We start from the raw sequence: 62,458 nt of genomic DNA on the forward strand, positions 1-62,458 counted from the left end.
ACACACAATTCATTCTGTGTAGGTGTCAGATAGCTCAACACCGCAAGGTGTCTTTGAGTTCCTTGGGCTCGCCTATGCTGTCAGTGCACAAAGATGGTATTACACAGGAAGAAATCAGAGTGCCCAAACATGGCAGAGTTTCACCCCGCCAAGGACCTCGGCCCACATTTCTACCCTAGTCAGTCAGTGTATTTGTGTCGGACCGGTAAAACACCGCAATGGGAAGTCTTTGTGCACCCATAGTATAGGCAGACCCGAGTAACATTTCTGTTGCAAAAGTATAGGCGGACCCCAGTAACATTCCTGTAGTAGAAGTATAGGCAGACCCGAGTAACATTTCTGTAGCAAGAGTTTAGGCGAACCCCTGAAACATTGGTGTACCATGAGTGTAGGAGAAGGCCGGAAAAATCAGTTAGATAACAGTATAGGCGAGGGCCAGAAAAATTGGTGTACCAAGAGTACAAGTGTACCCCTGAAAAATTGCTCAACTGCGAGGGCAGGTGAAACCCAGAAACATCTTTTAAAGATGCAGCTCGTTGTTGCTTAATTTGTAACAGAGCCTGGAGGCAGCCCTTTGAAAAAAAATGGTTTCTGTTAAAATATCAATACTTTTGAAACTTTGAAAAGTGTACAAAAATTGTAAGCAGAGCCTTTTGGGCCGCAGAAAAATTGGCAGTTCAGCGTGATGACGTGTTGTTTTAGGAAGCGGAGTAGAAGGAGGAGGAGTAATAATATCAGAGAGTGATTGACAAAGCTAATTCCTCCTTTTTCTGGTGATCGAGAATGCTTTTTTTCTACTAGAGTTCCACCGTGTGGGCACGTCGCACAGCAGCCGGTGCACTGGCAGCTGAAACCGATGTTGCAGGGTCCGCAGGGTGGCAGCGTCCGTGGTGGACTTGCGGAAATGTGCGCAGACATGGCGCACCTTGCCGAGCAGGTCAGATAAGTGCGGGTAGTTTTTCAGAAACCGCTAAACCACCAGATTGAAGACGTGGGCCAGGCATGGCACGTGCGTGAGGCTGCGAGCTGCAGAGCCGCCATCAGGTTACGGCCGTTGTCACACACGACCATGCCCGGTTGGAGGCTCAGTGGCGAAAGCCAGAGGTCGGTCTGCTCTGTCAGACCCTGCAACAGCTTGGGGGCCGTGTGCCTCTTGTCACCTAGGCTGATTAGTTTCAGCACTGCCTGCTGATGCTTGCCCACCGCTGTGCTGCCGCGCACTACCGACTGCTGGCGACGTGCTCACACTTCTTAATTGAGAGGTAGAGGTAGCAGAGGAGGAGGAGAGGAAGGGTTTAGAGGAGGTGGCATAGACCGATGCAGATACCAGCACCGAGGAAGGACCCGCTGTTCTGGGTGTGGGTAGGACGTGAGCGGTCCCAGGCTCTGACTCGGTCCCAGCCTCCACCAAATTCACCCAATGTGCCGTCAGGGAGATATAGTGGCCCTGCCCGCCTGTGCTTGTCCACGTGTCCGTTGTTAAGTGGACCTTCCTAGTAATCGCGTTGGTGAGGGCAAGATTTATGTTGCGGGAGACGTGGTCGTGCAGGGCTGGGACGGCACATCGGGAAAAGTAGTGCCGACTGGGGACCGAGTAGCGTGGGTCCGCCGCCGCCATCATGTTTTTGAAAGCCTCCGTTTTCACAAGCCTATACGGCAGCATCTCCAGGCTGATAAATTTGGCAATGTGCACGTTTAACGCTTGTGAGTGCGGGTGGGTGGCGGCGTATTTGCGTTTTCGCTCCAACGCTTGTGTTAGCGACAGCTGGATGCTGCGCTGAGAGACATTGCTGGATGGAGTGGAGGACGGTGGAGGTGTGGGTGTGGGTGCAGGCCGGGAGGCGCTCATGCCTGTGTCCTGGGAGGGGGATTGGATCTGTGTGGCAGGTTGGGGCACAGGGGAAGAGGCAGTGGTGTGACCTGGAGGCGGTGAATGGCCTTTGTCCCACCTTGTGGGGTGCTTGGCCATCATATGCCAGCGCATGCTGGTGGTGGTGGTTCCCCAGCTGATCTTGGTGCGGCACAGGTTGCACACCACTATTCGTCGGTCGTCCGCGCTCTCACTGAAAAACATCCACACCTTTGAACACCTAGCCCTCTGCATGGAGGCTTGCCGCGAGGGGGTGCTTTGGGAAACAGTTGGGGGATTCTTCGCTCTGGCCCTGCCTCTACCCCTGGCCACCGCACTGCCTCTCCAACCTGTCCTGCTGCTGCACTTGCCTCCTCCTCTGAAGCCCTGTCCTCAGTAGGCTTAGGACTTACTGCCCTTACTACTAACCCCACTGATAAACAACTGTGTCTCATCATCATCGTCCTCCTCACCCACTGAAAGCTCTTGAGACAGTTGCCGGAAGTCCCCAGCCTCATCACCCGGTCTCCGGGAACTTTCCAAAGGTTGGGCATCGGTCACGACAAACTCCTCAGGTGAGAGAGGAACCGTTTTTTTCCACTCATGGCAGGGACCCGAGAACAGTTCCTGGGAGTCTGCCTGCTCAGAATATGTCATTTTCATGGAGTGAGGAGGCTGGGAGGAAGGAGGAGGAGCAGCCAGAGGATTCAGGGTTGCAGTCCCTAGGCCGGGAGCAGTGGACTGCGTAGAAGACTGGGTGGTCGATACATTGCTGGACGCATTTTCTGCCATCCACGACAGGACCTGCTCACACTGCTCTGTTTGTAATAAAGGTCTACCACATGGACCCATAAATTGTGATATGAAGCTGGGGACCCCAGAAGCTTGCCTCTCTCCTAATCCAGCAGCAGCCGGCTGTGATTCACCACGACCAGGAACTCAGCCTGTGCCCACACCCTCACTTGGACCTCCGCGTCCATGTCCACATCCACGTCCTCGTCCCTTACCCCTACCCCTCATCATGGCGGATTAAGAATAGAGCAGGGCCCAAATAAATTACCCCCCTGTACAGCCCTGACAACTGTGGCTTAATTCACCGCACACAGAGACTTGTAGATAGCGGAGGCTCTATGCTGTGACTTGTGTCTTGCGCTGATACCTAGGGGTAATTTACTGCTCATAGAGACTTGTAGATTATAGAGGCTGTGTGGAGTGGGGGAAGACTCTAAAGCCAGTGGATAGTGCTGGTAACTGCGGCTATCTCAACCCCACCAAGGAAAGGGAATCGTGAGACGCTCTGCACAGCGGCAGAGCTGAAATACTTAGCAGTGGCCCAGGAAATATTACAGTATTATTTAGCGGTGAGACCTCTGTCTAATGCACTGCAGACACAGAATGGTATAAATAAGATTGTTTGCAGTAGGCTAGGAATTATTTGAGTGCAGTTTCACGGTGAGAGCTTGTTGTACGGCACTGCAGGCTGAGAACGCTATTACTGACAGCGAACAGGCCTAGATGCGTAATACAAAAATGGATGCACTACAACTCCCAGCCAGCCACAAGTATAATGCACACGGTCATATGTAGTCCAACGAAGGAGCTTTGGGGTTTTTGAAGACAGGATCCTACTCTAACACTTTCCCTAAACTCTGCATAATACACTGCAGACTGAGAGCGCTATAGATGAAATGGTCTGCACAACTCGAGATGGGGAAAAAAAAAATGGTGCACTACTGCTCCCAGCCAGACACAACAGTAATGCGCACTATGAAGAGTAGCCCTAAGAAGGACCGTTGGGGTTCTTAAAGACAGGACCTACACTAACACTTTCCCTATATCAGCAGCAGCACTTTCCCCAACCTCTGCCAGCATGCGTCTGAGGCGAGCAGCGGGCGGGACCAGTTTAAGTACTCGGCGGTCACCTGATCGACCCAGCCACTCACTACTGTGGGGGGGGAGAGGGCTGGCACGTCACAGGAGGAAGTGGTAATGCCTTCCCTGCATGTCTATTGGCTAGAAAATGGCACTAAACGTGCGGGGAAGGAAATGGAATGGACTCGAGTGCCGCATGGTGTTCGTCTCGAGTAACGAGCATCTCAAGTGCCCTAATGCTCGGACGAGTGTGCTCGCTCATCTCTAATGCTGAGGATAAGTGACCCTTAGGAAAGTGCAGGAAAACCCACTTAATTTTTGCCAATCCTACCCGTGATGCGCCAACTTCCTTTTATAGGTACCGTTGGGTCTGTATATGTTACATTTGCATCTTCGCTTGTTACTGGAGGGGAAAGAAGGATTACAATGAAGGGAAATTAAATATCAGTAAAAACATTTATTGTTTCATAGATTCGCATGATCGAGTCAGGAGGTCAAATTCAGCTACAAATCATTGGAGGGGGCGATGCGGAGACCCCCGCAGGTCTACGGCCTGGAAAATCAATCATCAGAAATTCAACTACAATCCAGGTAATCGCTCAACGGCGCCGACTTCAGAATCAACCAACAAAGGTCATGTGATCACTTGTAATATTAGCATTCAGCTGCGCAAAAGTCTGAGTGTCCGATAAAAGTGATCGCCTTCTGCTACATAGAACTCGGTCTATAAAATCTCTTCTCACAGTCCAGGATGGTCGCCTCCTGTAGACAAAGAGGAAAACTGCTGTCAGACCACAGAAGAATCCACCACGGTACGAAGATGCCTGCGAGGAGAGAACATTCTGGATCATCACAGACTGCAGCGAGGCCAAATAAACCCCAACTACAAGCAAATGCCTCCTAAGAGGGTGAGGAGGCGGCCATGTTAGTAGTGGCGGCTGTCAGCGTAACTGAACTGGTGGGAGGAAAAACTCAGGTAAAGGTTTCAAAGAAAAAACTATATGGTCAGGACTCCTCCCCCCGCCTCGTGTCTCCTCCTCCTTATAGACTGTAAGCTCCAATGGTCAGGACTCCTTTCCCACCTCTTGCATCTCCTCACTATAGATTGTAAGCTCCTATGGTCATGATTCCTCCCTCTCCTCTTGTATCTCCTCCTCCTCATAGACTGTAAGCTCCTATGGTCAGGACTCCTCCCCACCTCTTGTATCCTCTCCTTCTTATAGACTGTAAGCTCCTATGGTCAGGACTCCTCCCCCTCCTCTTGTATATCCTCCCCCTCATAGACTGTAAGCTCCTATGGTCAGGACTCCTCCCCACCTCTTGTATACCCTCCTCCTTATAGATTGTAAGCTCCTATGGTCAGGACTCCTCCCCACCTCTTGTATCCACTCCTCCTTATAGATTGTAAGCGCCTATGGTCAGGACTCCTCCCCCACCTCTTGAATCTCCTCCTTATAGACTGTAAGCTCCTATGGTCAGGACTCCTCCCCACCTCTTGTATCCCCTCCTCCTTATAGATTGTAAGCTCCTATGGTCAGGACCCCTCCCCCACCTCTTGAATCCACTTCTCCTTATAGATTGTAAGCTCCTATGGTCAGGACTCCTCCCCCACCTCTTGTATATCCTCCTCCTTGTAGATTGTAAGCTCCTATGGTCAGGACTCCTCCCCCACCTCTTAAATCCACTCCTCCTTATAGATTGTAAGCTCCTATGGTCAGGACGCCTCCCCCACCTCTTAAATCCACTCCTCCTTATAGATTGTAAGCTCCTATGGTCAGGACTCCTCCCCCACCTCTTGAATCCACTCCTCCTTATAGATTGTAAGCTCCTATGGTCAGGACGCCTCCCCCACCTCTTAAATCCACTCCTCCTTATAGATTGTAAGCTCCTATGGTCAGGACTCCTCCCCCACCTCTTGAATCCACTCCTCCTTATAGATTGTAAGCTCCTATGGTCAGGACTCCTCCCCCACCTCTTGAATCCACTCCTCCTTATAGATTGTAAGCTCCTATGGTCAGGACTCCTCCCCTACCTCTTGAATCTCCTCCTTATAGATTGTAAGCTCCTATGGTCAGGACTCCTCCCCTACCTCTTGAATCCTCTCCTCCTTATAGATTGTAAGCTCCTATGGTCAGGACTCCTCCCCCTCCTCTTGTATCTCCTCCTCCTCAGACTGTAAGCTCCTATGGTCAGGACTCCTCCCCCATCTCTTGTATCCCCTCCTCCTCATAGACTGTAAGCTCCTATGGTCAGGACTCCTCCCCCATCTCTTGTATCTCCTCCTCCTTATAGATTGTAAGCTCCTATGGTCAGGACTCCTCCCCACCTCTTGTATATCCTCCTCCTTGTAGATTGTAAGCTTCTATGGTCAGGTCTCCTCCCCCACCTCTTGAATCTCCTCCTTATAGATTGTAAGCTCCTATGGTCAGGACGCCTCCCCCACCTCTTAAATCCACTCCTCCTTATAGATTGTAAGCTCCTATGGTCAGGACTCCTCCCCCACCTCTTGTATCCTCTCCTCCTTATAGATTGTAAGCTCCTATGGTCAGGACTCCTCCCCCACCTCTTGAATCCACTCCTCCTTATAGATTGTAAGCTCCTATGGTCAGGACTCCTCCCCTACCTCTTGAATCCTCTCCTCCTTATAGATTGTAAGCTCCTATGGTCAGGACTCCTCCCCCTCCTCTTGTATCTCCTCCTCCTCATAGACTGTAAGCTCCTATGGTCAGGACTCCTCCCCCATCTCTTGTATCCCCTCCTCCTCATAGACTGTAAGCTTCTATGGTCAGGACTCCTCCCCACCTCTTGTATATCCTCCTCCTCAGACTGTAAGCTTCTATGGTCAGGTCTCCTCCCCCACCTCTTGAATCTCCTCCTTATAGATTGTAAGCTCCTATGGTCAGGACTCCTCCCCCTCCTCTTGTGGTATAGACATGACAGGGATGTACATTAGACATCGTACAACCAGGTCCCCAACACAAGAATCACTTACCTGGCGCCAACGGTTAATGTAAAGTCACATCAGGAAACACATTGCGGGACTTGTAGATCTCCTTCAGGATGAGCAGCGCCGTGTCTTCAGACTCCCTGCAAGGAGAATACAGTGAGAAGCGATCATCTGTAATAGGTGATGCAGCAAGTAAAGGGTATTTCCAGAACACAAGGGGTTAAAGAGGTTTTCCAGGAAACTGCTATACATGCTGTATCCTCAGGACGGGTCACAGACGGCCCATCGGCGGGGGTCCGGCTAACAGAAGATGGTGGCACAAAATAAAATTACTTTTCCAAAAATGGTTTCATTGAGGCAGGAAAAAAAAAAATTTGATTATTTACTTATTTGATAAAGTTACATGAATTCCCCAGTTCCTGCGCAAAACTTCCTGCAGCCGCAGCGGTCACATAGCGGGGCCGTACATGGGTACTAGCAAGGCCAGAAATAATTCTAACCCTCATCATCTGCAGCCCCCAGACCCAAGTGCACAGGGGAACGTCCGGACTGTGACCAGGGTGATTGTGTCCCCCCATACAACAATGCAGCAGGTGGTGCAACTATGTAACCAATGGATGAAACCCAAACCCACACGTAGCAGGGAGGAGAATACAGGCGTCCACAGCGCGGACCGCTAGATTTCCAATGTTGGAGTTAACGGTTACTGGGACTGCTGCCTTGTTTTTTTTTTTTAAGCTTATTACCTTTTATTTTTTTCTAATAATTAATAAAACTTTTTTTTTTAATTATTATTCCCTACAGGGGACCTGAACCTGCGACCGTTTGATCGCTCATGCAGTAGAATGCAATACCACAGTACTGCACTATACTGCATTCTGACAGGCTAACTGATTGGACCTGAAAACTAATAATACTTAAAATATAACTTTTATTACTGTCAATTAAAAGAAATGAAGGACAAACAAATACATATATCTAAGGGGATAGAAAGAATAAAAGTGATCTAGGTAAAGCCACTTAAGAAAGTAGATAAGGACTAAGTAGGTCTAGCGAAAAATGATCAGCTTAACCTCTTTGTTCGCTTAGTCCTATTATGACCAAATGTCAGAGATATTACAACAGTTATAGCACAGGAGTCATCTTAAAGGGGTTGTCCCGCGCCGAAACGGGTTTTGTTTTTTTTCAATAGCCCCCTGTTCGGCGCGAGACAAACCCGATGCAGGGGTTTCAAAAAAAAAAAAAACGGGTAGTACTTACCTGAATCCCCGCGCTCCGGTGACTTCTTACTTACCTTGCGAAGATGGCCGCCGGGATCTTCACCCACGGTGGACCGCAGGTCTTCTCCCATGGTGCACCGTGGGCTCTGTGCGTTCCATTGCCGATTCCAGCCTCCTGATTGGCTGGAATCGGCACACGTGACGGGGCGGAGCTACGAGGAGCAGCTCTCCGGCACGAGCGGCCCCATTCAGAAGGGAGAAGACCGGACTGCGCAAGCGTGTCTAATCGGGCGATTAGACGCTGAAATTAGACGGCACCATGGAGACGAGGACGCCAGCAACGGAACAGGTAAGTGAATAACTTCTGTATGGCTCATAATTAATGCACGATGTACATTACAAAGTGCATTAATATGGCCATACAGAAGTGTATAGACCCACTTGCTGCCACGGGACAACCCCTTTAATACAGTAGATGACAAAAAACCTGTGCAGTTCATCTAGCCCTACGCTTTTCCCCCACGGAAAGTGGGTTCTTCAGGGGCATTAAAGAAAAAGTAATTCCAGTACAATAGACTGGAAAGTGGCTTGCGTAGATAGTATTGATCAGATAGGAGGAGTATTTCCTTATCTCCTTTAAATGGGATCTAAACTATCTAGATCCTGAAAAAAAGAGAGATCCTAAAAGATGACATTTCATTACCCTATATATCTGTCAGGATGCAATTGCTAATTCCTAGCCAGGGTTGTGCTGTTTCTATAAGAAATAGAGTAGCTAGTCCCTAAGTTGATGCAAAGAGAACCTGATATAAATCTAGCTAATCTATGAAAGAATTGCGCCAAAGTTTCTATACTAAATAGATCTAATATTGATAGTTTTTAGCGGCGCAGTATCAATTCAAAAGATGAAACAAAAATAAATAAAAAGAACGACGGCATGACAGCCCTGATGGTGGACTGACAGCATTCTGACAGGCAGTTTATCAAGATATGTTAGTCATTGCAGCCCTGGGCACCTTCAGAGGCCCCGACTGCAACGGAAATTGAACGGAAAGTAAAAAAAAAAAAAGATCAATAAAGTTTTTTTTTTACAATTAGTAAAAAAAAAAACAAAAAACACAACAACAGTTCTAATCACCCCCTTTTGCCCCCTTTTTGCCCTATGTATAATAAAAGTATCTAAATCATAAAAGAAAAATACGTATTTGGTATTGCCGTGTCTGTCAAAGTCAGATCTATCAAAGTAACGCATTATCTGCTCCGCACAGCGAACGCCCCCGAAAAAAAAAAAAAAAAGAATGCCAGAAATGCACTTTTAAGGAGTTAAACGCTGCTGTCGGATGGATTTAAATGAACACGAATCCCGGCTGTTGCAGGCGGGTGGCAGCCGTCAGGAGACCTCAGACACCCGCCACGTATGGACCGGATTGGCTTCCAAACCTGCTCCATACAAACCCTGTGTGTCCAGGATGTAAATGTAAGCTCTGGGGTGTGAAGGGGTTAATGAGATCCCATTTTTAAGCACTACCCTGCAATATAGAGATGACAAGACCAGCCGAGGGGGGGGGGGGGGGCGGATCTCTTCCATTCTGCATACAGCAGCGCCAGCCTCATCCCCTGCCCCTATAAGACGGCCCCTCACCCGGGCGCCCCCCCTGGACAGCAGACACTCACCAGTAGCAGAGGTGGCTCTGTAGGGCAAACAGATACTCATTAAAGCTTTCGATGGGCTTCTCCTGGAGGACGTAGTCGATCCTGCGCCCCTTGTTCAGCAGGCCGATCTTCACGGACAGCTCTTCTTCCCGCCAGGACTCGGAGCTCTCCAGCTTATCGTCTGCAGTTTGAACAGAGAAGGAGGTGTTCAGTTTTAGGGGTACGCGGCAGTTTGGGGGTTCTATATACGGCAGACGGTCACCTTCTACTTGCTCTTTATCCTCCTCCTCTTTGATTTGATCAGCAACCTTTTCCAGCTCCGCCTGAAGCTGCGTTGAAGATGTGTGGGCGCGGGCAAAATCGTTGAGGGTCTGCCATGCCAGGCGGAGGGAGCTGATGAAGCCGTGCTTCAGGTCCGATCCCATGCGGCTCAGGCTTTCCTTCAGCTCTGCCAAGGAGAAGCGACTGTGGGTCATTGCAGATCTTTCACTAGCCACAAACCATCTACTAGCATCACTTACAAGCCACATACCCAGGTGCAGCCGCTTCCGGCCCTTGTGGTGCGGGACCAGCACAGGCTTCAGCTCCAGATCTGGTACGATCATTGGCTCCAGTCTATAGGCAACAGGATCCAGCTGAGGAGGAAACCCAACGGCATCATTATCTGAAGACACTCCATCCCCCATCATGGTGGCCTGAGCTACATGTGACCCATGCGGTCGCACAGGACACCAGGCGGATGTACACCGAGGGCAAACCCCCCTCTGAGGTTCATCTGGGCAGATGATCCTCCTCAATGCGGCAGCATCTTGTGGAGCTACATCAATCATCCTCCTTCCAGCTGTCTCCTTCCCTCCGATATTTCGAGGCACCGTTGTCAGGCAATAGGCATCCAGGAACCGAGCTCGGCCCTGGCGCCGCACCCGGGAACAGAGCTCGGCCCTGGCGCCGCACCCGGGAACCGAGCTCGGCCCTGGCGCCGCACCCGGGAACCGAGCTCGGCCCTGGCGCCGCACCCGGGAACCGAGCTCGGCCCTGGCGCCGCATCCGGGAACCGAGCTCGGCCCTGGCGCCGCACCCAGAAACCGAGCTCGGCCCTGGCGCCGCACCCAGAAACCGAGCTCGGCCCTGGCGCCGCACCCAGAAACCGAGCTCGGCCCTGGCGCCGCACCCAGAAACCGAGCTCGGCCCTGGCGCCGCACCCAGAAACCGAGCTCGGCCCTGGCGCCGCACCCAGAAACCGAGCTCGGCCCTGGCGCCGCACCCAGAAACCGAGCTCGGCCCTGGCGCCGCACCCAGAAACCGAGCTCGGCCCTGGCGCCGCACCCAGAAACCGAGCTCGGCCCTGGCGCCGCACCCAGAAACCGAGCTCGGCCCTGGCGCCGCACCCAGAAACCGAGCTCGGCCCTGGCGCCGCACCCAGAAACCGAGCTCGGCCCTGGCGCCGCACCCAGAAACCGAGCTCGGCCCTGGCGCCGCACCCAGAAACCGAGCTCGGCCCTGGCGCCGCACCCAGAAACCGAGCTCGGCCCTGGCGCCGCACCCAGAAACCGAGCTCGGCCCTGGCGCCGCATCCAGAAACCGAGCTCGGCCCTGGCGCCGCATCCAGAAACCGAGCTCGGCCCTGGCGCCGCATCCAGAAACCGAGCTCGGCCCTGGCGCCGCATCCAGAAACCGAGCTCGGCCCTGGCGCCGCATCCAGAAACCGAGCTCGGCCCTGGCGCCGCATCCAGAAACCGAGCTCGGCCCTGGCGCCGCATCCAGAAACCGAGCTCGGCTCTGGCGCCCCATCCACAGCTCTGGCACAGTGTTTATTCACAGAGCTAGTTTCTGGTGTAGAGCTGTCCCGGTGGGGGCGTGCTGCTACCTTGAGGCTTGTTGCACAAGTACAATGCACGCAGACTGCCTATCTCTGCAATATATAAATTGGCTTTTTCTAATGGGCGCGTCCAAAAAGAAACCCCACATAGGGTGCCATCTACCCTCCGGTTGGCACTGCTCCCTATGGATAACTCTATAGATAGTCTAAAGCCACAAACAGGTGAGCGTACGGCTCGAGTCTATTTCTAACAACGTACCGGGTGGTAAATGTTGAAGAAGCCCTTACAAGTTGGCAGCCTGTAGTTCTCGTCAATCTTGTCCACGCCCCTCACGGTAAGGAACATGCCGATAGGAGAGCCGAGCGCAAAGAAGTTTTCGGGTTCAAAATCCAAAGTGTTGTAGTGCACAGATACCTGGGGAGAAAACGCAGAACGTTCAGTCCAAGACATAAGAAGGAAGGAGCCGACCCGTCTCAAGGGGCTCCTTAATGTAGAGCGATCCCACTGATCCCACTGCTACTTGCTACCCTGCAGGAGCTGCTGCACCTCGTCAGCCCCTTTAATGGGCAACACTGACCGTTCAGATTCACTATTATACAAGGGGCTTCACGTTCAAGTCCACAAAAAGGTTTAAATTAGTGAAAATATTAAAAGTGAAAAAGAAAAAAAAAAAAAAGTGATCAAAATGATGTATTTACCCTAAAACGGTTCTAATAAAAACTACCGCAGACCCTGCAAAAAAAAAAAAAAAAAGTGCCGTCACACTGCCCAATCGATAAAAAACACAATAAAATAGTTCTGGGTCTCAGAATACGCTGGTGGAGAGCAAGGGGTTAAATATTTGTTTGTTTTTTTTTTAACTTCCTATAAAAGTAGTAAAACAAAGTATATAAATGTTGGCCGATCCTGAAGATGGCGCCGGAGCGCCCAACCGGGCACTCTGATGTCTGAGGTACCAGATAGAAAGGGGAGAGGGCTGGGAGGAGGATTTATCATGATGCACACAAAGAGGATGGTAACACACATGGAAGCCACTGCTGGCCAATAGTGGGGCGACCCCCGCCCGCACATCTGTGAGGTGCCTGAAGCCAATATCTCTAATTAGGGACAACCAGTTAGTCGCCCACACCGTAATACCAGTATTGCGGCACAGATGTATGAGGCCGCCTCATCATACACCCGCGTCGTATCGTTACCTGTCCCGTCCCAATCTCAAAATGCTCATAATCCACATGTACAGAGGAGACGGACGCGCCGACTGGCAGTTTTCGCTTTGGAGGCTCCAAACCGTCACCGCAGGGTAAAGACTCCGCTTGCTGGGTGGGAAGATTAGTCGTGTCGGCGGTGATTTTTTTTTCTGCCTTCAAGAATAAAAAAAGTCAATGACAACGAGCTCAAGAAGAGGCGACAGCGGCGGCAGTCCTGCACCTACCTGCCGGGCGCAGAGCACCTACCTGCCGGGCGCAGAGCACCTACCTGCCGGGCGCAGAGCTCCTCCACAAATTTAGCAATCTTCTTCCTGGGTCCCAGAGGTATCCCCATCTCCTTCAGGTCATCGATGGTACACATGAGCTGCGGAGGAGAAGCCAACATGTGAGGGCGGCAGCTAGGGGGAGAGATCACTGGACGCCAACAGCAAAGGCTTCATTATAAGAGGCCGCCATCACTGAGGCACAAAGAGCCAGAAACCAAAGGTGGAAACTAGAACTCTGCTGCTACATCTGTGGGGAAACAATAACCCTGCCCTCATCACAGCGACTCCACCAGCAGAACAGTGAGCGCAGATCTGGGGTATAATACAGGATGTAACTCAGGGTCAGTACAGGATCAGTAATGTATGTACACAGTGACTCCACCAGCAGAATAGTGAGTGCAGCTCTGGAGTATAATACAGGATGTAACTCAGGAGCAGTACAGGATAAGTAATGTATGTACACAGTGACTCCACCAGCAGAACAGTGAGTGCAGCTCTGGAGTATAATACAGGATGTAACTCAGGATCAGTACAGGATAAGAAATGTATGTACACAGTGACTCCACCAGCAGAATAGTGAGTGCAGCTCTGGAGTATAATACAGGATGTAACTCAGGAGCAGTACAGGATAAGTAATGTATGTACACAGTGACCCCACCAGCAGAATAGTGAGTGCAGCTCTGGAGTATAATACAGGATGTAACTCAGGGTCAGTACAGGATAAGTAATGTATGTACACAGTGACTCCACCAGCAGAATAGTGAGTGCAGCTCTGGAGTATAATACAGGATGTAACTCAGGGTCAGTACAGGATAAGTAATGTATGTACACAGTGACTCCACCAGCAGAATAGTGAGTGCAGCTCTGCAGTATAATACAGGATGTAACTCAGGATCAGTACAGGATAAGTAATGTATGTACACAGTGACTCCACCAGCAGAATAGTGAGTGCAGCTCTGGAGTATAATACAGGATGTAACTCAGGAGCAGTACAGGATAAGTAATGTATGTACACAGTGACCCCACCAGCAGAATAGTGAGTGCAGCTCTGGAGTATAATACAGGATGTAACTCAGGGTCAGTACAGGATAAGTAATGTATGTACACAGTGACTCCACCAGCAGAATAGTGAGTGCAGCTCTGGGGTATAATACAGGATATAACTCAGGAGCAGTACAGGATAAGTAATGTATGTACACAGTGACTCCACCAGCAGAATAGTGAGTGCAGCTCTGGAGTATAATACAGGATGTAACTCAGGATCAGTACAGGATAAGTAATGTATATACACAGTGACTCCACCAGCAGAATAGTGAGCGCAGCTCTGGAGTATAATACAGGATGTAACTCAGGATCAGTACAGGATAAGTAATGTATATACACAGTGACTCCACCAGCAGAATAGTGAGTGCAGCTCTGGAGTATTATACAGGATGTAACTCAGGATCAGTACAGGATAAGTAATGTATGTACACAGTGACTCCACCAGGAGAACAGTGAGTGGAAGGGGGGGAGCTTACCAGAGACTCCATGTCCATCTTCTCCTTCTCAAGCACAGAGGCATAATCAATCAGGCCGAGCGAATCCAGCGCCTCCTGCAGGTCAGGCAGGTCTTCCTGCGGGTGGCCGGCGTCTACTGACTCCTTTGCTTCTGGAAAGTTACTCTGGAGACAAACGGAAAGGGTCAGAGAGATGGAGGACCGCTGGAGGCCAGGAGGGGTCCAGGGCCGCACATAGGACCCGGTCCTCTTCACAGTATGACATGAGACAGCTAGAGCCGCTCACGGAGATTCTAGATGTAGGGTCTTCGTGAGAGTGAGGGGCTTCAGCCGTGTCCGTCTTTAACAATGACCCCTGTACACACGCCGCCGGCCGGCTGCACACCTCCGTGTTCACAAGGGAAGATGTACCGCCAGTCAGCGAAGGAACAAGTGTTAATCACTGGTCCCGTTACACGGGAAAAAGGGGGGGCGGGACTTGTTTGTATAGCGCCAACTTATTTATGTATTACTCCCCACCAAGCTGGGGGCCCATTTTACAGACCTCGGAAGGATGGAAGGCCGAGTCAACCTAAACCGTGCGGGGATCGAATACCTTCCAGAAGAGGACAAGCTGCCCAGGTGAAGACCCCAATTTAGTTTTACGGGTCCATCAGTTAAAAACACGGACAGCACCTGGGCGGGAAAAACACCCATGCGATCGGCCCTGACTGACCGCAGACTGTGCTTTAGACTTGGGCTATAAGGATGCTGTATAAAAGCACCTTAAGAAATGTTGCATTGGACCCAAGGGATTCCAGTCCTGCATCATGGAAGCCACTCTATAGAAGGGGACACTGTGGGGAGACCACCCAGCCCCCTCTTCTGACCGGCGCAGCGAGGGGCCGGTACCAGACTCACCGTTTTTTCCACTGCGGATTCAGCTTTCATCACAGTGCTGACATCTTTGGTAAGAGCCGGCGGAGGGGCCGTTGGATCCGTCTGGTTGGACAATATGTCAAACAGAATCAAAGACCCTGGAAAAGGAGGGGGGAAGGTGAGACCCCCAGGCAAAGCATTATAATCCGCAGCATGAGACCCCCGGACAAAGCATTATAATCCCCAGCATGAGACCCCCGGACAAAGCATTATAATCCCCAGCATGAGACCCCCGGGCAAAGCATTATAATCCCCAGCATGAGACCCCCGGGCAAAGCATTATAATCCCCAGCATGAGACCCCCGGGCAAAGCATTATAATCCCCAGCATGAGACCCCCGGGCAAAGCATTATAATCCCCAGCATGAGACCCCTGGGCAAAGCATTATAATCCCCAGCATGAGACCCCCGGGCAAAGCATTATAATCCCCAGCATGAGACCCCCGGGCAAAGCATTATAATCCCCAGCATGAGACCCCCGGGCAAAGCATTATAATCCCCAGCATGAGACCCCCAGGCAAAGCATTACAATCCCCAGCACGAGACCCCCCGGGCAAAGCATTACAATCCCCAGCACGAGACCCCCCGGGCAAAGCATTACAATCCCCAGCATGAGACCCCCCGGGCAAAGCATTACAATCCCCAGCTTGAGACCCCCGGGCAAAGCATTATAATCCCCAGCATGAAACCCCCGGATAAAGCATTATAATCCCCAGCATGAGACCCCCGGGCAAAGCATTACAATCCCCAGCATGAGACCCCCGGGCAAAGCATTACAATCCCCAGCATGAAACCCCCGGATAAAGCATTATAATCCCCAGCACGAGACCCCCGGGCAAAGCATTGTAATCCCCAGCATGAGACCCCCGGGCAAAGCATTACAATCCCCAGCATGAAACCCCCGGATAAAGCATTATAATCCCCAGCATGAGACCCCCGGGCAAAGCATTACAATCCCCAGCATGAAACCCCCGGATAAAGCATTACAATCCCCAGCACGAGACCCCCGGGCAAAGCATTATAATCCCCAGCATGAAACCCCTGGATAAAGCATTATAATCCCCAGCACGAGACCCCCGGGCAAATCATCACAATCCCCAGCATGAGACCCCCGGACAAAGCATTACAATCCCCAGCATGAAACCCCCGGATAAAGCATTACAATCCCCATCATGAGACCCCGGGGCAAAGCATTACAATCCCCAGCATGAGACCCCCGGGCAAAGCATTACAATCCCCAGCATGAAACCCCCGGATAAAGCATTATAATCCCCAGCACGAGACCCCCGGGCAAAGCATTGTAATCCCCAGCATGAGACCCCCGGGCAAAGCATTACAATCCCCAGCATGAAACCCCCGGATAAAGCATTATAATCCCCAGCATGAGACCCCCGGGCAAATCATCACAATCCCCAGCATGAGACCCCCGGGCAAAGCATTACAATCCCCAGCATGAAACCCCCGGGCAAAGCATTACAATCCCCAGCACGAGACCCCCGGGCAAAGCATTATAATCCCCAGCACGAGACCCCCGGGCAAAGCATTACAATCCCCAGCATGAAACCCCTGGATAAAGCATTATAATCCCCAGCATGAAACCCCCGGGCAAAGCATTACAATCCCCAGCATGAAACCCCTGGATAAAGCATTATAATCCCCAGCACGAGACCCCCGGGCAAAGCATTATAATCCCCAGCACGAGACCCCCGGGCAAATCATCACAATCCCCAGCATGAGACCCCCGGGCAAAGCATTACAATCCCCAGCATGAAACCCCCGGGCAAAGCATCACAATCCCCAGCATGAGACCCCCGGGCGAAGCATCACAATCCCCAGCATTGTACATTACATGATATGTGGAAGAGGATTTAAGAAATCTCACACACTGCAGAAAAAACAAGCGGCGGCGCTCAACCTGCGGCGGCGGCCATCTTGTATCCGCGGAATGGGAATATATCTTATATATCTGCTGGGTTATCAGCACGGATTTCACCTCTTAAAACCACGAGATAAAATCTGGGCTAAAATCCTCCCATAACACAACGGCTGTGGACTCTTCGTTGCACCAATTCCTCAGCGTGAGGCCATACTCTTAACCCCTTAAGGGCCAGACACTTTTCTGGGATTTTCCCCATGTGATGCCAAAACTATTTTTGCTTTTTTTTCAGGGACTTACGGGACGTTTTTTTAATATATTTTTTTCAGTGACTTTTATTCCTTTTTAGTTTTATTGGGAGTAAAAAGATAAAGAAAGTTTTTCTTTTTATTAATAGTTGCTTATTTTAGTGTAAATATCCTAATTTTAGGAATAAAGTACAGGAATGAGTTCCTCCTTTTTCTTTGGTCGTTTTGGTATATAATGTGTGTAGTTTGGGATTACAGGACGAATACGGCGATGGTGTCGGATGCCGGCCGCAGCGGGGCATTTTCTTTTTACTTATTTTTGTAACTTTTTTTACCATCTACGTCCCCCGTGACGTCATATAAGACCTCTGGGGGTCATTCACATTGGATTTCTTTTTATTTCACACTTTCTCCCCGTAGCCGGGGCAGCCATAGGAGCCGCATCCACAGGAGCCCCAGTTACAGGGAAACATCCCCCTGTAGTGACAGAAGTCATTAACAGAGCTGATCTGGGTCTGCTAGGACCCTGCAGCTCTGCTGTGGCAGGAGGCACCCGGTGGTCATGTGATCAGTGGGTCGAATAATGGAATGAATACTTCCACTTATACTCCTTGGTAGATAGCACGCGTTGAGTGGTATGTAGCATGCAAAGAAGGTGATAGAATCGATTACCCACTTCTCCCCCGGGTCCTCGGCTGTGACTAACAGCCAAGGACCCAACCTGCTCCTGCTTGATTGCAGCAGCAGAGGCTTTAATCCCACCCAGTACATTTGCTATTGGTTGGGATTAAAGCCCAGGACCAAGCGCCGTATATTTCCCATGGTGCCGTTGAGGCCACGATCAGTGAACTCGGGTGTGTATGGAGGGGCGTGGCTCCCAAGTCTACTCCAATCATATCCCGCTTACATCCAATGTACAGCAGTTGTTACCAAGGGGTTAAAAGAGTACAATAGATGCAAATTAATATGCTCCGTACCTAAGCTGTGGCCGGCCACGGACACGCCGCCCTTGAACTCTGGGTTGCGGCTCATGAAGAGATCGTACAGCTTGTTCACCTCCACGCTGACTTTGTCCACGATGGTCTGGCAGTAGGTGGGACTGTTGTAGAACAGAATGTCCAGCAGCGTCTCGTTGGTGAAGTGCCGCAGGCGCCCGATGCTCGGCAGCGAGATCTTCTTGATGTGTCTGGAAAGGTAACACAAACCAGAGATTGAAGGATCGCTCCAGCCACGGGCCTGGGTCAGCGACGCAAACTGCATCCCAAACCCCACTTATTTATCGCAAAGTGCCAACATGTCAGGGGGCGGGGCTTATCACGATGGACGATTTTACTCTCGTCGTTATAAAAAGGACAGAGGTACTTTACCCCCACAGAGCGGCCCCAGTGGTAACAGTGACACCCCCCCCCCACACACAGAGCGGCCCCAGCGGTAACAGTGACCCCCCCCCCACAGAGCGGCCCCAGCGGTAACAGTGACCCCCCCCCCCCCCCCACAGAGCGGCCCCAGCGGTAACAGTGAGCCCCCCCCACAGAGCGGCCCCAGCGGTAACAGTGAGCCCCCCACAGAGCGGCCCCAGCAGTAACAGTGAACCCCCCACAGAGCGGCCCCAGCGGTAACAGTGAGCCCCCCACAGAGCGGCCCCAGCAGTAACAGTGAGCCCCCCCCCCCCCCCCCGCCCACAGAGCGGCCCCAGCAGTAACAGTGAGCCCCCCACAGAGCGGCCCCAGCGGTAACAGTGAGCCCCCCCCCCCCCCGCCCACAGAGCGGCCCCAGCGGTAACAGTGAGCCCCCCACAGAGCGGCCCCAGCAGTAACAGTGAGCCCCCACAGAGCGGCCCCAGCGGTAACAGTGACACCCCACAGAGCGGCTCCAGCGGTAACAGTGACACCCCTCCCCAAACCCCCCCCCCCCAACCCCCAATTCAAAAAAGAAAAAAAAGGGTGTTCACATGACATAATCCGATGCCGATTTTCCTGTGCAGATTCCACCTCTGAAAACTGCCACAAAAATGCACAGCTGCGCAACTGTGTACCTGTGGACCTGCATGTGGATTTAGCCCCTCTTCAATAGGCAAATCTGCATGTGGATTCTGCGTGAATACGGTATTGAATCCACATCAAGGAGTGACAACTCACTTTTTTCTGCACTTTGTGCTAACAGTATCGGAGATGACCACTAGAGGGCTCAGCAATATAGTCTATTTGGCAGAGAAAGGTCCCTCTGCTAATTAATCAAGACGCACCTAGGTTTGGTAAAGGTGAGGGGTGCCTTTACAGTTAGATTGTGAGCTACTGGGACACCCAGACTGTGTGGAAGAGACGCCCTAAGGACTGCAACAACAGTGATGGCAAAGGACTAGGATTATGATAAACTGTGTTAAGTGATGGCATTAGGCCTGGTACACAGGCCACGTCTTATGTATAGTTAGTGGCCAGGTGGCCAGGGTTTATTTTAGGTTGTGACTAAAGTCATAACGTGGATGTGAAAAAAATCCACTCCGCATAGACTACAGCGCGGATTCCTACTGAAAGTAACGGGACACGGGTTTGCCTTGGAATCTGCACCGATCGCAGAACCCTCCATAGACTCTTATGGTAGACTGTGCAAGGCGGCCGGTAAAGGAAGATTAATTCCCCAGCAGCGCAATACCGGGGTTCCCCTGCAAGGGAGCATAAGGGATAGTCCCGTTTATTTCCCCCTGCTGGGGAACCCTGGCATCGCTCTGCTGGGGACATCCCTTATTCTCCCCTGCAGTGTAACCTCTCTCCCCGCAGTGGGGATATCCCTCCAGCCCCGCTGAGATGAAGGGAAGCCCTGGGGAGAAGGGGGTTCCCTCCGGGGCTTTTCTTCATCCCTCTCCTCCCAGAGCAGCAGCGTATTTTTAAAGCAACACGCGGCTCGTGTGAATGGGCAATTTCACCGCTAATTAAGCCTGAGACTTCATAGCAGGAAGTCGCCCATTCACGCGATGTTTAGCAAAGTTAGCCACAATTTTTTTGCGCGGCTAACTCCTGCGTGGTTTTGTAGCCCGTGTGAAGGAGCCCTCACCTTGGGTTTTTCCTACACAACAGGAATCACTTTCTCATCACTTTATAAGATGGGAATCCCCCATCCCCCTTCATCCCATCCCACCAGCAGCTACATTTGTAGGGACTTCTTGCCATACTCAGCAGCAGCCGGCCTGCGTCTCCATAGAACGTGCGGCTCTCCGCAGACAGAGGAACCACTAAAACTAGAGGTTTTTCATACAAGCCTGACCGCGAGTCTTAGAACATAGGCAAGCAAAAAGAGTGATAAAGGACACACAAGTGACAGTTCCTCAGCCGACCACTCCATCCAAGACTACTAGTAATTATTAGTGTTTCTGGTGGCACAATGCGCCACGCAGCTCTGCTACATGCGTGTCACACACATGCAGCTCTGCTACATGCGCGTCACACACATGCAGCTCTGCTACATACATTCTTAGTCAGCCTCTGCTGGTTCAGGATGTGTGATGTCACAGTCATGTGATTGGGGAGGAGCTAAGGGCCAGTGACTGATCCCATGACAGTGACATCATCACAGGTTCTGTCAGCACATGGCTACTGTCTGTCTCTTCAGGTTTTTTTATAAAGTTATGACGTCACCGTAATGTGATCAGCGGCGGAGGTCAGAGCCCGGGTGAATGATCACATGACTGTGACATCTCAGGTCCTGTGAGCACATGGCTTGTGTCAGACTCTGCATGTTTTATGCTTTAGGACCTGCGATGACATCACAGTCATGTGATCAGGGGCGGAGCATGTGAAGCACACACTCTCACGGAAAAGTCGTCGTTAGCACTTTGATATTCCGGGAAGCGGACACAAGCGAGGGACCTGGCACAGAACATGAGGGCGAGAAGGAAGGTCGAAGGAGATGAAGAAGCATCCAATAAGGTTCTTCCTTTGATCTCCGTTAAACGCAGAGCGACGAGCGAGGATGCGTTATGCAGAGGTCCTCTGTAGGGTGGAGGGGGCGGAAGCTGTTCAATCCCTGGATTATACAGAGGTCACGGGGGGCCAGCCTCCAGTTGTGCGGTCAGGACAGGACATAGCAGAATCACACATTACCTGGGCTTCAGCTGCACACTCACCTGTCCACCCCAGTAGCGTCTCCATGGAGGGCACTGTGCCAATGGACTGGCAGGAACTCCACACGGCTCATTTTACCCTCATCCAGAGACTTTTTAAAGTGAGACTGGAGCAATTTCAGAGACACGGCCCTAAAGTCGTCCACTGACCGGAAAAAAAGAAGAGCCGCCTCTGATTATATTGTACTTGCCTCCCTCAGTCCTTTGGGGGGCATTTTCTTCCCCATAAAAGCAGGTATTTTGGACTGACAGTCAATAAGCTTCAGTTAAACATTTTGCAGCATTTGTCTTCTGCAGCTTCTACTTATCACTGTATATGGAGACTGAAGACTGAGTCTCAATAGGAGATCTGCCCATGAGGCTGGACTGGTGACTTGGTTCCCCTCTGCCCTCTCCTCCTCTCCTCCATCAGCTAATCTAGGACCACAACAAAGTTAATCTTTGTTATAATCCTACATTATCTGAGGAGGCGCATGAGAGGAGAGAGAAGGGCTGAAAAGTGACTTATCTCATACTGAGACCTAGTCTGCAGTTTCTATATACAGCGACAATGAGAAGCTGCAGAAGACAAACTGTGCAAAACGTTTCAAGGTGTTGTTACATAAAGTGCCCCCTACTGGATCCACCGTGCTGCAAAACAAAGCAGCGGATATTCAGCGCTCTCCGATCGTCCCGCCGACGGCTCCAATCTCCCTGCGGACATCATCTTCACAGGCTGCAGTCAGTCTGAGCCGGCTACAAACAAGCTGCTGCAGCGGCCAATGACAGCGCTCAGTGGTGAGAGGCGACTACTGTCATTGGCTGCATCAGCAGGGTTACAGAAGGTCACGGGCGTCCTCTAAACAAGGGCAGCGGAGACCGGAGCCGGGGAACAAAGAGGCGAGTATCCGCTGCTTTGTTAATTTACAGCATGGGGGACCCGGTGAGAGGCGCTTCACACAACGTGGACAACCCCTTTAACTAAACCCAAAATGATTGTCAGCCCACAATACATGCCTTTAAGTAAACTGCCTCCCTCCTGCCCGCCCCTTTCAGAGGCCTCAATAGCCTTTAAAGTGACTTTTCAGTTTTGGGACAAAATTCTTTGCCAGGACTGGAGGAGGTGGAAGTCTATTACTTGCAGTTGTTCTTCTCCGCTGCCCCTCTGATATGCTGGTGCGGGGCGCCATTTTCAGCCATCTATTACAATGTAATGCCCCAGCATTACATCATATTGCTATCAGGCAGGCAGTTCATAAAGCCAACCCACGGGGATGGCTTGATAGGCATTCTGCCATGACAGCCGTACGACTCCCTGCGACCTCACAGGACCGCTCAACATCGTTTAGGGGATTTAAATGCTACAGTCAGAATTTACAGCAGCATTCAAAGGGTTAACAGCCCCGCAGCTCATTGTAGCTGTTACCGCCGTGTGTCAGCAGTAAGAAACAGCCGGCACCCAGGATGTATGGAGGGGGGGGGGGGGGGGGGGGGGGGTCGCCCCGCGATCTCCCCTCATACACGTCCAGCATCTGAAGGACTTAAAAACACTATAAAGTCGTCACTAAGGGGTTAAAAGCGGTCCTGACCCGGCCTCACTGTCACATAGTGACGAACTCCGTTATGTCAGTGCAGGTAAAAGCCATCGGCCTGGATTCCAGTAAAGGGTTTTGTGATGCTGCAAAATTTAAAGAGGCTGTGCCAAGTTAAAATACTGATGGCCCATTCTCAGAAAAAGGTTATCAACAGATTAGTGGGGTCTGTCACCAGGAGTCCCCACCGATCAACTGTTCTCCATGCCGCTGCGTTCGTGCTCCGTAAGCATATAGCTCCGTTCCCACTGCAGTGGACGGACTTGGTACTACATTCATTTCAATGGGAATGTGGCCTGCAATACCAAACTGGGCCACTAGAGTGAAAACTGAGTTGTCTTCTTCCTGTATACATCAGCAGCCCAGACAAAAGCTGATGGGTGGGGGTCCCGGGAGACGGAGGCCGATGAGCTTCTATAGAGGACTTATCCTGAGGACAGGTCGTCAGTCATTTTATAAAACTGGACAAGCCCTTTAACTGACTGAGGATCGCATACACTGATACACTGTAACAAACCCTCAGCTGAGTGAGCAGCACACGGTCAAAACCTGAGTGCTCCAGCATAGGCAAGTCTGGCAGTACTTACCACATTCAACGATACTCCTACACCGGAGGTCACACACCGGGCCAATCCCATGAACCATGAAGACTAGATGGTCGGCCTGCGGCATCTCTCCTGCGGGAACACAGACAGCATGAAGAAAAACCAAAGTAACCCTACAGCACCCCCACCCTGCCCCTAACAAAGCGCCCCCTTGTGGTAGTCAGCCGTTATTAGGACACGTGGGTCACCTATATCCCTCCTCTGCACTAGGGGGCGCAGTAATGAGGCCGCCAACATGATCACTGCAGGTTTATGAAGGTTCTCCGGGACACGTCTGAGACTCTGCGAGTCTCTAACCCTGCGCTCCTACAATAACGAGGCTGAAGGCTGCTGCACCCCCAAGTGAAGGCAGAAGGTGGCAGTGCCCGGCCTAGATTACCATCCGGGATGTCGTCATTGTCATCTATGCCCCTCTTCACCACTCGCGGTCGGGCTTGCCCATCCAGAGGTGTGCCCCACTCATCCGGAATGGCACTATGCTGGAACTGGACGATCACCTGCGAAAGTGGACACAGAACACATTAATATTTCGGATACTGCCCCCTATAGGAAAAGGAATGGGGGCAGAAGAGCAGAAATAAGGGCCCTCCAAAACGTTACCTACAGTAATCAGAGGCTCAGGTACGTCGGCCCACGGACTCCGCATACCACACACTAGAATGTTCCACGGGATTCTCGCTTCCTCTGTATTGTGTGACACCGGACGCCCGCTAGACCCCCAACAACAAATCATCCCCGAAGTGTACAGGGGGGAGGAGGGGCTTAGAAATGGGTCATTTCAGGACAAATCACCCAATGGGTAACACCTGAATATCTCCAAATTTTACGAAACTTTACACGTTTGTTCATTACTAGAATGTATATAGAAATCTCAATTTTCAGACCCATCGGTGCAGGGAGTCAAAAATACAGGGGAGGAGGGGGAGGGGCAATTATCCAAGGTTACCGAGAGCCATCATATTGACGATCCCTATCACTATTGTTTGTAGGCGACGTGCGAGGCGTCCATCTCCCCACAACTAGAGGAATTAGAACATATATTCTAACACTGGGATTCCAATACAAAGTAACACTGGCAGGGATTGGGAATTACGACACGTACCTTGGGGTTGTGCATCACTATAGTCTCTCCTCCCGGAAACTCCAGCCTCCGGTGCCACTGGTTACTGCTCACCGCCTTCTTATACTCCGCCTGCAATCGATGCAACAGTCATTACTGGAACCCGGACAAAACCCGGATAACACCGGGACCCTCTGCGGAGAGGATGTACCGACCGTCTGAAGCAGCGTGTCATCCTGGACCCGAGTCCCCCTCCCCCAGAGGGGCGGCATTATATCATGCGCTCATCATGTGTCCATGCCAGGACATGATAAATGACCCCGAGCAAAGGGCCCCCTAAATGACATCAAAGCCCCCAAAGCCATGACCCCAGTGTGCTGCGCAGCGTGAGAGGACCCCCGATTTAGTGCAAGCTTTTTTTAATCTTAAAATAGAAAAAGGATTTTGTTTTTAAAAATTTGTAAAAAACATAAAATTAAAGGGGTTCTGACACAAATAATGTTTTTATGCTTTAGCAGCCATTGTTCCCTGGTCTGCCTAATGGACCCAGGGAACCCATGGTTTAATGGCTGCTAAAGCATAAAAATTTTATACTTACCTGTTCTCCTGTTGTTGTTGACATCGGGGGGTCATCTCCCGGCAGCATATTAGCACTTTCTGCTTAGGTTAAGCAGCCTGACTAGAGCCACCTGATTGGTGCATGCTGTGCAGTCATGTGGTGCCGAAGAGCCAATCAGGTGGCTCTAATCAGCAGCGCTGCTTAACCTAAGCAGAAAGTGCTAGTATGCCTCCCGGCAGGCAGTCTTCTTCCTCCAGCAGCCGCGCCGCTCCGGGATCGCGCGCATGCGCAGTGGAGAGGTGCCCTCTGACAGGAGTCAGGACGGGCCGCGTCTCCACTGCGCATGCGCAGCACTCCGGAGTTCAGCCAGGACGGACGGGCCGCCCACAGCAAGCACTGCTCGTGACGTGCTTGCTGTGGCGGTCCGTCCGTTGACCTCGGAAGTGCCTGACGGACGGACCAGAGCAGGAAGCGGTCTTTTTGACCGCTCCTGCTCTGCTTTAAAGGCACAGAAGATTATGCCGGCTGGAGGGGACATGCCTGGCGATCGGGCCAGGCCAGGCAAGGTGAGTACAATTTTTTTTTTTCATGTCAGAACCCCTTTAAATAACAAAAAAAAATGAAAGAACAAATAAAAAATAAGCAGAATTGGTCTTGATGGCAGCCGAAAAGCCGAACATTTATAAGTATTTCGGTAAAGTAAATTAAAAAGAAGTCAGAACTAGATTTATTTATTTGGCCGCCCAAAAAGTATCGAATAAACAGTGTCAGAAAGTCGCACGGACCAAAGATGGCAGCAATAAAAACTACACCTCAAGAGGAGTCCCAACATCCCCATCAAGGGGGAAAGGAAGTTCTGAATACGATGACAGGAGGCATTTCTGTTTTGTAGCGTCACACAAAAACGTATAAACATAATAGCGCCACAACGATACGGACCAGCAGAACGAAGTGTCAGATGTACCGCTGCACGAACGCTGCAAAACAAAACACCCTGAAGAGCGCCTCAACTGCTGATTTTATCATTTCGCTCTACTAAAATGTTTACATTTTTGAATACCCGGTGTGGTTTATTAAATGGTACCAATAAAAACTGCAGCTCAGCCCACAAAATGACCAGCCGTCACATGGCTAGATCCAGAACAATAAAAGGCGATGATCAAAAAAATGGAAGGCCAAAAACTGGCTTAAGTAGTGCCACAGGCAAGGCTTAATAGGCAAACGTCCATAACAGCCCCAGGCTGCCGTAACCACCTCCCTCGGTCGGGACATTAAAATGCCGCTGTCAGACCCGACATCTAAATGGCAGCTGGATGTCTGCTGTCATAGACCCCCGCCTCATATACAGCGGGCTCAGCTCCCAAACCCGCCCCATTCAAACCCCATAAATGTACACTGGATGTCACCAATGGTTACTACAACTGTAGAGCGGAAGGCCTCTGTGCTGTAGTGGCGCGCTTTGTGTGAGTCACAGTGTGCAGCGGCGCCTCCTCTGGTTATACCCGGGAGCTCATCTCCATTACACTCACCTCCAGCTTCTCACTGAAGTCCTCGCTGTAAGGGACGAACCTGCTGTCTGTGTCTCCTTTGTAGAACCAGGAGCAGCGCCTGACTTCTGCATCCTCTTCCTCCCAGTACACGGCCTTCATCTCGCGGTCATACAGGCAGACATCATAGCGACCCCCGGCTGTGCTCACCACCACGCTCTCCGGGTCTGGCTGAACTGGAAGACACAAAACCAGAGCATCACAAAACAGACGCAACGACAACTCCCAAAGTAAGGAGCCGACCACCTCCAGTTCTCATCACAAGGTCACGTCAGTTATGAGGGGGCTCAGTGGCCATACTCAGCGCCCCCCCCACCCTTCCCCTACGTGGCCATGCTCAGCGCCCCCCCTCCCCTCATCTTCTCCTAATTATGAGCTCCACCACTTACCAGAGTTATAGACTTCTTCAAGGTTAGCAGAGTCATAAGCACTGAATGGCAACCAGACCTCTCGACCTTCCACCAACTTGGAGAAGAACCAGTGCGGTTGAAGAGGTTCGTACAGGTTGGGCACGAAGGGTGCTGGGGCAGACATCGGGGGAGCTGCAGATCTGGAGTTTGCATAGGACTGCCCCATTGGTGGTGGCATGAAAGTAGATGCTGCAGGGGGCTGCAAGATAAAACCCGCAGTGAGTGCAAAATCCAGACACCCCAACTAATAGCTTGAGGGGGTAACAGGGTAAGGGCAATCACTGGTGAGGCAACAAGAACATTTGTACAAGTCTTGGGCAGAACTCTTCCATATTAGATGACAATTATATACACGGCACACACAGAGGCGATCCTGCTCCCCTATCTCCATGTCTCCCATACACGGCACACACAGAGGAGATCCTGCTCCTCTATCTCCATCTCTCCCATACACGGCACACACAGAGGACATCCTGCTCCCCTATCGCCATCTCTCCCATACACGGCACACACAGAGGAGATCCTGCTCCCCCATCTCCATGTCTCCCATACACGGCACACACAGAAGACATCCTGCTCCCCCATCTCCATGTCTCCCATACACGGCACACACAGAAGACATCCTGCTCCCCCATCTCCATGTCTCCCATACACGGCACACACAGAGGAGATCCTGCTCCCCTATCGCCATCTCTCCCTTACACGGCACACACAGAGGAGATCCTGCTCCCCTATCTCCATCTCTCCCATACACGGCACACACAGAGGAGATCCTGCTCCCCTATCTCCATCTCTCCCATACACGGCACACACAGAGGAGATCCTGCTCCCCTATCTCCATCTCTCCCATACACGGCACACACAGAGGAGATCCTGCTCCCCTATCTCCATCTCTCCCATACACGGCACACACAGAGGAGATCCTGCTCCCCTATCTCCATCTCTCCCATACACGGCACACACAGAGGAGATTCTGCTCCCCTATCTCCATCTCTCCCTTACACGGCACACACAGAGGAGATCCTGCTCCCCTATCTCCATCTCTCCCATACACGGCACACACAGAGGAGATCCTGCTCCTCTATCTCCATCTCTCCCATACACGGCACACACAGAGGGGATCCTGCTCCTTATCTCTATTTTTCCCATACAGCACTGATAAGGAAAGTAATACCAATCATCAGTCTAGTTGGTCTTTCTGTATATTTGGACATATCCTGCACCGGGCCGGTATACGCTGGCCTGACATTTGGCCTTATGCCTTCAATAACTGTTCTTCATGTAATCCAATGTAAACACGGTGTAATAACAGGAATCTTGGAGGAATGTGTCTCTTTAGAGAGTAACACAGGGCTCTCTGTCTGGTTGGGACAACTCTGCCAAAACCATCCAGTGCGACTAAGAATGTGTTAATTATACGAACTCATCAGTGATTGGTCAGAAGGGACCAATGAATGTTTAAGGAGGTTCTTGTTGGCAGTTAGCCAGAATTCCTCCTTTTAACCCCAACAGCGTGGTGGAGGTTAGAGCCTCTCACTGCCTCCTGCCAGGAGGCAGCGATTATGGATTCTCACCTCTTGTCCTTTTATTCCTTAATTCTCACTTTATATCTATTCTACATAATAAACTTTCTTCAATCTTTCTTGGCGAGACGAGATTATTGGGTGCCAAAGCAGTGGCTTCCCAAAACACTGCACACACAGAGGAGAGGGGATCCCGCTCCCCCATCGCCATCTCCGGCAGACAGAGCGGAGGGGATCCCGCTCCCCCATCGCCATCTCCGGCAGACAGAGCGGAGGGGATCCCGCTCCCCCATCGCCATCTCCGGCAGACAGAGCGGAGGGGATCCCGCTCCCCCATCGCCATCTCCGGCAGACAGAGCGGAGGGGATCCCGCTCCCCCATCGCCATCTCCGGCAGACAGAGCGGAGGGGATCCCGCTCCCCCATCGCCATCTCCGGCAGACAGAGCGGAGGGGATCCCGCTCCCCCATCGCCATCTCCGGCAGACAGAGCGGAGGGGATCCCGCTCCCCCATCGCCATCTCCGGCAGACAGAGCGGAGGGGATCCCGCTCCCCCATCGCCATCTCCGGCAGACAGAGCGGGGGAGATCCCGCTCCCCCATCGCCATCTCCGGCAGACAGAGCGGAGGAGATCCCGCTCCCCCATCGCCATCTCCGGCAGACAGAGCGGAGGGGATCCCGCTCCCCCATCGCCATCTCCGGCAGACAGAGCGGGGGAGATCCCGCTCCCCCATCGCCATCTCCGGCAGACAGAGCGGAGGAGATCCCGCTCCCCCATCGCCATCTCCGGCAGACAGAGCGGAGGAGATCCCGCTCCCCCATCGCCATCTCCGGCAGACAGAGCGGAGGAGATCCCGCTCCCCCATCGCCATCTCCGGCAGACAGAGCGGAGGAGATCCCGCTCCCCCATCGCCATCTCCGGCAGACAGAGCGGAGGAGATCCCGCTCCCCCATCGCCATCTCCGGCAGACAGAGCGGAGGAGATCCCGCTCCCCCATCGCCATCTCCGGCAGACAGAGCGGAGGAGATCCCGCTCCCCCATCGCCATCTCCGGCAGACAGAGCGGAGGAGATCCCGCTCCCCCATCGCCATCTCCGGCAGACAGAGCGGAGGAGATCCCGCTCCCCCATCGCCATCTCCGGCAGACAGAGCGGAGGGGATCCCGCTCCCGGATCGCCATCTCCGGCAGACAGAGCGGAGGGGATCCCGCTCCCGGATCGCCATCTCCGGCAGACAGAGCGGAGGGGATCCCGCTCCCGGATCGCCATCTCCGGCAGACAGAGCGGAGGGGATCCCGCTCCCGGATCGCCATCTCCGGCAGACAGAGCGGAGGAGATCCCGCTCCCCCATCGCCATCTCCGGCAGACAGAGCGGAGGAGATCCCGCTCCCCCATCGCCATCTCCGGCAGACAGAGCGGAGGAGATCCCGCTCCCCCATCGCCATCTCCGGCAGACAGAGCGGAGGAGATCCCGCTCCCCCATCGCCATCTCCGGCAGACAGAGCGGAGGAGATCCCGCTCCCCCATCGCCATCTCCGGCAGACAGAGCGGAGGAGATCCCGCTCCCCCATCGCCATCTCCGGCAGACAGAGCGGAGGAGATCCCGCTCCCCCATCGCCATCTCCCGCAGACAGAGCGGAGGAGATCCCGCTCCCCCATCGCCATCTCCGGCAGACAGAGCGGAGGAGATCCCGCTCCCCCATCGCCATCTCCGGCAGACAGAGCAGAGGAGATCCCGCACCCCCATCGCCATCTGCGGCAGACAGAGCGGAGGAGATCCCGCTCCCCCATCGCCATCTCCGGCAGACAGAGCGGAGGAGATCCCGCTCCCCCATCGCCATCTGCGGCAGACAGAGCGGGGGAGATCCCGCTCCCCCATCGCCATCTGCGGCAGACAGAGCGGGGGAGATCCCGCACCCCCATCTCTGGCACACACAGAGAAGAGGAGATGCTGCTCCCTTATCTGTCTCTCCCCATACACTGTACACACAGAGGAGATCCTGCTCCCCTATCTCTGTGTAGCACTAAGAAGCATGGAACACATTATACAGCTGTACTGAGCAGTGTAGATGTGACTGCAGCACTTGTGTGAGATATAATATACAGATAAGGGAGATGGAATAAAACCTCCACAGGCCACCTATTGGAAGGCAGCATTCCTTTAAGCCAAAGTCAGACTCTTTATACAAGCCTTGTAACAATGACTGGGAATTAAAAGCAAAGCCAGACTCCATGTACAGACAGCTGTTTCAGGGTATTTGCCCTCCATCAGTGTGCAGTAGGAGTCTGGCTCTGCTAGTGAGAGGCCTGGGATGTGGGTCAGAAACGCTATCTTTTAGGGAGAGCACCTAAACAGGGGTGAGGAGACTCAAATGGCCATGCACGCTCCTCTGGGTGATATGCAAATAACGGAGATGGAATAAAACCTCCACAATGCTGCCTTCCCATAGGTGGCACTCACTCACTCACCGTCTAGTTGCTCTCCCTAAGGAGAAAAGATAGTGTTTCTGACCCCCATATAATACACAGATGACGCTGATATATACAGGTAGGATAGTGTAACTTACAGGCGGCAGGGAGGCTGAAGAACTGTTGCACAACGGAGGGAGTCCTGATGCCACCGGGAAGGCCTGGCTGGAGATGCCCGCTGCGGTGTCCTGCTGCAGCTGAGGCGGGGTCAGGTAGGGGTTGGCCCGGCTGCTCTGTACGTTATGGCGGTAGGGGTTATAGGCGGCCTGCGAGGGGCCTGGAGGCGGAGAAGAAAACGCACTTGGAGGAGCGCACATCTGTGTGTTCGGGGGGAAAACCCCAGAAGTGTCACCGGACATTGCAGGAGGATTGCTGGGAAATGGAGAGGAGGTTCTGGGCGGAGCCACGGCGTTCTGTCCATTCTGAACCGCGCTCGGCACGGACACCGGGGGCTTCGGGAAAGCAGCAGGACCGGGAACCTGAGACGCTGCGGTGGCGAGCGGCTGCCCTATGCTGGCAAACGGGTCGCTGCCGCTGGGGAGGCTCGAGGCCTGGGAGAAGTAGCTGAAAGTCTGTGGAGGATTAATAGCACTGGCGGTCTGCCCCAGGAAGATGTCCTCCTCCCCGACCTCCGCGGCGTCATCTGCAGGAGAGAAGAATCAGAACAGCTCTGCTACACCAATCACAGCGCGAAATACCAGCGAGCACCATACAGGGACAGCTCTGCTACCCCAATCACAGCGGGAAACCCCAACAGCCACTATACAGGCACAGCTCTGCTACACCAATCACAGCAGGAAACACCAGCGGCCACCATACATGAACAGCTCTGCTACATCAATCACAGCGGGAAACCCCAACAGCCACTATACAGGAACAGCTCTGCTACACCAATCACAGCAGGAAACACCAGCGACAACCATACACGAACAGCTCTGCTACACCAATCACAGCAGGAAACACCAGCGACAATCATACAGGAACAGCTCTGCTACACCAATCACAGCGGGACACCCCAGCGACAGCCATACAGGAACAGCTCTGCTACACCAATCACAGCGGGAAACACCAACGACAACCATACAGGAACAGCTCTGCTACACCAATCACAGGGGGAAACACCAGCGACAACCATACACGAACAGCTCTGCTACATCAATCACGGCAGGAAACCCCAGCGACAATCATACAGGAACAGCTCTGCTACACCAACGACAACGGGAAACACCAGCGGCCACCATACAAGAACAGCTCTGCTACACCAATCACAGCAGGAAACCCCAGCGACAACCATACAGGAACAGCTCTGCTACACCAATCACAGCGGGAAACACCAGCGGCCACCATACACGAACAGCTCTGCTACATCAATCACGGCAGGAAACACCAGCGGCCACCATACAAGAACAGCTCTGCCAGTACCGCCGCACACCCACACCGCCGATACCTCCACACACCCTCACCCCCGAAACCAACGCACACCCCCACCCCCACCACCAGTACCTCCATCATCCTCCCCCCACCGCCGATACTGCCACACACCCTCACGGCCGATATCTCCACACACACCCTCACCCCCGGACCCGCCAGTACCTCCATCATTCTCCCCCCACTGCCGGTACGACAGACACCCTTACCGCCAATACCGCCGCACACCCTCCCCCCCACGGAATCGCCGCACACCCCCACCACCAGTACCTCCATCATTCTCCCCCCACCACCAGTACCTCCATCATTCTCCCCCCACCACCAGTACCGCCGCACACCCTCACTGCCGATACCTCCACATACCCCCGCCCTCCTTTATCCTCCCCCCGACATCGCCGCACACGCTCGTCGATACCTCCTTCATCCTCGCCAGCGCCGCACACCCTCTCCCCCACCGCCAGTACCACGGCACACCCTCTCCCTCACCGCCAGTACCGCCGCACACCCTCTCCCCCACCGCCAGTACCACGGCACACCCTCTCCCTCACCGCCAGTACCGCCGCACACCCTCTCCCTCACCGCCAGTACCGCCGCACACCCTCTCCCTCACCGCCAGTACCGCCGCACACCCTCTCCCTCACCGCCAGTACCGCCGCACACCCTCTCCCTCACCGCCAGTACCGCCGCACACCCTCTCCCCCACCGCCAGTACCGCCGCACACCCTCTCCCCCACCGCCAGTACCGCCGCACACCCTCTCCCCCACCGCCAGTACCGCCGCACACACCCGCCCCCACCGCCAGTACCGCCGCACACACCCGCCCCCACCGCCAGTACCTCCGCACACACCCGCCCCCACCGCCAGTACCTCCGCACACACCCGCCCCCACCGCCAGTACCTCCGCACACACCCGCCCCCACCGCCAGTACCTCCATCATCCTCCCCCCACCGCAGATACCGCCGCACATCCTCACCGTCGATACCTCCACAGACCCCCGCCGCACACCCTCTCCCCCAGTACCTCCTTTATCTTCCCCCCCGACACCTCCACACACCCCCGCCCCCACCACCGCACACCCTCTCCCCCACCGCCAATAGCGCCGCACACCCTCTCCCCCACCGCCGGTACCTCCTTTATCCATTCCCTGACCACCGGTACCGCCGCACACCCTCTCCCCCACCGCCAGTACCGCCGCACACCCTCTCCCCCACCGCCAGTACCGCCGCACACCCTCTCCCCGACCGCCAGTACCGCCGCACACCCTCTCCCCCACCGCCAGTACCGCCGCACACCCTCTCCCCCACCGCCAGTACCGCCGCACACCCTCTCCCCCACCGCCAGTACCGCCGCACACCCTCTCCCCCACCGCCAGTACCGCCGCACACACCCGCCCCCACCGCCAGTACCTCCGCACACACCCGCCCCCACCGCCAGTACCTCCATCATCCTCCCCCCACCGCAGATACCTCCACAGACCCCCGCCGCACACCCTCTCCCCCAGTACCTCCTTTATCTTCCCCCCGACACCTCCACACACCCCCGCCCCCACCACCGCACACCCTCTCCCCCACCGCCAATAGCGCCGCACACCCTCTCCCCCACCGCCGGTACCTCCTTTATCCATTCCCTGACCACCGGTACCGCCGCACACTCTCGCCGATACCTCCTTTATCCTCCCCCCACCGCCTGTACTATCGCACACCCTCACGGCCGATACCCCCTAACACACACCCCCACCACACCCCCTAACACACCCCCTCACCCACGGAACCGCAGCACACCCCCACCGCCAGTACCTCCATCATTCACCCCCCACTGCTGGTACCTCTGCACACCCTCACCCCCGGAACCGCCGCACACCCTCACCGCCATTACCTCTGCACACCCTCACCCCCGGAACCGCCGCACACCCTCACCGCCATTACCTCTGCACACCCTCACCCCCGGAACCGCCGCACACCCTCACCGCCATTACCTCTGCACACCCTCACCCCCGGAACCGCCGCACACCCTCACCGCCATTACCTCTGCACACCCTCACCCCCGGAACCGCCGCACACCCTCACCGCCATTACCTCTGCACACCCTCACCCCCGGAACCGCCGCACACCCTCACCGCCATTACCTCTGCACACCCTCACCCCCGGAACCGCCGCACACCCTCACCGCCATTACCTCTGCACACCCTCACCCCCGGAACCGCCGCACACCCTCACCGCCATTACCTCTGCACACCCTCACCCCCGGAACCGCCGCACACCCTCACCGCCATTACCTCTGCACACCCTCACCCCCGGAACCGCCGCACACCCTCACCGCCATTACCTCTGCACACCCTCACCCCCGGAACCGCCGCACACCCTCACCCCCACCACCAGTACCGCCATCATTCTCCCCCCCACCACCAGTACCTCCTTTATCCTCCCCCCGACACCGCCGCACACCCTCACCGATACCTCCTTCATCCTCGCCGGCACCGCCGCACACCCTCTCCCCCACCGCCGGTACCGCCGCACACCCTCTCCCCTACCGCCGGTACCGCCGCACACCCTCTCCCCTACCGCCAGTACCGCCGCACACCCTCTCCCCTACCGCCGGTACCGCCGCACACCCTCACCCCTACCGCCGATACCGCCGCACACCCTCACCCCTACCGCCGATACCGCCGCACACCCTCACCATCGATACCTCCACAGACCCCCGCCGCACACCCTCTCCCCCACCGCCACCACCAGTACCTCCTTTATCTTCCCCCAGAAACCTCCACACACCCTCTCCCCCACCGCCGGTACCTCCTTTATCCATTCCCCGACCACCGGTACCGCCGCACACCCTCGCTGATACCTCCTTTATCCTCCCCCCACCAACGGTACCTCTTTCATCCTCGCTGGTACCGCCAAACACCCTCTCCACCCCCGCCGGTACCTCCTTCACCCTGGCCCCCACCGCCGCACACCCTCCATCATCAGTGCCATCACCCCTCAGCCAGCCCCCACTACCTCACTCTCAGGCTCTCCCCCAGTCACTCTCTGCTCGGCACACTGTACAGTGCGGGCTCTGCGGTCACTCCCGGCTGCTCACCAGCGAAGGGCCCGGGCCGGCTGACAGGGATGAAGGGGACGGAGAAGCTCAGCTCGGAGGGGGAGAACAGCAGGTTCCTGTTGGTTTCCTTCGCCCTCTTTTCGGCCATGTCAGCGCACAGACTCCACGTCCCCGAGCCGGAATTCACCAAACTGACAGCGAACCGTCCAATCACAGCGCGCCTCGCACTGCATGTCCCGCCTCCCAAAACATAACAGCCAATGAGATGGGGGCGGACCGATGCCAACCGTCACGGAGAGCCGCCGTCTGAGCCAATCCGCTGTCTCCCCGCAATCACTGTCCCGCCCACAGAGCGCAGCACCCAATTAACTTCTGTAATGTTTTACACGTGACCACAGGCAATACTTGTCATGTGACAGTGCACTGCCAACCGAAACATGGCGCCCGGTGGAGGTTCTTCCGCCAGTCAGCAGAGGCCACGCCTACCCGGAATGACGAGTTTTCCCGCCATAACTCGTGTAGTCTCCCAGCCTGAGAGAAGTGACTGCTGCAGGCCGCCGGGATGAGCAGAGACTGGATCAGCGACCCCCTCAGCCTGGTGCAAGCCGTGTATGGTGAGCGGCAGGACTGCTGGCCCGGCTGTTACCTCCCCGCTAATACTCCCCCCTCCCCGCTAATACTCCCCCCTCCCCACTAATACTCCCCCTATCCCCCCCTCCCCACTAATACTCCCCCTGTCCACCCCTCCCCACTAATACTCCCCCACTATCCCCCCCTCCCCACTAATACTCCCCCACTATCCCCCCCCTCCCCACTAATACTCCCCCTACCCCCCCCCCTCCCCACTAATACTCCCCCTGCCCCCTCCCCACTAATACACCCCCTGTCCCGCCCCCCAATACCCACTAATACTCCCCCCTATCCCCCCTCCCCACTAATACTCCCCCTATCCCCCCTCCCCGCTAATACTCCCCCTATCCCCCCTCCCCGCTAATACTCCCCCTATCCCCCCCTCCCCGCTAATACTCCCCCTATCCCCCCCCTCCCCGCTAATACTCCCCCTATCCCCCCCCTCCCCGCTAATACTCCCCCTATCCCCCCCCTCCCCGCTAATACTCCCCCTATCCCCCCCCCTCCCCGCTAATACTCCCCCTATCCCCCCCCCCTCCCCGCTAATACTCTCCCTATCCCCCCCCTCCCCGCTAATACTCTCCCTATCCCCCCCCCTCCCCGCTAATACTCTCCCTATCCCCCCCCTCCCCGCTAATACTCTCCCTATCCCCCCCCTCCCCGCTAATACTCTCCCTATCCCCCCCCTCCCCGCTAATACTCTCCCTATCCCCCCCCTCCCCGCTAATACTCTCCCTATCCCCCCCTCCCCGCTAATACTCTCCCTATCCCCCCCTCCCCGCTAATACTCCCCCTATCCCCCCCTCCCCGCTAATACTCTCCCTATCCCCCCCTCCCCGCTAATACTCCCCCTATCCCCCCCCTCCCCGCTAATACTCTCCCTATCCCCCCCCCTCCCCGCTAATACTCTCCCTATCCCCCCCCTCCCCGCTAATACTCTCCCTATCCCCCCCCTCCCCGCTAATACTCTCCCTATCCCCCCCCTCCCCGCTAATACTCTCCCTATCCCCCCCTCCCCGCTAATACTCTCCCTATCCCCCCTCCCCGCTAATACTCTCCCTATCCCCCCCCTCCCCGCTAATACTCTCCCTATCCCCCCCCTCCCCGCTAATACTCTCCCTATCCCCCCCCTCCCCGCTAATACTCTCCCTATCCCCCCCCTCCCCGCTAATACTCTCCCTATCCCCCCCCCTCCCCGCTAATACTCCCCCTATCCCCCCCCCTCCCCGCTAATACTCCCCCCTATCCCGTCCCCCCTCCCCGGCCATTACCTCCCCCACTGATCCCCCTCCTGTCTCTGCAGCTCAGAATGGCTCCTCTCCGGACTGGGAGAAGAAGGTCTCGGACTTCTTTCATGAGAAGCTACAAGACAATCAGTGCGGCTGGGTGAGTGTAAGTCACATATGTCATGTTATATGGAGGTTATATCAGTACTGGAGCGTTATAGGAGGAGCCGCTGATATCACATATATGATGTCACTGGAGGTTACCTGCTTACCTGTTCGGCGTCTTCCGCATTCTCCCTTCTGTCTCCCGCCTCGGCGATCATGTGATGGCTGAGGTCAGGTGACACCCGGCGGTCACATGATCGCCAGCCGGGATCTCTGCATTACATAGCACTAATGGAGCGCTATGTAATGTGTGAAGGAGAAGGCAGAAGGGGTTAAAAACCCTTTCTGCCCTCTCCTCGGGGGTCCTCGATGTGTCTGACGGTCGGGTGCAGATGCACCCCCGCACTGCAGTGTCGGGCCTCTCCCAACATCGGAGCTGTGGAGGGAAATGATGATGGCAGGGCAGGCCCAACATTGGATTGGAAAGGGTTAAGGACCTTTTAGGAATGCAGCCAATAGGGAGCTGGGGGTGTGAGGGGCGTATCCCTGTCAACCCCCTAGCTTCCTGGTGGCGTCAAGCTACACTAATACCGCGCCCTTCTATGGTCTTCCCACCCCCTTGGGTACTGGATGTGCCCTCCTATGGGTACTGCTCTCCTATGGGTACTGCTCTGGAACAGCCCCCCGCTCTTCAGCCGTGTCCTCCAATGATACAGACAAGACTACAAGCTTTTGTACTTTAATGTAAAATGTTCCTCGCCTCGTCCACTGGGGGGCGCTGCACCCCCTGCTGTATCAGTGTTCCTGCTGATATGTTCCCCCATGTTGGAGGGTTCTTCGTTGGCGCCGCAGCAAGGGAGTCATATTGACTTCCTAGTATCGTCCTTGGCGGCTACTGCCTGCATACAAACCAGTTACAAGGGTGCCTGCAGGCGGGTATAGCTGGTAGGAGGAGCCAACACTTGTCCTGCTCAGTGTCTGCCTCCTAGTGGCAGTAGCTATACCTGCGGTCTTCAGCTGTGCCCTACTGTGAGTTGGGAGATTTTACGGTAAGGACAAAGATCTTGTTTTCGACTTCTGCCGTCTCCTCCCTGAGGTGTCGGCCATCGGGGAGGAGCGGTTGATGGGGCCGTGTGGAGCTTTGAGCAGTCTTCTGGTGTTTGTAGTTCTTCTGTGTGACCCCCATGTCTCTCCCCGCAGGTCCCCAGCCTGAACGATGTCCCCGCACATTACCTGAAGCCGGGCGGCCTGGTCCACTTCCGCTGTATGATCCAGGACATGTTTGACCCGGAGTATTACATGGGCGTCTATGAGACTGTAGACCGCGGCACCAACTGCAGGGTGAGTGATGATCGGGGGTCTGGAGGTTCCTGCTGCGGTGACCCCGCTGAGTCAGTCGGGGAGATGGAGGACAACTAGTGAAGGGGTCGGTGCGCACGGCGGGGTCCAGGCAGAGGTGGTTCCTTCATCCAGAAGTGCCTCTCTGCCGCGACGTCTAATGCGGATCCGCATGGAATCATGCTGAAAACTCCGTGTTTTGTCCGTTCCGAGGGCTGCGGGTCGGTTCACCCTGCGGATCTGGATGCGCTTACAAAGCACATCCCGCTAACTTCTAATGGGAAACTGCGTCCGCGGCGTCACGGCGGGTATCTGATCCATATTTATATTCCGTGCCGCAATCAAAAGAACCAAACCTGACCCGTTACTCGTCATTGGGATTTTAAAATGTGCGTCAACTGCAAAAAATTTTTTTTAAAAAGCTCCTAAAAACAGGATTTTGCTGCCGATACATTTTTCGGCCCCGTCAGATGCGCGGTGAGGGCGGGCCGTGAATCCGTGTTCAGATCTGCGGCAGATCCACGCAGACATTGGATGTGATCGCGTGCGCAAATGTTCACATGGTGTACTTGATGGGGCTAAAAGTATCCAGATCCACACGCAGCGGGCTCTGGTTTGGGTTTTTTTTTTTTTATTTGACACATTTTGAAATCTTATTGACTTCTATGGCGAAAACCTGCGTGTAAAACAGTCACTGCTTTTTTCTTGCTGCGTCCCCGACACAAGTCACTGGGATGTAAGTGTATTGTGGAGAAGGACTTGCCAAGATACACGGTGTGAACATGCTGGACTCGCAGGGTGGCGGTTACCTGGATGAGTAACCGGTGGTCTTCTGTCTCTTGTATCCACAGGCGCTGCACCTCGGGAAGTATAGAGACGTGGCGGATTGTAAGGTGAGTCGCACACGGCGCCCCACCCCCACCCCGCGCCGCCATGCTCAGGCATCTCATCATCAGGGGGGTTGCTGTCATTGGTCCGCATGATCTCAGTCCTGGAAGTACAAAACTGTTCACAGAAGTTCCTTCGTATGGGGGTGGGGCTAATCTAGACATTGCCATCTGGTGGGCGGGGCTAATCTAGAGCCTGGTGGGTGGGGCTTGTGACTGTATAGAAGCCGTTGATGACTGGCGTTGGACAGCCCCATATAGCTGCTGCTGTCGAGCTACATGTTCGTCATTTGTGTTTATTAGGACTTGTCCAATGTTTGTTACTATTCAGACAGGCGCACGCTGGCGGGTGTTTTTGTTTTTTTTTGTTTTTGTTTTTTTGTTTTCCTCTTGGCAAGTCCGCACCCATCATTAATTCGGCAGCCCATCATTGGCGCTGCGGTGCGGCTGATGCTCTTCACTACAGTGCAATACTCTACATAAACACTAGAACATCCACCGTGACCACACGTTTGTGCGCCCCCTACTGGACCCTGTTGGCTGCACCGCTTCCTGGGGATGGGGCTCATACTTCTCTTATGTTCTTGCAGCCACATCAGGAAGTTGACTTGCAGTCCGCTCGGATAGTGACTTTGGAGCGGCAGACGTTCTACTGCGTCCCGGTGCCCGGAGAGTCCGCCTGGGTGAAGGAGATATCCTTGCGCTGTGTGGCCAACCTCTGGGGGGGCTGGTCTTCAGTACTTACCTTGAGGACTGTGAGTGGGTTACGGTTCGAGGTCCTCCAGCCAGCAGCTGGCGCTCTTGGTGTCTCCTCAGATCACTGGTGCCAATACTCTGCTGGATGGTGAGCTGCAGTGCTACACTAGGTCTCCTGCCTCCAGATGTAGCAGAGCTAAGCGCCTCCCGTGGTGGTGACTGAGTGTGAGCGCCGTATGCTGCTGGCTGGGTGGATGATGTGGGGTGGTCCCATACAGATCATGGATTTCTCCTTAATGCGTGCACATGTACAGCAGCTCGCGCCCCGCCACGGTCTGCCCTTCAACGTCTTACATCCCAACCCGCCAGAAGAGAAGCCTCGAGGAGGAGGACGATAATCGGACAGGATGCCACAGCATGCAGCATACAGGTAACGTGCGTCTCACACAGGGAGTGCAGCTCTGGAGGATAATGCAGGATAAGTAATGTATGTACACAGTGACTGCACCAGCAGAATAGTGAGTGCAGCTCTGGAGTAGAATACAGGATAAGTAATGTATGTACACAGTGACTCCACCAGCAGAATAGTGAGTGCAGCTCTGGAGTATTATACAGGATGAAACTCAGGATCAGTATAAAATAATGTATGTACACAGTGACTCCACCAGCAGAATAGTGAGTGCAGCTCTGGAGTATAATACAGGATGTAACTCAGGATCAGTACAGGATAAGTAATGTATGTACACAGTGACTCCACCAGCAGAATAGTGAGTGCAGCTCTGGAGTATAATACAGGATGTAACTCAGGATCAGTACAGGATAAGTAATGTATGTACACAGTGACTCCACCAGCAGAATAGTGAGTGCAGCTCTGGAGTATAATACAGGATGTAACTCAGGATCAGTACAGGATAAGTAATGTATGTACACAGTGACTCCACCAGCAGAATAGTGAGTGCAGCTCTGCAGTATAATACAGGATGTAACTCAGGATCAGTACAGGATAAGTAATGTATGTACACAGTGACTCCACCAGCAGAATAGTGAGTGCAGCTCTGGAGTATAATACAGGATGTAACTCAGGATCAGTACAGGATAAGTAATGTATGTACACAGTGACTCCACCAGCAGAATAGTGAGTGCAGCTCTGGAGTATAATACAGGATGTAACTCAGGATCAGTACAGGATAAGTAATGTATGTACACAGTGACTCCACCAGCAGAATAGTGAGTGCAGCTCTGGAGTATAATACAGGATGTAACTCAGGATCAGTACAGGATAAGTAATGTATGTACACAGTGACTCCACCAGCAGAATAGTGAGTGCAGCTCTGGAGTATAATACAGGATAAGTAATGTATGTACACAGTGACTCCACCAGCAGAATAGTGAGTGCAGCTCTGGAGTATAATACAGGATGGAACTCAGGATCAGTACAGGATAAGTAATGTATGTACACAGTGACTCCACCAGCAGAATAGTGAGTGCAGCTCTGGGGTATAATACAGGATGGAACTCAGGAGCAGTACAGGATAAGTAATGTATGTACACAGTGACTCCACCATCAGAATAGTGAGTGCAGCTCTGGAGTATAATACAGGATGGAACTCAGGATCAGTACAGGATAAGTAATGTATGTACACAGTGACTCCACCAGCAGAATAGTGAGTGCAGCTCTGGAGTATAATACAGGATGCAACTCGAGGTCAGTACAGGATAAGTAATGTATGTACACAGTGACTCCAAGGATTCCATTGATTGTTTTTCTTTAACTGCCTTTCCTATATTTTGAGTTCTAACTGACGCAGCTGCTGCAGAACCTCAGTACGCTTGATTTTTGTTTCCTTTTCATTGTTAAAGGCGATGCTCAGGAGAAATGTAAGAGACTGGAGACGGATCGGCAGGGCGGGCAGCAGACGGCCGAAGCGTCAAACTGTTCGCAGTCATTAGATCTCTACTTTCCTCTCCCAGGAGAAAAGGGACTGGCCTGCTTAGTGAAGGTACTGGGCTGTAACTCTAGGGGGCAGCAGTTTCATTGCTTGCTGCAGGAACACTCTCTACCATTGTGTCTGTAAGAGGTGCCCCCTGGAGGAAGGAATAGGCTATCGCATTGCAGGCAGTGATTATCAGACAGTCCTGTACTTGTGGATGGTCTTTGCTCCACGACTCGCAGTTATCATCAGGATGCTGTCAGCGTAGAGGCCAAACTAGAAGCCATGATGGCTGAGCCAGCAGTTACCAGCCGCTACCCACGGGTCACAGCGATATATATATATATGTGCGGTGGCAGAAAATAGCTTCCTTTTTTTTTTTCCAAAAAATTCTTATTTGTTTAAAGTAGTAAAGCAAAAAAAAAAAATCAAAATTTGGTATCAATGATGGCGCATTAACCCTTTCTACCTGGAAGTAGAACCTCTCCTATAAATATTTCGGCTGCATATACCCATCAGGTGGCGTCTGAGCCCCGTCTGCCCAGCAGCTCATTTACTGTGGGATAAGGGTGAGATGGAGCCGTTCCCGTCCTCTGACATCGGGGGCGCCGCTCGCACCGCGCTCCTCTCTCCCATGTTCTTAATATTGATTTGATAACTCTAAGTAGCGGGATGTGGCGGCCATTGCAGCGCCTGCCGGCAGCGTGGGATCTCAAGGGGCTGTAATAGAACCTTATAACTGTATCTCCTGGCAGGTCTATGAGAACTGGGACAGCTTCAAAGTGAACGACGTGCTGGAGGTGTACGGCGTCCTGTCCGTGGAGCCGGCGCTGGGCGCGCCGTACGAGGACAGGTGAGCCCCCGCTGATCGCTGCATGCTGGCGTGTAAACCTTGCAGTCCTCTCTGACCACAACATAACCTGCAGCGACTGTGCACACCCAGTGGAAACGCTGCGGATTCTCCAGATCAGTCCGTAGAATCTCCGCGTCAACGGCCTCAGCCCGCACGGCGTCTTGTCACCACCCAATACTGCATGCTGCCGTACCGAGAGCACCGCACACACCAGCAACTGAACGACCTCGCCGGCGTCCACATCACACGACCATCGGCGCCCCAGCAGTAGTCGCCACTGTTCGCTGCGCTCTGGGTACAGCAGCCCGCAGTATTGGGGGGCGACGAGGGCAGCAAGTGTGCGGAATTTAATGGGGTTTCTGATGTGGAAAACCTGCAGCTTTTCCGCGTGATGCGACCGTCCCCTTAGGCAGCATTCAGATGACCGTGTGCGAGCGAGGCCCAATTAATCCTCTTTCCACCATCTAAGTGTTGTCTGATTGTTGGACCCCCAGTGATCCCAACATCTGTGCACCCCAAGTTTCCACTATGAATGGAGCTGTGTGACCATCGCTCCATTCACTTCTATGGGATGGAGGAAGATCCACGACCTCAGCAGTCTTCCTTTGGCCTGTTGGAGTGGTGGTCACACATGCACACGGCAGCTCCATTCGCATGGGGTACGCGGGGTGCACAGATGTCTGTGATGACGGGAAATGAAGTCATCCAGACCTTTATTGCCTATCCTGTAGAGATGTCGCTGCACATGAGAGGTAATTGGAACCGCTGGATCTGATCTCTCATAGGGAAGCGATTTACTTCCCGTGTTGGCTGCAGGATTCATGTGACTTGCATGTTCTAACGTCACGCTAAGCGTGTGATTTCTTACTTCCATGAAGCTGCTTTCGCTCCCTTGTGCCGGATCGCGTTGCGCCGGCTGTCCGTATCCATTACTGTTAGGTTGCGGATCACTGCAGCCTGGGTTATCGTATAGATCAGACAAGACGTCTTGATTACATCTCAGGATATGTAAGGAGGCTGACCAGCGAGGGCTGCGGGATGAATCTGATCTTCACATGTGGCTGTTCTCTCGTAGGGACCCCATGTCGTCTCTGCTGGAGCCTGTAGATGCCTTGGAGGAGCAGCGGGCACACAGCCCCCCCACATCACTTGTGCCCAGAGTTCATGCCATAGTTATCCATAAACTGTCGCACACGAACCCGCTGATCCCAAGCTCCGTATGCCAGACCGCCGAGAGCAAGCAGTGTAAGTGAGGAGTGCCCTGCGGCCGCTGTCCTGTCTCCTGGCACCGTATGTCTCATGTCCTCCTCCATCACCAGGTGTATCCGGCTTCATGTCCGAGCTGTCGTCTGTGAGGGGGGAGCTGCTGGGGTTCCTGACGCACGCACTGCTGGGTGATGGCCTGGCAGCCGAGTACCTCGTCCTCCACCTCATCTCCACTGTGTGAGTATTAATGACTGGCGCAGATGTAAGCCCACCATGACCCGCAGCTCTTGTGCCTCAAGCATCCACCTGAGGTTAAGCTTGTCCGCGTATCGGCGAGCCGGAGCGACCGAGTTCGTTAGCGGAGTGCTTGTGTCACATGACTGATCATGGCTTCCATTGCCGTATGAAGGCCACGCTGCACATGACTGATCTCAGTCTACAGTAACTGTAGAGAGGTTGAAGTGCAGAGTTTTTGGCTCTTAGTCTCCCATTACCTTCGTTGCCACTTCCTCGTTTCCTCCCCCTGGTGGTTACAGACAGGAGGTGACACGATAATCAGGCGGGTTTCTTGTGGAGCGCAGTAGCTTTGGGTATCTTCACACGGTGCAATCGAATACAGATTTTTCTGCAGCTGAGAAAACTATAGCAGAAATCTGCGGCCATGCACGCGTACGACGTCCGGCCGATCTGCGCGCGTACGACGTCCGGCCGATCTGCGCGCGTACGACGTCCGGCCGATCTGCGCGCGTACGACGTCCGGCCGATCTGCGCGCGTACGACGTCCGGCCGATCTGCGCGCGTACGACGTCCGGCCGATCTGCGCGCGTACGACGTCCGGCCGATCTGCGCGCGTACGACGTCCGGCCGATCTGCGCGCGTACGACGTCCGGCCGATCTGCGCGCCTACGACGTCCGGCCGATCTGCGCGCCTACGACGTCCGGCCGATCTGCGCGCCTACGACGTCCGGCCGATCTGCGCGCGTACGACGTCCGGCCGATCTGCGCGCGTACGACGTCCGGCCGATCTGCGCGCGTACGACGTCCGGCCGATCTGCGCGCCTACGACGTCCGGCCGATCTGCGCGCGGATTTGGGACGTTTCAACATGCAAATCCTTGTCCGAAATTCCCAACACGGATACAGCGTGGAATCTGCATCAAGACGTGAGCCGCTTGTTTGCAGGACTAGTTGTATCTGGTAATGGTACCTTATTGTGAAAACTCTTACAAATGTTAGTGGGGTGAGATTGGGCGTTAGCGGGTGAATGCGGTTGCGCCATTGACGTTAATGGAAACGGTGATTCTCACTATGTATATATTCTTTAAATCTTAAAAAAAAAAAAAAAAAAAGGTAATTGACCCCATTTTCATGACTCCTACCCCCTGTAGGGGACTCTGAGGTGCAATTGTCCGATCGCTTATACAATATACTGCAATATTTTTATTGCAGTACCGTGTGCTTTTAACAGGCGGCGCTGGTAACCACCTGGGGGCCGATGACTACAGCGTCTCGGGGACCTTTTACACGTGCGGAATATTTCTGCAAGACGCACTTAAAGACGCAGACAAATCAGCAGCACAATCTCCGTGCGGGGTACGGAACAGAAACCCGCAGCAGCTAATTAAGCTGTGTGTAGGTGCGTCCAGTGGAAGTAGTCCACACATGTGACAGCTCCTATGGGGTTAAGCAGTCATTGCTAGCGGCTATCAGCCGCTTAGCGTCAGCCCCTCCCCCTCACCACTGAGCTGAAATTGATGACCCATCTATCCTGAGGACAGCTTAGGCCGCCGGCACACGGGCAGAATCCAGAGCGGGCGTCCGCCCCCAGATTCTGCAGCACATACCGCCCACAGGATGCCATGGCCATACGTGACTTCATGTACACAAGCAGCGGTTTTGATTTCCATTGACTTAAAAATAAATAAGCCATCTGTCCTGCGGCCCTTCTGCAATCGTTATTGCGGAGAAGTCGCGGGATCTGCGTCATTGCCTAGTGACTGTGCGGCCTATTCTGTAATGTGCATCAGCTGGCACATCCGCCAGGCAGGATAGCAGACGCCGGCCGGGCACGTGGGGGTCACCGGCCAGGCACAGGGTTGGATTCCGCTGTGTGATTCCGCATGTGGAATCCGACCCACCCGTATGCAGGCGGCCATATAAATAAAAGGTTTTCTGAGACTTTTTCCCAATTGTATCTAACCTTTTTATAAACTTGTGCGTTCTTTGGCAGAAAATTACACTTCACGTACCTAAACACATTCAGCAGCGCTGGGAGCTGAACCCTCGGGCTGGGGTCGGTGGAGGAGGGATGATCGCTGGGACGGCTGAACCCTCGGGCTGGGGTCGGTGGAGGAGGGATGATCGCTGGGACGGCTGAACCCTCGGGCTGGGGTTGGTGGAGGAGGGGTGATCGCTGGGAGCTGAACCCTCGGGCTGGGGTCGGTGGAGGAGGGATGATCGCTGGGATGGCTGAACCCTCGGGCTGGGGTCGGTGGAGGAGGGATGATCGCTGGGAGCTGAACCCTTGGGCTGGGTTCGGTGGAGGAGGGATGATCGCTGGGAGCTGAACCCTCGGGCTGGGGTTGGTGGAGGAGGGATGATCGCTGGGAGCTGAACCCTCGGGCTGGGGTTGGTGGAGGGATGATCGCTGGGAGCTGAACCCTCGGGCTGGGGTCGGTGGAGGAGGGATGATCGCTGGGATGGCTGAATTCTCGGGCTGGGGTCGGTGGAGGAGGGATGATCGCTGGGACGGCTGAACCCTCGGGCTGGGGTCGGTGGAGGAGGGATGATCGCTGGGACGGCTGAACCCTCGGGCTGGGGTTGGTGGAGGAGGGATGATCGCTGGGACGGCTGAACCCTCGGGCTGGGGTTGGTGGAGGAGGGATGATCGCTGGGACGGCTGAACCCTCGGGCTGGGGTTGGTGGAGGAGGGATGATCGCTGGGACGGCTGAACCCTCGGGCTGGGGTCGGTGGAGGAGGCATGATCGCTGGGACGGCTGAACCCTCGGGCTGGGGTTGGTGGAGGAGGCATGATCGCTGGGACGGCTGAACCCTCGGGCTGGGGTCGGTGGAGGAGGCATGATCGCTGGGACGGCTGAACCCTCGGGCTGGGGTCGGTGGAGGAGGGATGATCGCTGGGAGCTGAACCCTCGGGCTGGGGTTGGTGGAGGAGGGATGATCGCTGGGAGCTGAACCCTCGGGCTGGGGTTGGTGGAGGAGGGATGATCGCTGGGAGCTGAACCCTCGGGCTGGGGTCGGTGGAGGAGGCATGATCGCTGGGACGGCTGAACCCTTGGGCTGGGGTTGGTGGAGGAGGGATGATCGCTGGGAGCTGAACCCTCGGGCTGGGGTTGGTGGAGGAGGGATGATCGCTGGGACGGCTGAACCCTCGGGCTGGGGTCGGTGGAGGAGGGATCATCGCTGGGACGGCTGAACCCTCGGGCTGGGGTTGGTGGAGGAGGGATGATCGCTGGGAGCTGAACCCTCGGGCTGGGGTCGGTGGAGGAGGGATGATCGCTGGGACGGCTGAACCCTCGGGCTGGGGTCGGTGGAGGAGGGATGATCGCTGGGACGGCTGAACCCTCGGGCTGGGGTCGGTGGAGGAGGGATGATCGCTGGGACGGCTGAACCCTCGGGCTGGGGTCGGTGGAGGAGGGATGATCGCTGGGACGGCTGAACCCTCGGGCTGGGGTCGGTGGAGGAGGGATGATCGCTGGGACGGCTGAACCCTCGGGCTGGGGTCGGTGGAGGAGGGATGATCGCTGGGACGGCTGAACCCTCGGGCTGGGGTCGGTGGAGGAGGGATGATCGCTGGGACGGCTGAACCCTCGGGCTGGGGTTGGTGGAGGAGGGATGATCGCTGGGACGGCTGATGGGATTTACGGTCCCAACAATTGTCCTGTGTAAAAGGATCCTGACTCTATGCTGCCCCCTATATTTGATGTAGGTGTGACACGCTGGTGTATCGCTGGGTATCTGCCTGTCCTGCGATATCTTATGAGCGTCTTATGTTATCCACCCTGTTTGGGCTGTTGGTAAAGTCTTATTTTCTATCCATAGACGTGCGTCCGCCCCTTCCCCTTCCTGCGGTAACCTCCCTGGTTTGCGCTCATTTACAGGTACGCGCGGAGAGACGTTCTTCCTCTAGGAAAGTTCACACTGAACCTCAGCGGTTGTCCTCGAAACAAAGACTTCATCCAACATCTGTATCGCATCCTGCAGCAGATCGTGCCTGCGGTAAGCATCTACGGCCTTCGGGAAGATCCCACGCCAAGCGGATCTTCAGACTCCTTAGGGCGTCTTCACAGCGTGTGCGGTACGAGCCGCGCGCAGGCGATCGCCAGACTGTTACCCCCCGCATAGCAGAAAATGTCCAGACAGAATCCGCGGCGTACTTAACGCACGCTGCAGATGCCGCACCTACTACGTGCGCCCGACTCGGGCCGCAGATTAGGACACACGGGTGCGGCGTCTGCAGCGTTTCCGCAAAGACACTTGCTTCCCTGGACATCCAGCGGCCTCTAATGAATGCAGTACCGCTGGTCAGGTGACGCGGAGTGACCATCGGTGCTACGCTCAATAGAGGCCCCCGGGGGCCTGGGGAAGGAATCGCCAAAGTACAAAGACTTCGGGAATGAGAGGAGCGCCGGATCTGCTGAAGTGCACCGATGGTTTGGAGTGCGTGAATGATGCATAATGTTCTGCAGCAGCATTTCCGTAAGTTCTCGTGCCCGTGACTGTGATCTCATCATGTATTACGGCTGCGTTGCACAGATGCTTGATACATAGTGAATAGTCTATTAAGGTCCACGGACTTTCATTGATCCATGCACACCGGCGTGTGGACACTGCGTAGCGGTAAGCAGGAGAAGGAAGTCACAGCTGTTTCTCTGCATACCGCGTAACGGGAGCCGCATACACTTGTATGATACGCTGTCCGTGCGCTACGCAGCCATGCGCAGTGCCATATGCAGCCGGGCGTGGTCTCTGCCAGCCGAGCGTATGGTTAGAAAGTGGGTAAAATGCTGCGAGGAGACCCACAGCGTCCTACACATGCACTTGTGGGCATGAGCCCCTAACATACCCTTACGGTCCTTCCTTCTTCCTCTGCAGTCCCATTATCTGCCAATGACTATAGAAAACATGAACAGCGGCCGCTTTGTGCCATGTAAAGACTACAACACAAACCGCCTGGTGAGCGGCCTCCTGCAGCTGCCGGCGCACACCGTGCTGGTGGTGGATGAGACGGTCCTGGAGCAAGGCCAGCTGGACACCGCAGGTCAGTGGTGGGCCGGGGGCGGGAAGGGGCTGACGGGACGGCCGGGGGCGGGAAGCGGCCGACGGGGAGCTGTGGGGCGGGAAGGGGCCGACAGGACGGCCGGGGGCGGGAAGGGCCCGACGGGGAGCTGTGGGCCGGGGGCGGGAAGGGACCGACGGGACGGCCGGGGGCGGGAAGGGGACGGCCGGGGGGCGGGAAGGGGCCGACGGGGAGCTGTGGGGCGGGAAGGGGCCAACGGGACGGCCGGGGGGCGGGAAGGGGCCGACGGGACGGCCGGGGGGCGGGAAGGGGCCGACGGGGCGGCCACGGGCCCCTACTTTATTTTCTAGTGTTTACAACTGTCTGTCCTCTAGGAGTCCGTAACTTGACTGCTCTGGGTAACCTGATCACCTGGCAGAAGGTGGACTACGACTTCAGTTACCACCAGATGGAATTCCCCTGTAATATTAATGTCCTGGTCACCTCGGAGGGCCGGTCGCTGCTTCCCGTGAGTATTCCTTCCGCCTCATCCTGATGTAGTAATGCCCCCTGTTTGTTTTCAGTGGATGCTGCGATATGACTGACCCCTTTGTAGCCCGCTGTGCCCCCGGGTCTCCCCTTTGTAGCCCGCTGTGCCCCCGGGTCTCCCCTTTGTAGCCCGCTGTGCCCCCGGGTCTCCCCTTTGTAGCCCGCTGTGCCCCCGGGTCTCCCCTTTGTAGCCCGCTGTGCCCCCGGGTCTCCCCTTTGTAGCCCGCTGTGCCCCCGGGTCTCCCCTTTGTAGCCCGCTGTGCCCCCGGGTCTCCCCTTTGTAGCCCGCTGTGCCCCCGGGTCTCCCCTTTGTAGCCCGCTGTGCCCCCGGGTCTCCCCTTTGTAGCCCGCTGTTCTGCCTCTGTCTTATTATTGACCCCCAGTAAAGGTCTCTTATGAACCTTGTAAGGCTTAAGACTGGCAGTGATTTCCTGGTCTGGGCGGCTTTCCCTCTAACAATCATCCTCCAAGCGCACTTACTATTAGGATATCCCAGCATGCCTTGCAGCCTGATGTGTAGTATTGGGAGGTCACTGCTGGCACAGCCTGCAGGTAGGTGAGTGGGAAGCTGTTCGTTAGTAGATTGATTCATCTATCGGAATTCATTACAATGGGGGAAATTTTACTAAGACCAGCGTTTCCAACATATAATTTCTCCTGGCCCACGATGCATCTGGGACAAGGTGAGGCAAAAGTCTGGACACGCCCATATAACTAGACCAGTGATGGCGAACCTTTTAGACACCGTGCACAATCTGCAACCCAAAATCCACTTATGTACCGCAAAGTGGCAACACGTCATGGGGGCGGGGCTTATCACCGCATACGATTTTACCTTTGTCGTTCTAAAAGGAACAGGGCTGTTTTCAAAATAGGGTGCAGACTTTAGATGCAGAAATGCTGCGAAGTTTGCCACAGAAATTTCCGCTAAGGACATTCTGCCGCGTGTAAACATAACCCAGCAGCAATAGTGACCCCCCCCCCCCCACAGTGGCCCCAGCAGTAATAGTGACCCCCCCCCCCACAGTGGCCCCAGCAGTAATAGTGACACCCCACAGTGGCCCCAGCAGTAATAGTGACACCCCTCAGTGGCCCCAGCAGTAATAGTGACACCCCTCAGTGGCCCCAGCAGTAATAGTGACACCCCTCAGTGGCCCCAGCAGTAATAGTGACACCCCTCAGTGGCCCCAGCAGTAATAGTGACACCCCTCAGTGGCCCCAGCAGTAATAGTGACACCCCTCAGTGGCCCCAGCAGTAATAGTGACACCCCTCAGTGGCCCCAGCAGTAATAGTGACACCCCTCAGTGGCCCCAGCAGTAATAGTGACACCCCTCAGTGGCCCCAGCAGTAATAGTGACACCCCTCAGTGGCCCCAGCAGTAATAGTGACACCCCTCAGTGGCCCCAGCAGTAATAGTGACACCCCTCAGTGGCCCCAGCAGTAATAGTGACACCCCTCAGTGGCCCCAGCAGTAATAGTGACACCCCTCAGTGGCCCCAGCAGTAATAGTGACACCCCTCAGTGGCCCCAGCAGTAATAGTGACACCCCTCAGTGGCCCCAGCAGTAATAGTGACACCCCTCAGTGGCCCCAGCAGTAATAGTGACACCCCTCAGTGGCCCCAGCAGTAATAGTGACACCCCTCAGTGGCCCCAGCAGTAATAGTGACCCCCCTCAGTGGCCCCAGCAGTAATAGTGACCCCCCTCAGTGGCCCCAGCAGTAATAGTGACCCCCCCTCAGTGGCCCCAGCAGTAATAGTGACCCCCCTCAGTGGCCCCAGCAGTAATAGTGACCCCCCTCAGTGGCCCCAGCAGTAATAGTGACCCCCCTCAGTGGCCCCAGGAGTAATACTATTACTACTGGGACCAATATAGGGGATACTATTACTAGTGGTATCCCCTATATCAGCCCCAGTAGTAATGGCGCCGCCGAGTGAATACTGACCGGGAAGATGCAGCACCCCAGCCTGTATCCACTACTGTAGCGTGCAGCTGGGCGGGCTCTGCGTGCCACCACAGAACTAGTGTAACAATGGAAACATTGACTTCTGATGCATGAAAGGATTGGGGAGGAGGCTGAGGGCTCCGAGCGGGGTATACAGAAGACAGCTGGAGCGCTGTCTTCTATATACAGCTGCTGTGTTCTTAGAGCGCTCAGCTGGTATACAGCTGAGTGGGGTATGCAGAAGACAGCTGGAGCGCTGTCTTCTCTATACAGCTCCTTTCTTCTCCACTCTTTCAGCTGGTGTCCCCCTGAGAACTGCCAGCGGGATACCAGCTGAATCTTAGTGCTGCCGGCTGAGATAGCAGCCTGATAAGTCATTGATCATTTCTAGAAAACTAGAAGTGCGCGATGAACGACCAGCGTACGATGGGCAAGTGTCTAGGCACAATGGTTATCATTCAAAAGACGCCTTTTGAGCGATAATCTTTGTCTAAATGGGCCTTAAGATGTCAAACTGAGGATGCTGAACATTGGTAGTAGAGATGAGGCGGAAATGATGAGAGAAACCCCTGAAGGTAAAGGAGGAGAACGTGCCGCAGGGGCATCAGGAAAACTATGGAAACCACTGAGGAGGTGACGGGCGTACTTGTTGGCATGTGAAGCGCTCAATAGGCCTTTACTTGCTGAGTCCCGGTCTACCCCTTTAACCATATGTGAGCAGCTCTGATTGGTTCCCCTTCGGTGGCGCTCGTGGGTTTAGGCTACAGGTTGTTGCAGTGGCGGTTCTACATCCGCACTACTGACGTGGGCAGGACTGGTTTACTCCATTCTTGGTCTTTAGCGTTCATACTTTGGTTGGGACCCTAAATATGTGGATTGTGCTCCTTGATGATCACATGACCTCCACCAATTGTGTTCTGTATGTTCTCGTTCAGTCAGATTGCCAGGTTCACCTGAAGCCTCAGATGCGCCCCCCCAGCCTGGAGCAGTACTCGGAGGCCCTGCTGTCCGCCACGCTGCCCTCCCTGCTCAACAGGTTCCGCACGTACCTGAGTCTCCTGCAGCTCGTGGATTACAGCATCCCTGATGAGATCTTCAAGGTAACAAAGGGGTTAATGACGCCATGACTGTTATTGGGGGGATGTCACGTATGGCATTTAGCGAAGGCCTTGCTCCTATCCTAATGTGTGCGGTAACAAAGGCCGAGCGAGCGTCCTCCTGGCTGAAAGGTGTGGAGTAATAAGATGGTGGCCGTCCCGTTCTGTACGATGGGGTCCCAACAAAACAGCTTGCCGCAAGTCCCGCATGATACGTAAATGACTGCTAATCCATCCGATGGGCGGATCGTCTCCGGTGGTGCGGGCACTCTCGGGCACCGCCCTCGTGGACCCAGCATATGTGCGTGATATCGCTTTTGCCAAGGACAGTCCTCTGTCAGTCACTAAGCGTGCGTTGGGTTCCCTAGTGCAGCCTGGGTGTGGATGGACTTCCATGACCTCTCGGAGTGATGTGCTTAAACTATAGAAGATGGGGAGAGCCCGGGCCACTGGGACTAGGATCCACTCATCGGACGCTTACTATGATCCACTCATCGGACGGTTTAGCGGTCCCTTACATTCCTCACGGTAAACGGATATTTTGGCGTCGGGGAATCTGATTAAAAAAAATGAGTTTCTGATCTCCTCTACCTGTCGCCCATTGTCTAGTACAGGTGGCTCTACCTGGTCAACTGTAGTGACCTACTTTACATGGACAGGTTAGTCTCTGAACTTCATCTGTCCCAGGAGGAGTTTTGGCATTCCCAGCAAACTGGATTTTTTTGGGTACTGGCTGTGAGGGGGCATGGTCATGCCAAGCGTTCATGGGACTTGGGTAGATGGTTTCAGGTGGAAGTGTACAGAAGAGTCTGTAGTGTTTGTGATTAGCCGTGGGTCCCTCCTGTGTGACGGAGCCCGTGGCACCGCACTCCACCTACTTTTGTGACCACCTGATCCTTCATGGTGGCTCCTTTGGGCAAAAGAATCCTGATTGTGAGCCATAAAGAAAAACCTGCCTGCGTGCCGCGTCACAGGGAATCGACTGAAGGCCCTTTACATGTGCCTGACGGCCGTCCCAGCGATGGGTGTCCCCCTGCTTCCGCACAGGAGGGTCTTGGCTCAGTGATTAGAGGCGCAGCGGGAGGATCTTCGGGCTGTAATCACAATAACCAGGCAGTAGTTCAAATGCCTGTTTACACGCGCCAATGCAGCGGCCGACCAATGACTTCTAGATCTGCGATTTGATCTGTGATTCATCTCGCCTGTTTTACACTGAACCATTATTGTGCCGACCGCTCGATCCAACGGCTGGTTTGCATGAGAGTTGTGTGGTGTAAGTAGTCTTGAGCTTCACCGGAGGTCCCTGTGTTGGAGCGCTCCGTTCTCCAGCATCCCAAGCTCTTCATCCGTAGTGGTAGGTGTGATGGAGATCGGTCACGGAGAGGCGCTGCAGCGTCCGGGAGAGCTCCAACCATGTAAGCCTCCATGTATGGAGAGGGGGGACAGGACGTTGGGATCCATACTGGGGAGGTGGCTGGACGGGTGACGCATCCCACTGTGGCGGACATGGACTTTACACAGGGACCTTTTGGCACTGGTTTGATGCAGAATTCCCGGCCTGTTACTTCAGTGGGAATCGGTGAGGCGGACGGCAGATTCTGTTCATGGAATTCCATATGCAGATTGGCCCATTGAAAAGGGCGGAATCCATGTGCAGCTCTGCAGGGGAAAGCCATCTAGAAAAATCGGCATTGGGTTCCACCACTGCACCTACCGGTAGTCCACCGAACCTTGTAAGGTGGGAGCAGAATGCATTTGGTCAGTTTTTCAAAAGCTCCTTTAGTGTGTTTTTAATCCCCCCCCCCCCAACTTTACTTTTCTTTTATTCTACAGTCCGTTCAGATTCCACTTTCATGATCTGTCGGCCGGATCCCTCATATTTCTCCGCTGTACGTCATGAGTATATTATATTATAACGCTTCTGGTCTCCGATTTCCCTGATTTACTTTTTTTTTTTCAGGTGGTTGAAGATGATTTTGTGGATATGAGAAAAAGGGAACCGCAGAGCATCACCGCTGAGGACTTGCACCGCTTGCTGGTGGTGGCTCGGTGAGTACGAGCCCCAAAGGCTTTCATTTGGGATCTTGGAATGTCTTATTCCGGGAGGGGTCCAGTGGGCACGTATGTTATGGGCCAGTCCCCTGGCCACATGTAATATTAGACTTGCGGCTGCTGCTGCGGTCTCTTATTATCCCCCCCCCCCCCTCCACACAACCAGTTTCTGATATTTGGCCTGTAAGATATGGACGTCAACTAAACGGATATTAGCCTTTACTAATTAGCAGCCCACATGCCCTTTAAATTCTACTCCTGTGATGGTGTGAGACCCTTACGTTGTATGCCGAGCCGTTGGGTCCCTGTAATGCGCCTCCCTCTGTGCAGGTTGCTGTCGCTCAGCATCGGTCAGACCTCCTTGTCCCAAGAGACGTGGCTCCGAGCCAAGGAGCTGGAAATACAAAGGAAGAGCCGCCTGCAGGAGCAGAAGTATCTGAATGGGAACGAACTGTAACCCCCCTGCGAATCTCCGTGAAGGTGCCTTCAGCTGCCGCCTGGACTCACTCCGGATCCATCCCAGCGGACTTTACTACTTGTTGCTGCAGATTTTATATTCCGTTTTTTTGTTGTTTCTACAGAAGTTATTTTTATTAATTAAAATGTTACAAACGACTCGGTGATAAAACTGACAAGGAACATAAGTCTCTCTGCTCGTGTCCCGCCACTGAGGCAGTGTGCGTCCTTATGGATTAAGAGTCCACAGCAGCAGAGCCGGTCTTGTAAGGTGTATTCATCACTACACTCTAGGGTTACTCCCGGAGTAACCCATGCTGTCATCCTGTCACTCAGGGCCTGCTGGAGGCTCCAAGAGATGCAATGATGAATACAGCAATGTGGCGGGGTCATAATGCACATATCTAGGTCCCTGGTAAGTAAACCAACCGCACTGAACAGATTACTGGGGCTTAAAGAGTCGCTGCACTTCCAACATGTCAGGTCTTGATCAGCGGTGGTCTCACCAGGGGGACCCCTACTGCTCAAAACTCTTCACCTGTGTCTGACATGGCAAGTTAGCTGAACGTGCAGCTACTCTGAACCCAATTGTCTGATTATTTAGATGTTGCCGGTCGGGTAGAAAGTTACTTGTAGAGCGATGAAAAGGCAAAGATGTACAACCGTCTGTCAGGGATAAATCGGAGCTGAGCGCTTTGCATCGGGCGCCTCCATATTTGTGACCTACCTCCAACCTTGCTTTTGGATGGTGCACATACCGAGCATGCCCAGTAGAGCCTGGCCCGTACCGATGAAGAGCCTGAGCCGGTGCTCCACCGATGCCGGAGGCAATAATGAACAGGCAGAGCATGCTTTCAGCCCTCCAGGCGGAGCGCATTACAAAATTTGCCTGTAGAATGTGATTATCCATGGGAACAGGGTTTAACCCCTAAGTGACTAAGCTTTTTTCGTTTTTCTATTTTCGTTCTCCATGCGGCTGATCGGAGCTTTTGTCGCCAGGTGTTGGCTGTAAGAAGCGATTTATGAATCCCGCCTCATGATACTTTCTAGGGCTTCGACAGATGAACATGTTTATGCACACCTGGAACTTCCCACATGTGGAACGCGGAGAATAGAACACATCGATTTCAATGGCTGCATTTTCACTTGATTTCTGTGAGAAATGCAAACCTGAAAGTCGTTCCCGTGTAAGGACTGGCTGGAGGCCGCCGCAGTCGCTCCCGTGTAAGGACTGGCTGGGGGCCGCCGCTCCCTTGTAGGGACTGGGGGGGGGGCGCCGCAGTCACTCGCGCGTAGGGACTGGCTGGGGACCACACCAGATGCACAGGAAAAGGGAGTAGGTCCAATGTAGGATGAAAACTCTGTATTGAAAACCCCAGCTGGACAGAGGAATAAGAAGGTGGCGCAGGCTGCTTGTTCCTGTCTGGATTTTTTATGTTTCAACGGTTTTTATTGAATTATAAATGTAGTGTTGGCGACACTCTGCCGCATTTACCCCTCGCAGGGGGATAGGGTTTAAACATTTGGTTGTAGAACAGAGTTATTGAAATTTTTAACACTTTATTAACATAGCAATAATGTAACTTGATAGAACAAAACACAACAGGATATATACCGATTTTGCGTATTGTAGGGTTGTTTCAAATTATTATAGATTATTATAATAATAAATCTCACGTAATTTTTGGTGGAGGGGGGGGGGGATAGGGAATGGACCAGATCTCAATGTTTTCTATGCCCGAACTCGTACCGTTATTGTGGTGTGGGTTGATCTATCGTAGTCTAGCTTTGAAGTTATGGTGGTTTTGGGTACTGTGCTTCAGTCTTCCACTTATGTTCTCGTATGGTTGAACAGGTTGGGGATGTTTATATATTCAATCCAGGGGTTCCATACCTTTTCAAATTGGATTATTGTATCTTGTCGTATGGCGATGAGTTTTTCATTCACGAAGATTCTATTAATGCGAGTTATACAATAGTCAAAGGGCAGTGTGGGCTTCCGCCATTGTTGAGCTATTACAATGCGAGCTGCCATAGTGATGTACTGGAGTAGTTTGGAGGTTGGATTGCGTATTCCAGAGGGTTTATTTCCTAGTAGGAATATGAGTGGATCTAACCCAAAGCTAATCCTCGTTACCAAGGCTATGAGGTGGGATATCTTTCTCCAGAAGGCTTGTGCCACCGGGCATGTCCACCATATATGGCTGTGTGAGCCAGTATCGCTACATCCTCTGAAACATTGGTTGGAGACTTCTGGATAGATGACATTCAATCTCTCCGGTACCAGGTATGCTCTATGTAACACCTTTAATGCAGTTTCGGTTAATGACACTTGCCAGCTGTTTTTGCTTAAAGTCTCGCAGCAGTGGTGCCAGCGGCTTAACGATAGGGTGGTATTGAAATCAGCTTCCCACCGTAACATGTATGGTAATATGGTGTCCGCCATTGCACCGTTCAACATAGCATAAAAGTGGGAGAGAGTGCCTGGGTGTGTTGGGCAAAATTTGCATATGGCTTCCATGCGACTTAATTCAATCTTTATCGATGGGGGTAGCATTGAGGACCAAAAGTGGAAGACTTGTAGTTTTCTCCATTCTTCTAGAGGTGGTGGGTTATGGCGGTTGTTAAATGTAGGCATCGACATGAGTTTACCATGTATCAAGAAGTCATAGAGTGAGGTCAATTTATTTGCTTTCCACCATGTGAATTGGGACTCTACCAGCCCAGGTGGGAAATCAGGGTTATAAAGTAAGGGTGTCAGTGGTGATGGAGTGGGGAGCGGGTTTAACTTAAATTTAGTTTGTCTCCAGAGCAGGATGGAGTGAAATGAGAATGGTGAGATGGTTTTTAAGTTAGTTGGTAAGGGAGCCCTTGTCCATAGGAGTGTTGGCCAGGTGAGTGGTGTGAGTTTGGTCTCTTCAATAGTGGTCCACAGTGGAGCTCGGGGGCCTGCATATATCGGGGGTATTTGGGCTAGCCTGGCAGCTTTATAGTATTTTATAATGCAAGGTACTGAGAGTCCCCCAAATTTCTTATGTAGGCACATCAAAGATTTGGAGATTCTAGGACGTTTATTTGCCCATATAAATATAAAAAGTTTCTTTTGGAATGCTCGTAATTCCGAGACTGGGACTGGGATAGGGAGAGTTCTGAATAAATAGTCATTTTGGAAGTAGGGTCATTTTGATGCTGTGTATGCGTCCGATCCATGAGAGGGTTGGAGTTTCCCATCTTGCTAGATCCGCGGTCAATTGTCTGAATAATGGTTCATAGTTCCATTTGTACAGTGTTTCTGGTGAGTTGGTGAGTTTAGTCCCTAGGTAGGATATGTAATGCTTTTGTGTTTTAAATTGGAAGTTTATATCGATTAGTTTTTGAGTGTTTGAAGGGATATTGCAGTGTAGTATTTCTGATTTTGACTGATTTATGCTGAGGCCTGATATGTGGCTAAATTTGTCTAGTGTTGCCATTAAGTTGGGAAGTGAGGTCAGTGGATTAGTTAGGGTTAAGAGTAGGTCATCCGCGAAAAGGCTTAATTTGTTGTCAGTGATACCGATTTGTATTCCTGTAATATTGCTGTTTTCTCGTATAGCTATTGCTAGTGGTTCTATTGCCAGGGCGAATAGAGCTGGTGAGAGTGGGCAGCCTTGTCGCGTTCCTCTTTGGATTTGTATTGAGGTGGGATGGGTTGAGGGGATTTTGAGATATGCTGCGGGTTTGGAATAGAGTGCAAGTAGAACATTCAGGAACGGTCCCGTGAACCCCATTTTCCGAAGGGCTATTCGAAGGTAGGTCCAGGATAGGGAGTCAAAGGCTTTCTCGATATCCAGTGCCAGTAGTGACATGGGGGTTTTATTTATGTTTGCGTGGTTTATCAGATTAAGGATTTTTCTTACATTATCTGGTGCTTGTCTGCCTGGACTGTCTGGATTTTTTAATAGAGTTTTTATCCTATGCAGGATCTGTTCTCACTTTGTGTTTTTTTTCCTTCATCCTGTATCTGTTGGTCAGATTACACTTTTCAATCAGAGGGGGGGGGGGGGGGGGATGTTTGTCTGTCGAAGTACTTGTATAGCAGAAATGTTTTAGCACACACAGGTTAGGGCTCCTTTACACGGGCACGTTCATTGTTCAGATTCTTGCTAGATCGAGGTAATCTGAGCGCTGATTGGCCGGTGTAACTCTGGGCAGCGATTGTTCTATCATTTGTCCAGTTACTGCAGGCGTAACAATTAGAGATGAGCGAGCATTGCCCTTAGCGAGTACCTGCCCGATCGAGAGAAGAGGTTCAGGTGCCGGCGGCGGGGGAGCGGTGACTTGTGGCAGTCAGCAGGGAGGAGTGGGGGGGAGAGAGAGAGAGATCTCCCTGCTCTCCCCCGCAGCTCCCTGCCCACTGCCGGCACCCGAACCTTGTCTCTCGAGCGGGCAGGTACTCGCTAAGGGCAATGCTCGCTTGAGCAATTGCCCTCAGTGAGTATGCTCGCTCATCACTAGTAACAATCAGCCTGTGTAAATGGGTCATCTATCTATAAACAACCACCTGTTTACTGTTAGTTCCAGGCCACCTACCTCCATTGCCTTTGACTAGCTCCGCTTCCATTTGCTGAGTTAAGGCCCCTTTACACGCAACAATTGCTCAAAATTCGTCCAAACTGCTGAAAATGGGCGATAATCGTTACATGTAAATGTGGCATCCTGCAGTTTTTGTTTTAGCTCTGCATAGAATCCATCGTTCAGCCGCTGACAGACGGAGCAAATACCTTTCATTTGAATTAATTCTGCTCATCTTTCACAAGGCTGCAGGCTACACTGTGCGCTCCTTGTGTTCCGCGTTGCATACATAAGTACACGGTGTACGCGGCCAGGAGGAGGACAATGGAATCTTCTGGCAGATGTTTGCACATCTCAGCAAGCAACTAGTGGAAGAAAAAAAATGATTAAAGGTCCTTTTACACGCAAATGGAAGATGAGTAAAGTGTTAATGGCCATTAAACTATTAACCCTTTATGCAAATACATTACTTAAGGCCCATTTAGACACAGCTTATTGCACAAAAGCCATCTTTTGAGCGATAACCGTTGTGTCTAAACTCCCTGCCATTGTCCACTTTTTGTGTGCTCTTCGTTCATCCCTGATTTTTAGCAAGCTTATCGGCGCCGCACGCTGCGTTCTCAGTGGGATAGTGCTGATGGTATTCTTTCAGCTGGTATCCCGCTTGGACTATTTGTATATACAAAGCAGCTGCTGTTCTTGGAGCTGTCAGCGCTGTCCCACTCTGCCTTCATTTAACTCTTAAGTAGCTAATTGGCTACTTAAGAGTTTATGCAAAGATGATCGCTCAAAACTGTGTGAGCGATTCATCTTTCAGTGTAAATGGGGCTTTAAAGCTTTTGGCCATTTGAAAGAGTTTTTCTGTGTGTAAAAGGATTTTAATCCCCCCCTAGGTGAAAGCACAGGGGGTCGTCATTGCGGATCGCTGGGACCTCTGCTGGGCGCTGAAGTGTCTGACAGTCTGTAAACGGCTCTAGCGGTCCTCGCTATCGGCTGTCTATTGGATTAGGTGGGAGAGGGCTAACAGTAGTCTTTTGAAGACACCAGTGTGGGGAAGCATCCTCCTGCAGCTCGTTGTCTCACGGGTATATATGGGGTGGTCTGGGCTGCTGGACAACATAATGCCCCTTGGCTTATGTAATACACATGGAGAAAGAGGAGGCAGAATATGATCAGAAGCAATGGAGTAAAAGCAGGGCTGCACTGTTGTGTATTTTTCTCCATTTGTGGGCTTTCCAGCTGTAGGGTTATTGTACTCGGCCTGCGGTCCTACTACGCTGCTCTCTAAAAACTTTTGATCGGGGGAGGTCTGGCTGCTGAGACCCCCAGTGAGTGCTAGAACCAGGCAGGTGCAGCGCTCCTCTGAGTACCGTCACTAGCTGAAGACTGACTGTAGAAAGCCTGTGGGTCCATCTTCAGCTAGTCACATATGGCGCATTTGCCGTGGAAATTCCGGCCGGAGTTTTGCTGCGGCAAATTCGCCTGCAGCCGCTCATCCCGGGATTAGCCAGCGACGTGGATGAGAATCGTCAAAAATCTCATCCATACAGGACGACCAATCCTTTGCGGCATAGCCGGCGCTGTGGTGCGGATTCCCCGGCATGTCTAATCTTTTCGTGGTGGCCAAACCGCGAGATTTCCGGCGGGATTCTGCCCTGTGGGAACCCAGCCTTATTCTAGAGCACCGCTGGTGTCACAGCGGGACCTCCCTTGGTCATCAAAACTTTTTAGGAAGCTCAGATTTTAAACTCTGCATGACGCTTGACATTTTTTGGTTGTTCCACAAGCCTTTCCCATACTCAGCTATAATGTGCGAGTCAAATATATTTTAGGTGGCAAGGAGGAGGGGCCAGGCTTCATCCTGCAGATCTTCCTAAGGGTTCCTTCACAGGCACAATTATTCCGGCAGGACCCACTTTAGGCGCAAAGGTTATTTTTTCATCTCCACCTTCCCAGAACTTTCTAATCTTTCCATCACAGAGCTGGCCCAGGGTT

General features: G+C 53.6%; 2 protein-coding genes across 4 annotated transcripts; one reads left to right on the forward strand and one right to left on the reverse strand.

The window, feature by feature from the left end:
• Window positions 1-4,158: 4,158 nt before the first annotated feature.
• On the reverse strand, window positions 4,159-35,904 carry SEC23IP (SEC23 interacting protein). Of its 2 annotated transcripts, none has more exons than XM_066601354.1 (19): window positions 35,745-35,904; window positions 31,333-31,877; window positions 27,224-27,443; window positions 26,817-27,010; window positions 24,771-24,860; window positions 24,048-24,165; window positions 23,651-23,740; window positions 21,496-21,637; window positions 18,353-18,561; window positions 15,235-15,350; window positions 14,356-14,499; window positions 12,838-12,933; window positions 12,558-12,722; window positions 11,620-11,775; window positions 10,074-10,176; window positions 9,804-9,989; window positions 9,563-9,722; window positions 6,714-6,808; window positions 4,159-4,483 (listed from the first exon to the last, which is right to left on the reverse strand). In XM_066601354.1, the coding sequence occupies exons 1-18, from the start codon at window positions 35,851-35,853 to the stop codon at window positions 6,727-6,729; spliced, it is 2,925 nt and encodes a 974-aa protein (XP_066457451.1). In that variant the 5' UTR covers window positions 35,854-35,904; the 3' UTR covers window positions 4,159-4,483; window positions 6,714-6,726. The 2 variants fall into 2 exon arrangements, with proteins under 2 accessions (XP_066457451.1, XP_066457452.1); XM_066601355.1 differs by having other exon boundaries at window positions 4,159-4,545.
• Window positions 35,905-36,190: 286 nt separating this feature from the next.
• Window positions 36,191-56,071, forward strand: MCMBP (minichromosome maintenance complex binding protein). 2 transcript variants are annotated; one of them, XM_066601356.1, is made up of 16 exons: window positions 36,191-36,319; window positions 37,639-37,727; window positions 38,867-39,007; window positions 39,856-39,897; window positions 40,482-40,583; window positions 40,894-41,017; window positions 42,448-42,587; window positions 43,274-43,371; window positions 44,447-44,616; window positions 44,691-44,814; window positions 48,696-48,813; window positions 49,690-49,855; window positions 50,209-50,342; window positions 53,243-53,407; window positions 55,365-55,453; window positions 55,787-56,071. In XM_066601356.1, the coding sequence occupies exons 1-16, from the start codon at window positions 36,268-36,270 to the stop codon at window positions 55,911-55,913; spliced, it is 1,881 nt and encodes a 626-aa protein (XP_066457453.1). In that variant the 5' UTR covers window positions 36,191-36,267; the 3' UTR covers window positions 55,914-56,071. The 2 variants fall into 2 exon arrangements, with proteins under 2 accessions (XP_066457453.1, XP_066457454.1); XM_066601357.1 differs by having other exon boundaries at window positions 37,639-37,721.
• Window positions 56,072-62,458: the final 6,387 nt, after the last annotated feature.

The sequence above is a fragment of the Eleutherodactylus coqui genome, chromosome 4 (assembly GCF_035609145.1).
Source record: "Eleutherodactylus coqui strain aEleCoq1 chromosome 4, aEleCoq1.hap1, whole genome shotgun sequence".
NCBI lineage: Eukaryota > Metazoa > Chordata > Amphibia > Anura > Eleutherodactylidae > Eleutherodactylus > Eleutherodactylus coqui.

Coding starts and splice junctions, on each gene's coding strand:
- SEC23IP (XM_066601354.1), bottom strand. CDS start 35,853: ATGGCCGAAAAGAGGGCGAAGGAAACCAACAGGAACCTGCTGTTCTCC. Junction 24,166..24,770: donor TAGTGATGCACAACCCCAAG/GTACGTGTCGTA, acceptor CCACTTTCGCAG/GTGATCGTCCAGTTCCAGCA. Junction 11,776..12,557: donor TTGAGATTGGGACGGGACAG/GTAACGATACGA, acceptor TTTTCTCCCCAG/GTATCTGTGCACTACAACAC.
- MCMBP (XM_066601356.1), top strand. CDS start 36,268: ATGAGCAGAGACTGGATCAGCGACCCCCTCAGCCTGGTGCAAGCCGTG. Junction 41,018..42,447: donor CCACAGCATGCAGCATACAG/GTAACGTGCGTC, acceptor TCATTGTTAAAG/GCGATGCTCAGGAGAAATGT. Junction 42,588..43,273: donor GACTGGCCTGCTTAGTGAAG/GTACTGGGCTGT, acceptor ATCTCCTGGCAG/GTCTATGAGAACTGGGACAG.